The sequence below is a fragment of the Monodelphis domestica genome, chromosome 8 (assembly GCF_027887165.1).
Source record: "Monodelphis domestica isolate mMonDom1 chromosome 8, mMonDom1.pri, whole genome shotgun sequence".
NCBI classification, from domain to species: domain Eukaryota; kingdom Metazoa; phylum Chordata; class Mammalia; order Didelphimorphia; family Didelphidae; genus Monodelphis; species Monodelphis domestica.
In genome coordinates, this window is record NC_077234.1 from 179,928,301 (window position 1) to 180,000,389 (window position 72,089).

At 36.3% G+C, this 72,089-nt stretch overlaps 1 protein-coding gene across 1 annotated transcript; it reads right to left on the reverse strand.

Annotated features, from left to right (window-relative positions):
• Positions 1-4,327: 4,327 nt before the first annotated feature.
• On the reverse strand, positions 4,328-43,605 carry IRS2 (insulin receptor substrate 2). The gene is made up of 2 exons (XM_001375228.4): positions 38,843-43,605; positions 4,328-8,366 (listed from the first exon to the last, which is right to left on the reverse strand). The coding sequence occupies exons 1-2, from the start codon at positions 42,990-42,992 to the stop codon at positions 8,362-8,364; spliced, it is 4,155 nt and encodes a 1,384-aa protein (XP_001375265.3). The 5' UTR covers positions 42,993-43,605; the 3' UTR covers positions 4,328-8,361.
• Between the last annotated feature and the right edge of the window lie 28,484 nt (positions 43,606-72,089).

The following is a 72,089-nucleotide window of genomic DNA, read 5'->3' on the forward strand; positions in this document are numbered from 1 at the left end:
TAGACATAGTTTTTGGAATTATTCACAGAGGTGATACTTAAGTTATAGGAATGGATGAAATTGGAGAGAGAGAGAGAGAGAGAGAGAGAGAGAGAGAGAGAAAGAGAGAGAGAGAGAGAGAGAGAGAGAGAGAGAGAAGAGAGAGAGAGAGAGAGAGAGAGAGAGAGAGAGAGAGAGAGAGAGAGAGAAGAGAGAGAGAGAGAGAGAGAGAGAGAGAGAGAGAGAGAGAGAGAGAGAGAGAGAGAGAGAGAGAGAGAGAGAGAGAGAGAGAGAGAGAGAGAGTGTACTGGGAGGAGATTGAGAAAGGGTCCTAATATAAACCAAAACAACTCTGATATATCACTCACATTCAATAGACTGGCTAACATGACAAAAGGACAAAGTGACAAATGGAGGAGATGTGGGAAAACAGGGCCACTTAAGCACTACTGGTGGAGCTGTGAAATTATCCAAACATTTTGGTGAGCAATTTGGAATTATACCCAGAGTTATAAAACTACATATAACCTTTGGCACAGCAAAACTATTAATGGATCTATTTCCCAAGAAGATTAGGAAAAGAGGGGGGGAAACCCATATGTTTCAAAATATTTATAGCAGCTCTCTTTGTGGTAGCAAAGAATTGCAAGCTGAGGGGATGCCCATCAGTTGGGGAATGGTGGTATATGGTTGTGATGGAATACTAATGTGCCATAAAAATGATGAACAGACATTAGAAAAAAACTTGGAAAATATGTGAGATAATGAAAATTAAAATGAGTAGAACCAGGAGAATATTATAAATAGCCACAGAATTAATGCTGAAAGAATAACCTGAGAACATTACCTCCAAAAAGTGAACAAAAAGGTGAAATATGAAAGACTTAATTTACATGTACATGTTAGTGACCTCAGTGATGTACTTTGCGATTCAGGGAAAGTGGGGAGCTAGGATAGGATTTATTATATAAATATGAAGAAAGGTAAGGTAAACATAAGCGATTTGTAATTTCATTTGTATACTATCTTCTTTTTCTTTGTATATGGAAATGCTTATTTTGTTTGATTTGGAAAAGAGAGAAATGGGGAGGGGGGCTAATAACTCCTTCTGATTCACTGGTTCCTCCTGGAACCTTCAATTGAAAGGAAATAGTGCCCAATGCTAGTCACTCTTTCATTTATCTCCAGGCTTCTTTAATCCCAACTGTCCATTTTTTTTCTCTTGCCCCCAGTGAAACAATAACAAAACCAAAACTTCTCCTTCTTTCCTACCATTTGCTTAAGCTTCCTTTTGATACGCTGTCTTCATCCAGTAAAATATAAACTCTTTGAGAGCAGTGATTGTCTTTCTGCTAGTTTTTATTTTCCCAGTGATTAGCATAAAGCCTGGCACATAGTAAGGGCTTAATAAATGCTTGTTGATTTGTATTAATTTTTAGATGTGGAAAAGACTGTTAGTCATCCAGTTTTATCCTCTTATTTTGCAAACTCAGAAACTGAAGCCTAGAAAGATCTTTGCTCAAGGTCAAAGAGGCAGCAAGTAAGTGGCAGAACCAGGTTTTGGACCCAGATTATCCGACTTCAAATCCAATGTATCACACAGAGCCTCAATTTCACAATTGGGACAATTGGGACAAAACGTTTCCTTGGAGAGGTAGGGAAGGAAGCCAGAATACATAGGGTTTAGGAAAGAGGGAGACAATAACAGTCCTTCTTGAGCATATCTATATGCAACATGAAATGTCTTTACAAAGGGAGTCTGAATACGGTATATGTAGGGTGATTTATGGAGAACTCTCTGAGGGATAAAGGAAGGGGTGGGATCTTGGGCCTAGTTGAAAAGGTTAACTCCCCCCCCAACCTTTTATTTTTACAGACATGGAAAGTAATGTTTAAAGAAGCTTAGCAATAGTGATCAAGACAATCTCAGAGACTTATGATGAAAAATGGCACCCACTTTCAGCAAAAGAGCCGATGGAGTCTGAACAAACAACACACCATTTTTCTCTTCTTTTTCTTTTTCTTCCACAATATGACAAATATGGGGACATGTTTTACATGATTGCACAGGTAAAATTTCTATCAGATGACTTATCATCTCAGGAAGAAAAGTGGGAAGGAGACAATTTGGAACTCAAATATTTTTTTAAAAATGAGTCTTAAAAACTGTTTTCCATGTAATTGGGGACAAACAAAACATTATTAAAAAAAGAAGTGATTTGCCTTAGGTTACATAGGTGGGGTGGGAACCTTAGTGGTATAATGCTTAGGGTAGAATAGAAAGAGGACTTTTTATTGGACCAGTAGTAAGCAAACTTGCTCAACTCTGTGCTTTTCATAATATCAAAGATTATCATGTCTAACAGTACTCACATCAATGACAAAGATATTAAATAATAGACTATGGAATGAATTTGGAAGGACCCCTAGCTACATTTTTCAGGTTAGTTCCGAGTTATTGCATGTTCTTTGCTCTGATTATTCACTGAAAAGGAGAAAATGCTAGATTCTCAAATGTTGAAAAGGGAGATAAGAGAATTCAAACCAATTGGCTCTTTACAATATTCACAGTTAAGTGGGAGATGTCACCTGCTGAAAAAGAAAGTGGCCACATTTCCAGAACCCACGTTAAGAGGTCACTGATTGTGGCTAATTTCCACTCGATTATTTTACCTTTCCAAAGCACTTTGGAACCCAACCACCAAAAGGAATAATATCTGGGGAAATTCACTCAGAATTCCATTTGGGGGATGCTAGAAACAATACCCCTCTGATCTCAGCAGTGGCAGCAGACTCCCATGACCTAGGACGGGAACTAGTGAGCACTGAGCTGAGAGTGGAACTCTCAGGCGGAATTGGATGGGGGAGGTGGGGTTGCAATGGGGGCTCAAAGATAAGGAGATGTAGGGGCAGAGCTTTCTGTCAATAAAAACCCTCTAGACAATTCTAGGTCTTGGATCGACTCCTTTTTTTTCTTCCATAAGTCCCAGATATTGGCCTACCTTTTACAGAGAAAGTTTTATGCTATCCTCTATTCCTATCTACTTTTTATTCCAATTCTGTCTTAAAATCTGAAAAGGAAAGTTGTATGTAGGCGTTACTAGAACATTAGGATGGAAATAGGGTTCATATGGATCTCAGAGGAAAATCCGACTAAGCATTTCACCCATTTCATTGAAGGACCTAGATGGCAGTGTAAGAGTGACTGCTCTCATATCAAGATGATAGGACTTCTGGAGGTGGCATTGGGTATGAGGAGACAGATTTGTGGGTGAAAACACTACCAGGGAAAGAACAATTAGCACTGAACCTACGAAGGAAATGTTGGTGGCAATGATGGGGAGAGGGCAGGCTAGCAGCAGAGAGGTGCTAAAGCCTGCTAAACTCACTGTTAAATTTTCAGTGTGAGCATTTATACCTCAGAAATGCAAATGTTACAAATCAGTGCTTGATTTATTATTTTGTTGATTGTCTAGACTTATAAAAAATTTAATAATACATATTAGACTTAAAATTCTGTCTTTCTCACATTTTTACCCTAGGGAGAGTTGTTAAATATTTACCAGCACATCCCTGACTAGTGACCTTAGAATTCATCCACACATTCCTCCTTTTCTCACCACCCCTAGGTCTCTGCTATCTCAGTACTTGGCATGAGAGAGAGAGAGAGAGAGAGAGAGAGAGAGAGAGAGAGAGAGAGAGAGAGAGAGAGAGAGAGAGAGAGAGAGAGAGAGAGAGAGAAATAAGCTGTTCATATGTAATGTGGGGGTTAGCTGGCTATTTATAATATATACAATGGATTTATGCAAGTCTCAATGTCACCATGGTGTGCATATAGTGTTATCCTTTCTTGCACTTAACATCAGTGAATTCTATTATTTTATCTTTTCTCTGATTTGCAGAGGTCAATTTGAAATACTGACATTTGCGAAGGCTCATTCAGTTTTAGAGGGGTATTTTAGAGGTAGGTCAGGGGTATTACCTTACAGACCAATCTAATTTATCAGTAACAAGATTTACTTCTACAAGTACAATGGTAGGCTTTGCAAAAATGAATGAGACTTGGGCCCCTAACCTAGAAAGCTCACCAGTATGTACAGTAGGGGTTCTCCACCTAAGGTCCTATTAGCTTAGAAAAAAAACTGACAATTGTATTTTAATATAACTAATTTCTTTTGTAATCCTATATATTTTATTTTGTGCATTTAAAAATTATTCTGAGAAGTCCACAGGTTCCACTGGATTGTTAAAGGGATTCAACACACACACATACACACACACACACACACAATTGAGAAACTGAGAGTAACCTCTAATTTTCATGGATGAAGACACTGAGGCTCAGCAGTGAAGTGACATCAATTCAACAAACATTTATTTAGTGGCTACTAGGTACAAGACACTGTGCTAGGATTTGGGCATACAAAGACAAAAAACAAAACAGTCCTTGCCCTCAAAGAGCTTACATTCTAAAGGACTTAACTAAGACCACACAGCTAGGTATGTAGTTTGCTCACAGAACTGGCACCAGAACCAAGGTGTCAGCTCTGAACTAGAACTCCTAGTCCTAGCGTTTTTGATGTTGTTGTTTGTTTGTTTTTTGTTGTTGTTTATTTTTTTCTTTTTACTGTGATATTGTAAGCAAGCCTGTTCAACTCATGTTTTTTTCATGGAATCAATGAGTATCCTGCCTAGCCCATCACCCACATCAATGCTAAAGATATTAAATAATATTAGAACCAAGAATGACCCTTCTGGGGACCACTAGCTATGTTTCTCTCAAGTTGACTCTGAGTTATTATACTCTTTAGTGCAATCATTGCCTTCCTAAAAATAGTGGACCACCCTAGACTGGTCTCCTTAGTTGATTGATGAGCCCATCACCCGGGTCAGAATAAAAAATATATTAAAATTGATATAATAGATAACCTAACTGAATTGGTTCTTTCCTGATCCCTGTGAATTACAGTCCAGCATTCTGAGATTTCCTAAGGATTTTCAAATTGATTTTTAAATGAATAGTTCCAATATCTTAACGAGTATCTGGATTAACTCTTTCATTATTTATCTAGTCATTTTTTTTGTCCCTTCTTACAGGTTAATGCTACATGACCCTTTCCTGTCCTGCATGAGTTCTTAAAAATGACAAGTCAAGATTATCCTTCTGCATGGAATGATTTTAAGAACCATTTTGACTGTGACTTGAGGTCAAATCAATCGATGTAGATTTGACTAGTGATCAGTTTGACCAACAATTATCAATCACGGGGCAGTTAGTATAACCAATGAGCAGGTAAACAATGTCTAAGTGACCCAGAGAAGCTATTTGCCAATTTCCCAAATGCTTCAATATGACCAGTTCCAGGTAATCTTTTTTAAAAAATGTCTTTTGAAATTTTCAAGGATTTTTCATCCTCTCATTTTATTGTACCTTTTATAAACTAGTGGCAGCCACAATAGTTTCATGGTTTGCAGATGCTCTGGTCAAATGACTTTAATTAAAGTGAAAAGGGGACAAGAATAAAAATCTAAAGGCCTTTGTTTTTTATAAATCATTGCTAAATATTTCTATTTAACAAGGCAGCATGATTTTCATTAGTCTCCATCTGACTTTGACCAGTCAAAAAACATTATTTGATGTTTTCTCTGAAGTTGCATCTACTTTTTGGAATTAGTTTCCCTAATTTTTTAGGAAAAAATTTTAGGGGGCACTTCTGATTTTATACAAATTTAATTTTGTGGCAATTTTGGAGAAAATGTTTAAGAAAGACTATTTTTGAATCTCATTAGAATTAAAATAGGAAAAGCATGCAATATTTTCAGAATGTTAATATTTATTCATTTACCTAAAAAGAGCAAGAGTAAAGTGGTTTTATATCACAACTCAGAAACCCTATAGAAAGCAGGTCCTCAAGACTTCATTTCATAAATAATGCATTTTATTTTATTGCATATGGCTATTAAGGAGAGCATCCATGATCAATACAGACTAAATACAATGCACTATTCTAGTTCCATTAATTCTTGTCTCCAGCAGCATCACATTTATCCTTATATACAGCGTGTACATTGGAAGACAGAGCAAGATAAGTTAAGTCTCTTGTCATATCACAATAGCAAGAAATATATTTAACATCTTGATATCCAGAAACGATACGTACCCAAAAAGAAAACACTGTTTAATAACTGTTAAAGTTTATATAGCAAAAAATAGTTTAAATTTAAGGTAAGTCAGGCAAAATGTACAAAGACCCAATATACATTGTGAAGTTTTAGCAAACATAACATTTATACATTTTGGTTCCATTCTGTAAACTAAATTAAAATGTAAATATTGCATATGCCTTTTGTGAAATGTACAGGATAGAGGAATTTTTAGTACATTGTCAACTTTTTTTTTGTTTTTTTGTTTTTAAAGTTGCAGTGTGAATATGAACCATTTCCTATAGTGGCATGACTTTACTGTTAAGTACAGAGGACTACTTCAAAATATAAGTCAAGACACTATTGTGTTCAGCAGGTTCCACATTCAGTGCTATTTTAGTTGGGGAATTACATAGCAAATATCACCCATCATCTTATTTCCGAAACTAAATAAAAATTTTAGAACATTTTATACCCTTTTAATAAAGCATATTATACATTGAAATTGACCTTCAAACTAGTATTGTATGGCCTATGCAGTGCTGCATTGTGAAATCCCAGAAAATTAAAACGTTAAAAATGTTCGGGGGATTACTTTACATTCATCTTTGTCTTGTAATACAATCCTCTGTTCTAAAAGTTCAGCATGGAAGCAGGAAGACTTTTGCATTGCCGTTAACTGGATTTGTAAGACATTTAATTTTTTGGTCTTCCTCAAATAAACCTCATTGGATTAATGCATTTTTTCACAATGATGTAATCATATGTATTTATTTTTTTCCCATAGCATGAAACTTCTCAAAAGTTTCACATCTACACTGACTTTGTGTAATACATACGTGACCATCAGAAGGCAGACACTGGGGCTGTACCCATGGAGAAAAAGGTATGCCACCTCTCCAATCGAATTTCTCAAAGGAGCAGCAAGATGACATAAGATTCTGCTGGTCTGAGTCAGCAGTTCTACGTGACATCTGTGATATTTGCCACAATACTGTTATTTTCAGAACACTGAAAACATAAAACATGGGTAGCCTTGTCAAGACTTTGAGACAAGTGACAAGTACTGCAGTGTTTCCTTCTTTTTCCCTTAACGTCTGTGGCTGGAATGCCTCATTTTTCTTTTTGTACAAAGCAGCCATATTGGCCGCCATGATAGCGTTACATTAAAGATAATATTTTTATCTGCCAAACACCCATGACCACCCTTGCATTGCTAGCATGCCTATGTGGATTTTTGGTTATAAGAAATGCAAGCTCAATATTAGGGGTAGCAGAGAAATTTGAGCTTGTAAAGAAGATAAAAGGCTTTTGCAATTCGAAGTACCTACATAAACATCTACATAGAGAGGATTAAACAAGTCTGTCAAATAAAAAAGAGATACTCATTCCCTCCCCAAGCCCCTTCCCAGCCCCCCTTTCCCCACCCACCCCCACTTCAACCCCTATAGAGTTTTATGAATTTTAACTTAGGTTGCTTTAGTTACACATTAGAACTATTCTGCATCCATCTTCAAAGTCCAAACATAAAATGTTCATTTACTGAGACGGTTCAGTTCCATTGTGAGCTTTCTGTCTCTAAAGGAACCCTACAGCTAGTGAAACTGAGATCCAGCAAGCTGCTGTATGTATACACTTGAGTAAGTTCAATAAGGCTGATGACCATTCTTCAGAAACATTCAGCATAGAAATAGAAAGGAGGTCCTGCCATACCCCAACAATACAAATCCGGTTTTACTTTGAACTGAGGTAGGACTATGGTAGTTTTGAGAGTATACCAGTAAATACCAGATTTTACTGCTTCAGTGGGGGCTAACAGAATCTCCTAGCATGCTAAGGGATAAATACAGTTTGTCTTTATAAGGGTAGGGAGGGGCGAGAAAAGGGGGAAAAAAAGGAGGAAAGAAAGAAGGAAATGAAGGCATTGGCCAACCCTTAGGTGGCCAGCTAAAAAGGTCCAGATTTTTATAGAGTAGCTTCTTCAATTAACTTTCTCAAACAGCAGCATGATGATAGATGCCAAAAAACAGGAAACAAGTGAGGCAGGTCGTTTTCCTTTCTTTGATGACTCCTTGTCCAATGTAGTCCATTATCATCTCAAAAGTTAAGCACTGCCCAGATCAGAAAAGAAAAGTAAACCATAAGCAGCTTCAGATTAAGAAATAACAAATGCTGAGCAGCTTCTGTTGTTAACGTTATACTCCGGTGTATGAGGTCATGGTGATCTAGCCAGATTTTTCACTCTGAAAAGAAAAATAATAATAAAAGTGAGTAATGGCCACCCTCAGGAAAAAAAGAAGGCAGATTTTTAATGGCTCCAGGAAGAGTCGAGTCATGTCAAAAAGCATTTTATTAAGTGCCTGCTCTATTCCTGACATTATAATTATACTGAATGCTAGAGAATCAAAGGCAAAACTATCCCCCAAAAGTCCCTGCTCTCAAGGAGCTCACAATCTAATGGAGATGAGACAAAGGAGGGGTGAAAAAAAGAGATTAAAAGATGAAAAAAGGTACCCTTCCTCTATTGCCACTTAGGTTCTATGGAATTATCAACTATATGTATCACATGTTTACAGGGAATTGTTTTTTAAAGCGAATTAAATGAGGACTAAGTATTTTCCATGTGAGAACAATCAATGTGTCAGGTCTACAATGTGCTTCAGATATGTTGCCTCATTGGCTTCTTCCAACAACTCTGAGATGAGCAGGATAATTTATTATCACCATCATATTAGTAACGGAGACTGAAAATACATTAAGTGACTTGTAAATGGCCATACAATCGGGTAAATACTAAAGCCAGGATTTAAAGTTAATGCTTCTGACTGCTAAGCCCAACTCTTTGCCATAAGTACTACATAGCCTTCGTTCCAAAGGACCACCCAAAAAAACTTTGATTAGAAAAAACTCAGTTCTACACACCAATGTTAATAGCTGTCATTTTCATATGCTTATCTTTATCTCTCTCGAAATTCAACATATTCCATTTTACTTCTTATTTCTTTCCTAGGTGGAGATGTTGAATATCTACCCAGGTAATTAAGAGATCCAATTGCTTTCCACTAAGTTTCCTCCCATCCACACTTGCTTTCTTCTAGTTCTTTAATGGTTTTTCATGTCTTTTTTCCCCCCAGGCCCTAATAAAATTTTGGTTTTAGACAACTCCCACTTTTCCATATTGAATTATCCACGTAATTTAAGCTTTTTACTGTGCACATTGCTTTTTAAAACTCTTAGTCTTGGAATCAATACTGTGTATTGGTTCCAGGGCAGAAGAGTGGTAAGGGCTAGGCAATGGGGGTCAAGCGACTTGCCCAGGGTCACACAGCTGGGAAGTGTCTGAGGCTAGATTTGAACCTAGGACCTCCCATCTTTGGGACTGACTCTCAATCCACTGAGCTACCCAGCAGTCACCCAGCTGCACCGCCCCCATTGCTTTTTAATGCCATATTTCAATCACTTAAAGCTTCTCACAAAACTTCTCTGTATCACAAAAAGGATAACACAGGTCCTGTTAATTTAAAAATAAGACTTGAGAAGTTTCCTGGAACATACTCAGGCAATGCCATATTCCTGATGGACTTCATATAGCCCAAGAAGTATCTCCATTCTGGTAAGATAGACTAGTAAAGAAATCACTCCAAATTTCCATGTGGAAGAGCTTGGCAGAGTATGGAGCTCAGGGATGAGGTAAGGAATGCGGGCCCACATAGACTTTAATTTCACAGTTCTGTGCCTACAGACTCCTGTGTTAACTATAAGATGTCACATTATATTGGCCCATGTGCTCACACAACAATGTTCTCACTGACTTTTTCTACTAAAATAAAATGTAAAGTTTAATGTGCAAGGAAATAAAATAGAAATATGTGTAAGATAAGGGTCCTGACCTCGAGAAACTTATCATCTAATTTGAAAGTGTGAAATTTTGATTCTCTTCCATTCTCTTTGTTTAGGGAAAGAGGAAGGAATTGCCAATGATTGATCATTTAATGTTCAAAGCATTTTTTCTTACTATGAACCCTCATCTTAGAAAACTTATTCTTTCAGGAGATGAGGTGAGGGGAAGTCCAAGAAGGAGTCCTTAATTTGAAAACATTATAAAATTGGTAGAACTGGTCGATAGAGTTGGATTCATTCCCTGAATGAAGAACTAATCTACTACTTTAACTAAACCAATAAACCCAAATGGAAACCAGAATTTGGTGGGAGTTCAACTTGGGTTCATTAATCCCAAATAGGAAAAGAAGTTCAATCAGCAAGGGACACTTCCTGAAGGTGTCAGGAGGAAGGCAAGCTCTAACATAATAGAAATCATGACCACATTGATCTAAAAGGGAAGTGGACCCATGATATCAGCCAAGAGACTTAAGAAATGAAATGAATATCACCTAACAGACTAAACCAGTTGATTCAAGCAACTATTGAATTTCCTTCTGAAAAAGAAAACAGCAGGGATAAAGTATTTACACCTAGGTTCAGATGCTAAGTCTACTATTTACTACTTATGTGAACTAGGATAGGTGCCTCTACCTCTCTGGACCTCTGTTTTCTCATATGTAGGGTTTTGGACTAAATCTATGTTCTTTTAATCATCTTAGAATACTGTAGATCATCTTATCTCCAAGATCCCATCTAGGTCTAAATCTATAACATTATAATGAAATCTCCCAGGACAGAGCGCATGGGGCAGAAGAGAGACTTGGCTATAGATTCTAGGGTTTTTTGATTTAGGATGAGGAGATAGGAATTTTTTGAAACTAGATAAAAAAGGGTCTTTTTTTTTTTTAATGAGGTATCGAGGGATAAGATAAGATTTCCAAAGAATGAGAACCACAAATACCTTCAGGGTGGGTATAGGTGATAGCTATAATATTCTTTTTAGGCCAACCTAATGATCATGGAAGAAATCTTGGGGGACAGTATAGGGAAAGGTCTTTTGAGCCAAGGGTTCCATAAAGTGAAATAGGACTACCCAGTGTATTCTAAGAGATTATGAATCTTAGCAATCTGAAGCTCATGGGGGTAGGAAACCTACAGTTTGATTCAACAGTCATCCTTGACAGAGTTAGACTTTGATTCTAGGACAAAATCTAAAATATGAGTTTATAATAAATGGCTAAAAAGACCAGTGGTGTCAGACACAAATGGAAATGGCGCCAATGATCTATACATTAAAGGATCTCTGAGGGCCAGATTTTACTTAGTACTTTTATTTACTTTGAAATATAATGCTATCTATGTTTTACTATATTTTTATTTATTTGTTAAATATTTCCTAATTACATTTTAACCTGAACTGAACCGTGTTGGAAGTCACATAGTTGAAGTTGAAGACAAACTGAGGCCCACAGCTCTTCCCATAAGCCTAGAGAGCTAGGATTAGCTTTAAACACCCTAGTAATTTTGTAACCTTTGCTGTCTTTATGTTAAACTCTTATATTTCCTTTTACTAATCAGCAGATAAAAATTAATTTCTGAGTAGAGAAAACAATAAATAGATGTTAGGTATCCTCGGGGATGAGTGCTACAAAAAGAAGTAAGGCATTAAAGAGGGTTTCAGAGGGAAAGAGAAATGGGGCTCATGACTCAAGCAGAAGATCCTATAGAAATGCCTGAGCACTTCAGGCTGGGGATGGTCAGCAGAAGGTTTTACAGAGGGTATCTGGGACTTGAGAAGAGTCTTATAGAATGGGCAAGATTGGGATAAAGAAGATGAAGACAGCATTCCAAGTTGGGGAAGCATGAAGAAAGAAAACAATAAAGCAAGTGCTTTCTAGGGACAGTGAAAGGAATAAACAGTCTCAAACATAATTGGTGAATGAGAGTAACAGGAGATAGCTAGGAATGCCAAATGACTCGTATTTGAGCACAGTGGCAAGTTTTTTAACAAAGAAATTATCTCTTTTTGATATGTCCTATTTAAGTCTATAGACTTAAAAAAAATTTGCTCTTGGTCATCTCAGATTCAGAGCTCAGTGGCACCTTGGCATAGTAGACAAAGTCAGGCTCAAAGTAAGAAGACTAGGCTTTATCCACCACTGCAATAGAAGGCATGGTCCTTGATAAGTCACTTAACCTCGTAGTGCCCTAGCTAACTCCATTACTCTAAGCTACAGGGAGAAAGGGGTTCCTAACATTAATGACATAATGGGGGGGGAGAGAGAGAGAGAGAGAGAGAGAGAGAGAGAGAGAGAGAGAGAGAGAGAGAGAGAGAGAGAGAGAGAGAGAGAGAGAGAGAGAGAGAGAGAGAGAGAGAGAAAAGAACAAGATGCTTTCAGAATATGCAGGACATTTCCTGCTGAACTGAGGAGGCTGGAATTTATTCTGTTTTGCCAAATGGGAGCTGCTGAAGATTTGGGGGCAGGTGACTGGCACAGTAAAAGCAGAATTAAAGAAGACTAATTTGGCAATGTGTGTTGGACAGAGTAAAGTGTGGAGAAACTAGAGATAAGGAGGAAAGTTAGTAGATACTAGAGGAAGATAGCTAGGTGGTACAGTAGATAGAATGTTGGACCTGGAGTCAGAAAAACTCACCTTCCAGAGTTCAAATCTGGCCTGAGACACTAATTAGCTGCGTGACCCTGGGCAAGTCTTTTAAAACCCTGTTTGCCTTAGTTTCCTCATTTATAAAACAAGCTAGAGAAAGAAATTACAAACCACCCCAGTATTTCTGTCAAGGAAATCTCAAATGGGGTCATGAGGAGTTGGGCATGACTGAAAAAGGAAAACAAACAGTTGAAAATCTAGGTTTATTTAGTAAAGCAGACCCCAAAGTGGGAATGTGGTTTTGTTTCCTGATTAATAAAAAACACAGTGACAAAAAAATCCATCTGATTCTACTTTAGCTTCGGAGAAAGAGTTCAACTCTATTAGATCTCATGTTCTTTCAAAATTTATCTTTTTACCAGTCAGTTGGCCCTGTCCTTTTCAAACTCTACTGGCTTATAATTGGTTTGGAAAAAACAAACAAACAAAAAGACTTTAGCAACCCTCTTTATGATGGTACTGCTGATACAAGTAGACAGCTTGAGAATGCTTAGTGATACTCACAAAATATCAACAGCATTAGCCATCAGAAACAATAGCTGTTAACACAGAGAGATGAAGGGTAGAAATTGAAAGGCTGGAGATAGATTTCAGCTCTGATTAAGATGTTGCCTTATTTCCTGAGAAGCATGAGGATTTGGGAAAAATGGAGGCTTATTTATTAAACCCCAGAGAAACATCAATGTGCCCCACCTCCAAATCTTTATGATTTTGGTTATTCTGTTTTTTAGGCATGAAAAGCAACCCTTCCATCCTGGATCTTTGTCACTTGATTCAAATCCTTCCTTGATCAAGGCTGATGTCACTTCTTTCACAAGCACTGCCTCCACCTGGAAATAATCTCTTAATTCTTTATTCCATTCATAAATGATCTGTATGCCTCCTATGCATTAAAAACAAAGCAAAACAAAACAAAAAAACCTTACCTTCCATCTTGTAGTCAATACTGTGTATTGGCTCCAAGGCAGAAGAGTTGTGGTAAGGGCTAGGCAATGTCGGTCAAGTGACTTGCCCAGGGTCACACAGCTGGGAAGTGTCTGAGGCCATATTTGAACCTAGGACTTCCTGTCTCTAGGACTGACTCTCAATCCACTACCCAGCTGCCCCCTATCCTATGCATTTTCTATATTCTCATTTACTTTTTTAACTTGTCATATCTTAATTGGGATTGCAAGCACTTCAGATATCAGCGCTATCTTATTTATCTTTGTATTTTTTACCCCAAAGAGTATTGTCTATGGAGTAGACATTCTAGTAAATAATGTAGAACCAACTGAAATATCTGAGTTCACTTCAACAAATACTTTTTAAGCTCTAATTATTTCAAGAAATTATGCTAGGCACTAGGAAACAAAGAGAAACACTACAGTTCTTATTAATATACTTGCAATCTAAATAGAGAAATGGAGTATACACAAATAAATCTGGTAAGAGGTGTGTGAGAAAAGTAAAATAGAAAGATCTTGGTCAAGTGCTATAACAAATTTGCAGGAGAGATCATTTTTACTTTGGGGTAAGGAAAGAACAACACAATTTCTAAAGAAGAGGTGGAAACTATGTTGATTTTTGAAAAAAGAGGGGAACTTCAACAAATAGAAATGTGGGGAGGATGATAAGTTCATTCAAGACATGGAGGATCAATGATCAAAGGCTGATACAAGAGGGTACTGGACAAAAACTAGAATGGAGCTGCAAATCAACCTGGATGAACAGAGTCTATTATGGGGAGTAGCATGAGAGAATGTCATACATAGAGATTAGGGAGCAAGTCTTGGGAGAGCCTGTGATAATGTAGGTTTAAACGTTGAGCCAATTTTAGGAATATAATTTCAGCTATTTATTTTGTAAATGTATTTACAGAAGCTCATTTCTTTAATTCCACATTTTCCATCTGTGTGAGTCAGTTCAAGCAAGTCGCTTCACATTTGTGGCCTTGGCTTCATGATGTGTAATATAAAGTTGGATGAAAGGATTTCCAAAGTTTCTTCCAGCTCCATGCTGTGCTTCTAAGAGTCTACATGTTAGGGAGACCTTGAATTGAGATCAGCAATGATAAACAGCTAAGACTCAAAAATAAGTGAGAGGTGGAAACTTCACAGAAAACATGTCACTATTAACCCACAGAAGACAGGCAACTATCCTCTTTGCATTTCAGGAATATAATATTTAAACATCAGAAAGCAAAATGAAGAGGATGTGCTTCTGGTTGATGTTTTTGAGTTTTGCAACTGTCTATCACCACCGTAACTCTCAATCCAGAATGTCTCTTCCTTAATCTTATTATCCTTATTATTCAGAAAGATTGAAGAAGCAAAGCAAGACAAATGAGAAATATGGAATTGGGGATTATGAATATACTAATGTTTGGTTTAAAATGGTAAAATGGCTCCTGTGGTGGCTGACACCTGTAATCCTTGTTACTATGGATGCTGGGAATAAATAGTGAATTGCTTGAGTTTATATGTGTTAAAGCTTCAGTAGGCTAAACTGATTGGGGATCCCCACTAAGCCTAGCACCAATGTGATGAACAACTGGGAATGGTAATAACTAGAATGCCTCACAGATGGACAAACTCACCAATGATAAAAATGAAGTAGGGAAAAACTCTTGTTACTATTGTAGTGGTGATTGGATCTTGAGTGTCTACTGAATGTATAGCCTAAATGAAAGAATAAGCCCTTCTCTAATAAAACCCAAATCAAACAAATACAAAGGGATATAAACAACAACAATAATAATACTTTCACAAACAATGCTCATTTTCAAAACTAATTGCTAATTTTCAAGTTTTAAAAAATTACCTTGCTTTTAATAAGACTATTTACATTAGTTCCCTTGTTGCTTAAGAGTAATTTTATTTACTACTGAATAAAAATTAGAGTCAAGGAATTATTCTTTTTGAAGCACTAAGGTTATTAATTTTATGCTTGTTCAACTTTGAATATTTTCTAAGGTGGGTGACATTTGAATTCCACTAAGTATAGATCCAAAGGAAAACTAATTGTTAGGATGTATAAAATTTTGGGAAAATGGCTATGTTCCTTTGGAGGGTATATGTACAATACAAATGAGAAAAGTTACTTTTTTTCTGTATTTTCAAAATTCTACCAAACATTAAATGGTTCTTCTATATACTGCATCACCTAAGCAATATTATTTTCATGTTTACATTTTGAAAATGTAAAGATACATAATTTCTAGGACTCTAAGAATTGGTTAAAGAATTAACTCATGTGCCTGGGACTTTTAGAACAATCTAAGAGCTGAGTAAAGAAAATCTAACATCTGGGTAAAGTAAGAGGATTGAAATGAAAAGTGAGTAAGTTCTAAACTATGTCCTTTGGTTAAGTTTTCACGAACAGTTGTAATTGTGGGGCCGTTTGGCTTCAACACTAATCTTACTTTATTCTCTTGTCCTAATGTTAAAAGAAGTTACATCAACTGATTCCTCAAAAGTGTGATCTCTGGACCCAAGGGTCAAATATTGTTATTTCAATAGAAAACAATATGAAAGAAGATGGTAAAGTTGCTGTAGAAGCTAGCAAAGGTGCCAAAAACTACTGACAATTTATGGCATCAGGGGAAATGTTTTTTGATATTTTTCAACTTAGATTTAAAACTATATTAATATTGACTTGTACAAGCAAATAATATTTTAAAATAAAATCTTTGCTTTCATGTTTGGCATCATGGATTAATGAAATTATTTTCCAATAAATCCAAACAAATTACTAATTCAGGTCCAGACTAAAAGTGACTAGCTTGAAGTAATTACAGTTGACACAACTACAAAACTTCCGGGATGGAATTTATTCCTGAATTATTTATGGCATTGCAGAAGGAAAGTTTAGCATTTATAAACAAAAATTCCTAAGAAAAAACCTTTTAGGTATTCCTTTATTACACTCAAAGGAAGATCTTTCAGACTACATCAAGAATTCAACCTGAAGTTTCATACAGAGTTATTCAAAGGAATAAATGTTGGATGGTTTGAGAAGTAGGTTTTTGGCATTAAAAAAATAAATTTGTAGCAAACTGAAGCTTCCCAGGCTAAGGAGAACAATTCAGTATATCTTTAAATCTTTCATGAGATGAATTCATAACTTGTTTAATATTAGCTCATTACTCCCACTTCTAATTTAAATCATCATTCCTTTCTGAACCTTTGTTATTAAAGTATTCACCTCTAATCAAGTTGTAACTTGATGTTAATGACATTCCACAAGAAAGGATGAGACATTCTAGTTTTTATAGAGCCTTTATTACTAAAAACAAAACAAAACAAAACTGGCTATCTTCCCTTCTCCAACTCTTGTTTTTCTACTAACTAAAAACTATGTCAACCATTCAAAGCCCAGTCCCAATCCACTCATTCTACTTTTTCTTAGTAAAAGTACAGCTCAAAACATATCTTTATTTATGTTCATAATTTAGTCCAAGACAAACTATACCAAGTTCAACACTGAATTCAAGTATAAGTGCCAAGAATACTATATTTTCAAAAATTAAACATTTTTCTCTATCCTTGTGCTTTGGTCTTTTTCTTTTCTTTTGTTGTTTTCTTTTTGTTTTTGGTCACAAAACAAAAGACAAGCTTGATCTTGGCCTAGTGTGGAGCAGAATGGTCCCCAAATCTTTTTAGCTGCATTTGTACACAAAACAGGGCTCACTATAAGGATTCTAACATTAAAAATATGTATTATTGCAGCATATCTAGTATAAAAGGACAAGTGAACAATTATTTGACATAGAGATGCTGTCCCACCCATTCCCTGGATTTCACAGAAATCTACAAAAAGAGATCTTGTCTCCACAGACTCACAGAATGCAAGTGCTGGAAGTAGCCTAGGAAATAATTCAGCTGAACTCTCTAACTTTACAGATAGGGAAAACGAGGTCCAGAGAAATTGAAACATCTAATTAATAGTAGATCAAAGACTAGACGTTCTGTCTTCCTGACTGAATATGTTCATCTTCTTAATATGTCACAAAGTAATGACTATTTTAGGTATGTTTCTTTAACAAATGCAAAAGAGGGCAGAAAGTACCTCTTTCAAATTCCTGCTTAAATACTTAGAACTTAAATGTAAAGGATCATTTGACTTTGGTATAGACCAGTGAGTTTAATGAGTATGGGGGAATTCCCAAAGCAGAAACTCCTTCCACTGATACAATTTAGCAACCACCCAGTAATTTAAGGTCTTTTAAAATTGCCTGAAGCACTCACAAGAGAAGTGATTTGTCCATGCTTAAATAGAAACTATATGTCAAGTCAAAATTTGAATCCAGGGCTTTCTGATCCTAGGGCTGACCCTCTGTCTATTATATCTGGGTAGCCTCTCTGTAAATGATGTGATGTTGACATAATTATTGAATAATAAAACTATCTCTTCATCAAAAGGCTCTCACTGATGAAGATTTCCCACATTCCTTCCACATTTTCCTTTAAAAATACAATATTATCACTTACCTAAAGGTATTAAACATCAAAAATACACACAACACACACACATGCATGTGCACACACATATACATGCTCAAGAAAAATGGCCGATATGGCTATTCATCCTAGTTAGCTATAAACCGCAGGAAAAGATCCCTTTTTACAGTTTATCTATGATGGTTTGGCTCCAAGAAATATATGTAGCAACTTCTATTTTGTTACAGAAAAGAGAGGAAAAAAGGAGGGCAGTTTTGTCACAATAACACAATAAATTTCCATCTGTATGTTACACCTGGAGACTAACTGATACTCCCTTTGAAAATCACCAGCAAGCTTGCTTACTTTAGAAATGCAATACTATCCTCTAAAAACCATGCTATCCTATTACAGAGCCAACTGAAAATGAGGAAGAAGCTAGTCATAAAATCATTTATGAAGCCAAGAAGCTTTTGGACAAATTCACCTCTGTCTTATGGGCATTTTATTTTACTTCTCTCACACCAGTTGTGTTAAATAATTAGGTTATTATTAGGCAGTCTATGAACATCTAGCATCCTTTTATCTAAATGGCACACCAGTGTACTTGTATGCATTTAGACCTGCAGTACGAATGAGTGAACAAAGTTTTGCTTTCTCCAGGGGAGTGAAAGAATGTAAATATAAATTGCCAAGTTGCCCATTCAGAAAAGAAAAACGCATGTGTGTGTGTGTGTGTGTGTACGTACTAAATCTTTCTTAGGCAGAGGGAAGATAGATTCTACTTGGATTGGATATATTATCGTAGGAAAAGTGAAAAATTTGGAGTCACAGGACCTAGGTTTTGATTTTAGTTCTATCATTTCTCCTTGTGGGATATTGGGAAAATCCCTTTATTTCTCTGGACCTTAATGGCTTCATTTTAAAATGCAGGGAATTATTTTTAATGTTTTACTATTGTTTTTATATATTTTATTAATCAATTAATATAAATAAAATACTTTGGTTTTTAATTAATTCTAATTTTTCCTAATGACATCATCAAGTTTTAAAACAACATGAAAAAACTTTTTAAAAAAATGAAATAATATGATCCCTACAGTTAGTTACCCATTATCTGGTTATTCCTGCAAAATGACAAAGTCATGCTATCTCTTACTGCAATACAATTGCTTTTACTTGCTCTTCTTCACCAAAAATTATACTTATGATTAACATCACTACCAGTTGCTATGAAAATCACTATTTATCAGAGTATTTCACCCAGAAAATTACTGAGAATGCTTAATGTTATGTAAAATACTTAATACTTTAACACTTAAAACCAATGAAACAAATTACCTTTCAAGTAAGATAAATATCTTTGCCTAAATTGGGCAGGAACCAAATAGAAGTGGAATTGTTTTTCCACAAACTAGCCATAGGCCTTTGAAAATCTTAAAGTTCTTCAAAAATATTGCAAAGGGCTCAGGGTAAGACAGAGTAGCTTTCTTAATGCATTGTGAGCAGCAGAAAAACCCACTGAAAGGGGGTGCAGCCAATAGGATAGGCAGCTGCACAGCTAGAGAATGCCAAAATCCTTTTTAATTTCACATGTACTGAGCAAGGACAATACATCATAAACTAACTAGATATGAGTCTAGTTGAGGCCATACAGCAATAGTAATTTGGGTCTCTCTAGCTGATAAAAATGTTCACTGAATGGTAGGTAGATCTACATATAAGTCCTTCAGCCCAAGAAAAATAATTTACATTCAAATCATCCATTATTTAGATTTCACACCTGAAGAAAGGCCAGAGCCCAAGTGACAAACTATCATTATACAGTCCATTTATATAAGAGGCAGGAGAGGGGTAGACTCTTCATCTTGGGCATAAACACAGGACCCATAATTAGCGGGTGAGTCCAGGTCTTCACCAAGTCACTCTCTATGTGTTCTTCTTGTCCAACATTTGTGAAAATGGACCTCAAGAGAAGCCTTAAAAGGAAGAACCACTTAAGGAGGAAGCCTGAGATGTTCTAAGTGGAAAGGAAGAGTAATGGCCTCCACCATTTTAACTGAAGGATAGGATACATGAGTCACCCATATGCTTACAAACTTTAGAAATTCCTAATTATCTCCAGGAGTTACTAGGTCCTCAAAGCTCTCCACATAAGGTTTCCTCTCTGGGAACTGAATATATGCCCTCCTCCACATACGCTTATTTCCATACTTTTTTTAAAGGTGGGCTTGAGGACATAAGGATGTATGTAGTCCCATCTCAAGTACAGAGGGTCCCAGACTTGAAAGTTAGAATGTATTTCAGTTCTAGTCTAGCCCTCTTCATTTGGTAGAATTTACACTAGTCAATTAATAATTGCCTAATAGATAAGGTTAGACTAGATGATTTCTAAGGTCCTTTCTAGAGAATTCCTTTCTTTTCTACGATACTCTGATGCTTCTTGTAGTCTAACCACTCAAAGCCTGGAGATATTATGCAACAAAATAAATATAAATAGGTACAACTTGGTGGTTTTGGTGAACTTAATTTTGTGATATCCATTTTATATGGCTAATGTAAAATACTGACAAGCAGTACAACCCAGTGCATAGAGAATTATCCTCAGTCAGGGAAAAGTTCTGCTTCAAGGTCTCCCTCTAACATGGTATGTTTGCTAACCTCTCAATGCCCCCAGACAACTCTCTAAGATGTTAAGTTGCAGAATATTTGACACAATCTGCTTTTGTAAAAGGAATACTTTTATTAAGAGTTTACTACACCCCAAAGCTCTGAGTTTAGAAATTTTATTGTTGTTCGGTTGTTTTCAGTCATGTCCAACTCTTTGTGACCCCATTTGGGGTTTTCTTGACAAAGATATTGGAATGGTTTGCCAAACACACACACAGACTGTTTGTATGTACATAGATGTAACACACTATAGAATTACATATACATGCATGTATATGTGTGTATTTATACACATGGTAGATTACTGAAGAGTTTCTCACCCCTGACGATCATAAAACATTGGGAGAAGATCTTAGTGATCAATCACCTGTTCCAATCCCCCAATTTTAGGTGAGGAATCTGCAATTTGAGTTAGCCAAGAATACCCAGAAAGTAAGGGGCAGAACTGGGACTAGAACCCTGATCACTTAAAAAATACAACTGTATTTCATTCATGTTTCCTGAAGAAAATTTCCAATTTTTAATTCAACTAAACAGAAATAAATGAGGCCTACACCTATGATGAAAATGTAAGACATGACACAGAGGCAAAAAGTTAACTCAGAAATGGAATGTGTAGTAAAAACCCAAATGCTAAGTTTGCTAAAACACACAGCAGTTTCAACAAATTAAAGGCTGTAATACAATCAAATTATTTATAAATCCCTATTAATGGCTGTTTTCCCCTAAAAAAACCAGGCTTTATATATCATCTGCAGAGAGACTGAGCTGGAATCTCCTATGCTCTCTTCATAATTGCTGCAAAGGGCATCAGGGTTCACCACATGCACTTTGCTTGTCACAACCCTCCCTTTGTTTACATTCCCAACAATGCAAAAACAGCTGCTTCCTTTCATCTGCTGTTTCTAGTTTCATTACTGCCTTTAAAGAAATCTTCTAAGATTTACCTTATGAATACAAATGCTGTCAAAGGGATCTGGAAATAAAATGCTGCTTTCTAGAACCCATGTGACAGTAAAAATTTTAATTTGGTATTTCTGACTTGAAAGGAACATAATAATAATACCTAAGAAGGAATATTTAATGATGCAGACACAACAGAGAATTAAAGGAAAGGATTTTATCTGCCTCCCCCACCTCTGATTAGTGAAAGATATTATTTTATAGGTACAGCAACCACACACTGTAATAGCAAAGGAGAGCAAAAATTTCAAGGAGGAAATGTATTTTTATGTGGCTTTGCCATCAGAATATTATTTGACAGATGATGTGTTTTAATTTTCAGTTCGGAAAATATTATCATTTTTATAGAGAAAATATTATTATCATTTTATATCCTTGTATGTCAGTGATGACTAATAAAGTGAATGTGCATAGCGACACCTAGATCTAAAAGAAAAGTTGATAAAAGTTTATCAAGTTTTTGAAAATATGCTCGAATACAAGTAATTGTGAAAGTTTGTTTATCAAGATAATTTAACTATAGGAAAGGTCAAAGCATTCAGAGGAAGAACCCTAGGATCACCTAGTCCACTGCCCTTGTTTTATGAAAGCCAGAGAATTTAAGTGACTTGCTCAAGGTCACAGAGGTAGTCATAGAAGAGGAAGGATTTGAATTCAGATCCCCTTACTCCAAATTCAATTTCCCCCCCACTATACCACACTGCTTATATTTGATCCCCAATAAAAGGATCATATTTTATCATGACTTTTAAATGTTGCCACAATTTTTACATCACTAGTTCTAAACTTTCTTTCCATTAGTGCAAAATGTCTATGGGAGATCTGAGATAATGACAACTAACACTTAGTATTTTAAGATTTATAAGATGTGTTACTAATATTCCCTCATTTGAGGTGGATAGAGATATTATCCCCATTTTAAAGATGAGAAACTTGAGGCTTATCCATGTTCATGGAGTGAGAGGCAAGGTTTATACCCTAGGTCTGCCTGATTCCAACTGTAGTCTTCTATCCAGTATGCCACACTGAATCTCTACAAGATGATAGATTAACTCTTAATGTATTTAGTAGGCAGGGCTGTATAACTGTGAGGTAGTATGATAGACAACAGAAAGAGATCAAGATAGAAAACCTGGGTTAAAAACCTTTGATTGTTGTTCAGATATTTCTGACTCTCTGTGACCCCATTTTGGCAGATTTTCTTGGCAAAGATATTGGAGTGGTTTGTCATTTCCTCCTCCAGCTTATTTTATAAATGAAGAGTTGAGGCAAACGGGGTTACCTGACTTGTCCAGGGTCAACAGCTAGTAAGTGTCTGAGGCTAGTTTTGAACTCATGACGATGTCTTCCTGATTCTAAGCCCAGTGCTCTATCCAGTGGGCCACCTAGTTGCTCCATTAAAGACCTGAATGCTATTTATAGGTGTGTGACCCCTGGCAAGTCTACGGAACACTTCTGTTTATTAGATAAGTAGAGATAATACATGAATTACCGAGGACTTAGGACTCTGGGGAAGATCAAATGAGATAAAGAGTGTCAAAGCAGTTTGCAAATAATAAATTGCTTCACAAATACTGAAAGATAGGATGACAGTAGATAAAAAGTCAGCTTTGGAATCTAGAAAATCTGGATTCCAGTGCTGCCTACGATAGATACTGGTTACCCTGGGTAGATCATATCACCTACCAGTGTTCCACACAACTCTCTAGGATTTTAAGTTACAGAGAAATGCTGCCCTGCATTGTTGGAGGGGCTTTCTCATTCAAGGAGTTCCCTATACCAATGAAAGCAAAGGCCCATTCACTACCCTCTCTTCCTCCTTAGAGTTATTACTAAGACAAAAGGTAAGGATTTAAGAAAGAAAGAGGTATTATTATTATTATTATTATTTTGGTTCTTCATTTAATGAGGTGAGTGAGTCAATGCTCATGATTTCAAGTTAAAAAATGAGTAAGGTAGAGCAAACATTGTGGGAAAGGATAAAGTGATATAAGGCAGCATCTCAATGAATTCAGAAACTGAACCCAGAAGACAGTATTCTAGTGCAAATACAATGGAAAAGATACACAACGAAACAAACTCCATAATGTAATGACTAATAACCAAAGTGCTTTGGATGGAGCTGCTTTAAAGTGCCGACCATTTCCAACAGCCACTTTGCTCCCCTCTTCCTTCAAATGAAAGGCTAGGAAGAGTTTTCGAAGGACAGAGACTAGATCTGAGATTTCACTAGCAGACTCCCTCTACTAACCCAGGTATGCATTTTCTCCAAAATGTAGTTTTCAAGAGTTTCCAGGAGCATCAAGAAGTTTAGGGACTTGCCCAGGATTACCATACTTGCTTGCATGTTTTAGGGGGCAGAACCTGAACTCAGGTCTTCCTTATTCCTAGCTAAGTTCTCTATATAACTACTTCATACTGGCTCTCATGATTTAAAATTGCATATAAAATATTTTAGAAAGAAATGTAAGAGGTGACATTTGCCTCTCTGTGTGCTAAAATATCACACAGACACCCTATGAATAGAATGATGGGATCAAAAAAGCCAGGATCACCCATTATAAAAATCTCAAAGGATTTTACAAATTGCTCCAAAGCTACCCTACTTTCCTGCATAGTAAATTTAATAAAATTGAAATATAATCTCTCATTAAATGGAAGTTTTTGGAGTGGAAAACTTATAGCCAACTCAATGTCTCTTTCTCAAGTTAACAACTAAGCCTCCACCTGCTAAACTTTGAAAAATGTATCAACTATAAGTTTCCTTCAAATAGAGTATATTTATGTCTTTTTAAAAATATTTTTAAATGTCCAGAGAAAATTGATATCCAAATGAAGCCATTTTAAAATCAAACAAATCAAGTTACCGGTTTTGATTTTAATTTTAAAATAAAATTGGTGGATACATGGCTTTGATTAAGAGGTTTGGAGAAAATCTTACTTCAATTTAAAATTTAGGTTTCCGATAAGTAACCAGCTACAGAGAGAAGTTTAAAAATTAAGTTTTAACATCAACATTATGGTACTGTTTCTAAATTCCTCCTTGTTCTTCTCACTCTGAATCATTAATCTAACCATGACAGACTGACTTGCTTTACTTTTTTACCTGGAGGCATACTATATTAAAGGAATACAGGAACAGGTTTATAGAAGGTTGGGTTTTGTTTTTTTGTAAACTGTGCATGTACCCACACACCTCACTTAATTGTCCTCTTAGATCTTAACTGAAAAAATTAAAAATATGTGTTTAAAATAATATTTCCTTTAATTGGCATTCTCATAGAATAAAATATCCCATGTGTCTGAACTGCCCGGGCATCTAAGCTTTATTTAAAATGCCAACATTTATACTGCTTAACTTCTCAATAAGTACAGAAGAGGTAGAGTGAAATCAAGAAATTGGAATTCAAAAAAAGGAATGTTTTTAAAAGTGACAATATTTTTTAAAAGTTCTTTTTAAAGAGAATTTTTTAAAAACTGTGTTCCACGTTTCTCTATCTCATTAATGAGATAGGCTTAACATAATCTACCTACTTCAGGGGCAGCCATTACTGTAAAAATCAATTATTGCACTATGTTCTAATACAGCAGCGCTCTCAAGGGTTTCCGAGTTATGTGAAGCTCTTGGCTCCTATGCTAAGCATCCCCAGAATGCTGAGTTTTTATAGTTTTTTTCTGTGTTTCAAAACTGTATCTTTCTCAAGTTTTCATTGTTGCCAAATTGCTGACAGTGTTAAATCCTAGCAATTCCTGTCATTGTTTCAAATCTATAAATAACTAAGCTTGTTAAATGAGCAACCTAAAAATGCATGGGCTTTATGACCACTATTTCCCATCTTGATTTAGAGGTCTTTTTTACTTCTCTGTCGAATAGCTATGTTCTGAATAGCTGAACTTGGGAGGCAGTGGGCCTGAGTACTATTTGTATTCCCGACGCCCAAGTGTAGTAAAGAAGTGAAGAGTCTTTTCCTGACTCTCCCACAGACCAGGTATGTAATCTCAGCTAGAACCTATGATTAAGCTTCCTCAGCTGGCAAACGATCTTTAAGGTAATTTTCAACTCTAAAATTTGATACCGTTTGGAGGTTCTATATACTTTTCTGCCCTCCCACTTCCCCTCATTACCACCAAGGCTGCCTTTAAGTGAAGTTCCTCATTACTTTTATAAAGAACAGTAATAGATGGTTACAAGGGGGGGGGGGGGGGGAGAATGACAGGAAACTCACCTGTAGCTGGTTCCCCTATGGGTTCATAATTCAGGACTGCCCAGCCAAATGGGCTTTCCCTTCTCCAACTACTGTCATGGTAGTTGAAGAAACTGGGTTGTACACCAGTGCTTTTTCAATGAAGGAAGCACTATGAGCGGTAGGGGCTGATGGTGGGAACCAAGCCTCTTTTGCACATAAAGGGAAGGAGGCTTTCCTGGATATTTCACAGATGTCTGTAAAAAGGATGGGACAGATGCTTTAAAAAAGCCTCCATACCATCATTGATGTTTTTCAGGTGCCTACATAAAAGCCAACCCCATCACCTAACTAGAAGAATTGTTTTGGGACTGTTCTAAGCATTTTGAAGTACTGACTTTGAATATTTCTTGATACAGGTATAAGGAAAGGAGAAAGGAAAATCAAAACTTCTCATGACTGCTAAAAATAAAAAGAAATATGCATAAAAATTCCCAAGATTTGTTAAAAAATAAAAACTACCATTAGGATGTTAAAGAATGGGAAAGGATAAGGGACAAGAATGAGAATAAAAGAGGAACTCACAGTGCTAAAATTAAAAAAAAAAACAACAACACATAATATCTCCTCTCAAGAAAACAAAGAGCAAGAAAATTCTGGCAGTAGAATGAAGAGGAGTCACTGACTGTCTATGTGACCTTGGAAAAATCATGTATCTTCTTTTGACCTCAGTTTCTCCATATGTAAAAAGAAGATATTAAACTTTGATTGCTGTGATTCCTTCTTGCTTTATTTGTCTAGGAAAATATGTGACTACATAGAAACACTGACATATGGAACCCAGAATGAGAAGAGGAATTTTATCTATCTATGTTTGTGTGTATACACAGAAGAGATATGCAGATATGCATCTAGAAGGTGGCTAAAAGAATAGAACACATTTTTACCTGAGCATCATCACATAATAGGAAAATCAATATCTTTGATATATCACAATAGAGTGATTACCAATTAGAATGGGTATTAATTCAGGGTTGTGATTTTGCAATTAATTGTTTTCCACAATAGGCTAATGAATTCTGAAAAAGAGATGACGAGGGGAAAAGCAAGCTTTCTCTGTCCTATGGGCATCTCTTATAGTTGGTTTTACAGTGCTATTATAAGGTAAAAGGTTGTCATTCCCCATCTCTACTTAGGCATGATAATTATCACTGAGGGACCAGAATCCTCCATGCAGGTACATTCACATTGCTTTATAGAATTTCCTTATCTTCATCACAAAATAAATGGGTGTGTGAAATAACAGAGTAAACAATATTTGTTAACTAAGTGGCAAATTAATATGAACTCGATCCCACTCTTACTGAAGGACTGAATGTTTTCAGTCTCTGCAAATATAAAAGTCCTCAAATTAAATGAGTGGAATCATGAGGATGAGACGTCACTATCTGGGGTCTCAAATATTTACAATTATTTCACCAGTCAGATAAAAAGAGGAATATGACTAGAATGAGCACATTCCTGGTCTAGTGAAATTATATATTTGATTGGGTTTTCTACTACCACTGATAATGGCATTGTTAATAACAACTCACATATAGCATTTTAAGGATTACAAAGTACTGTCTCCATAACAATTCTGTGAGGTGGGTGATGAAAAATTCTGATCTCTGTTTTGCAGATTAAGAAACTAAGGCTCAGAGAAACTAAATGGTGTCCTACAGCTATAATGTTGGATGAACTTTAACGAGCCCGAACTCACGTCCAGGTTTGAACTTTTTCTCTGGGTTCCTTCCCACTGTACTATGCTATTTTAAAGAAATACTATTCTATACAGAGTGGTAACATAAGTCAATTAAGGAAGCATGGGGAAAATGTACTTGTCAGATCTCTGGATAAAGGAAGAGCTTATGACCAAACAAGGGGCAGAGACAACCACAAGAAACAAAATGGATAATTTTGATAACATAAAATTAAAAGGCTTTTGAACAAACAGAATCAATGTAGCTGTAACTAGAAAGGAAGCGGAAACTGGTAGGGGGAGGGATTAGAGGAAATTTCTCTGATAAAAGCATCTTTTTTCAAATATATAGGGAACAGTAAAATTTATCCTAAAAAAAAGCCCTTTCCAGTTGATAAATGGTCAAAAGGATGTGAACAAGTAGTTTTTAGAAGAAGAAATCAAAGATAACAACAGACACAGAAAAAATAAATACAAATGAAAAATGCAAATATAAACAACTGTGAAGGGCCAACTCACACCTATCAGATTGGCTAACATGATTTAAAAAAAGATAAAAGTCAGAGTGGATATGAAAAAATAGGTACACTAATTCACTGCTGGTAGAGTTGTGAACTGGTCCAAACATTCTGAAGAACAATTTGGAACTGTGTTCAAAGGGCTATAAAACTGTGTACAACCTTTGACTATGTAATTTGACTATTAAGTCTTTATTCCAAAGAGATCAAAGAAAAGTAGAAAGGATCTATATGTACAAAAAATATTTATAGTAGCTCTTTCCCTGGTGGCAAAGAATTGCAAATTGAATGGATGCCTTTTAATTGGGGAATGGCTCAACAAGTTGTATATTATGATGGAATACTGTGGTGCTATAAGAAATGGCAAGCAGGATATTCCAGAAAAACCTGGAAGTGTATACACACTGATTCAAAATAAAGTGCTCAGAATGAAAACACTGTACACAGTAACAGCAATATTGTAATGATGATCAACTGTAAAAAATTTTAGCTCCTTTCAGCAAGATAATGATGGAAGATAATTCCCAAGTATCCAAGATGAAAAATGCTATCTGCTTCAAGAGAGAATTGATGAAGTTTGAGTATAATTGAAGCATACCTTTTTTCACTTTAACATTTTGTTTTTTCTTGTGTGTTTGCAATATAGCTAATACGGAAATGTTTTACGTGACTTTATATGTACGATCTATATCATTCTCCTTGTCTTGACAATAAATGGGAATAGGAGGCAGGGAAAGAAGTAGGAATTCAGAAGTTTTAAAAATAATGTCAAAAATAAATGAAAAAATCATGGAATATGATGAGTTGTACAAGTGAGCCTTTTAACCCTAATCCTACCCCACCCCCAACTCCCACCATCCAGAATAAAAGGAAAAAAATAAACTGTTTTCCATTTTAGCAAAACGCCATCTCTACTGAATACTTAAATAAGCTTTATGTGAAATCATGTATTTATTAGAAATCTCTCTAGAAGGTCAACACAAGAACAGAGTTTTTGACTGACCCAATATGTATGATTACCAGTGGAATAGCTTCCTGATGTGTTTGAAGTGCTCATCTACATCCTTTTTCACTGACCTTGTGTCACATCTAGATGAATTTAAAACAAAGGATAAAAACAACATACAAGTACCACACTAAACATTTACCAAGATACTTTTTTAGTAATACTGATACTACTACCAAAAAAGCCCATGAGTCTGTGGTATGGGAAACTGACTCTTACGTTCCGCTTTTCTAGGAAATTTCTGTTAAATCTGGTAACAGTGACTTTGTGATTGAGGCAATAGACTAGAACCCTAGTGCCCCCACTTTTAACTCCTTTAAACAAAAACAAGCTGCTCATTACAACATTTAATCCATACGTCACCTAATCCTGCTTAAGACTCCAAAAAACTCTGGGTAATAGTTGGGTAGTTTTTAAATTTAGCAAGAACATCCTGGCCTATTTCAGAGTTCTTCTCCTACCACTTTTCATCCCCCTACCTCCCAATATAATCTATCAGAGCCTTTAGAAAACTTGAAAGAAATAAAAGACAGTGAGTCCCACATTAATATAAGCTGGTCCCTTGGCATGGCAGTAACAGATGGTAGTGCAACTCTGAACTAGGTTTACTGAAGGATTCTTCAACAACAGAGCAGGGAATTTGTGATGATAAAATAGATAAGAGATTGACTTCAGTCCCTTTTCTAAAAGGACCCTATATCACAATGCTGAGCAGTGTATATATAACTCCACAAACCCTATCCCTCACTGGGGAGATAGCAAGACTGCGCATCAATAAACTAAGCGCCATGTGGTAACAGACCCAGGGAGCATATGTATTTACAGTACATCTTTATTTCTTTTTATTTGTCTTTATTCAACTTCAAAAGTGAGTAATGAATCTATTACTAGTACACATTTTCTTTTATTTCCAGGAAAGGAAAAGTTTTAGCACTATCTTAATCACTTTTACTGAAGGAAAAAAAAAATTCCCCCTATTTTGTTTACCCTGTGAGGCAGACAGTCTCCAATCATTAGCCTGTTGTCAACAGCGATGCTGGGGTAGATTACTAGTGTGTATTGCTTGTAATGGCAGGTGCATGGCCCTGGGGCTGCCATCTGCTAGGAAGGAAGTATTCTCTTCTAAGATGCTGAAGAGACTGACAGCTAATGTAAACAAAACACTGAATCATCTATAATAACCACAGTCCATATATGAGACTTCTAGGTACTTTTCTCTATAGATATGGTATGAAGTTTTGTTCATTCACTAGGGTATTTCTTTAAGCTTTGGCAAAAGCATGTAATCCTAAAAGGTTGATTATTATCATTATGATTATTATTATTAGAGATTAGGTTTCATGTTGAATTATATTCAACATGGACAACAATTTCTTTTTTTCTCCTTAATAATGAAAGTCCTGGTGGAATCATCAAATGAAAATAGATAAAGTAATATTTAAAAAACTGATAGGTTATCCATCCTCAGGCAAATTCTAAACTAGTTAGTTTTCAAATAACCAATCACTGAATGAGTTAATGACTCATGTCTTGGGAATCTCTTAGAGGAGTTAGACATAATGAGGGGTAAAAAATATTTCATTTTTATTAATAAGTTAGCCTTGAAGAATATGAAAAACTCCAACACAGAACTTTTAGATATTGCATTTACAACCTAAGCTATGTCTACCTAGTTCTGTTCTGGGTAGGTCCTTAGAATTGAATTATCCCTAATAATTAGCTGTCTACAATGAGGAAATTACTTAGATGCTTGAGAAATTTCCACTTCATTTTTGTCATGTGAGCACTACCAAAATTAGCCAGGTACTCTGTACCAAAATGATCCTTTTATTTTATCTCCTCTGGGTTAATTAAATTATTCTGGCCTCATAAGAAGGTACCTTCTATCCCATCCCGCCCAAGAAGCAATTGATCATAGTAGATTGAGGGGTCTGAATTTCTACACAAGCCTTATTTGCTCCAAGGTCTACTCTGAAAAAAAAATCCCCCCAAACTATTAGTAATTATAAGAGAATGCATTCTTAAATGATACAAATACTTCTGCTACTAACTTGGGCAAATCACATAACTTCTGGAACTAAGTTTTACTCAGTAAAATGGCACTGCCTATATAAGGTCTTTCCAAGTCTAAAATTCCATGCCTTGATGAAACCTTAGAAATCTCACAGCAAGTTCTTCAAGCTGAATAATCTATGTAGTGTCCAAAGGTTTTTAGAAGCTTTCATACCTTTCTCCTGAGTCTTTATGTCTTCATACACATGCTTCATGAAATGGCTAGTGTTAAACAAGCACACACACACACACACACACACACACACACTCAGTAACCTCAGGAAGACTGTGATGTGGATATTACAAAACAGTATGATCCTTCTAAGATGACCACAATGGATATAATTTATGAGGGAGCATGATACTTGGGAAAGAGAAGTGAACGAAAACCTTGGAGTCCAAGACTCCAGCACTGTCTTCATTTTGAGTCTGTCAATCTCCCTGAACCTCAGTCTGCCCATCTAAAAATGGTTAGAATAATATCTGCCATGTTTCCTATTCAGGTTTGTTATGTGCTCTACTGTAAGATAATATGGAAGGCTTTGAAAAGTGAAAAGTACTTGAATAGTACTGTCTGATATTAATGTAAAAATCCAGAAACTTCATTAATAGCTCTTTTGCCAAAAAAAGAGAGAAAAAACTGGTTTGTGAGTAAAAATCTGTGTACATTACAACTAAACTCAGTAGCATTCCTTCAGAAACAAAAGACTTATTCTTTATCAGGCTGTAGGATTGTTTTTTAAACCTCAGTCATTTGGGGGACATATTTGTTGAGGATCTGAATAGTTGATTTGATATAGGAGAATAGGAGAAAACATCTTTTCCCATATAGAAATTTTAGGATTATATGGTAAAACTCTGGAATAAATTGATTCTTAGCACCAGATCTGGGATAATTTAATATGATAATGAAATAGATTATCATGACAAGTACATTTACCATAAAGTAAAATTAAAAGTTTGGAAAATAATCTATGCAAATATGTTACAGTGTTTTTATTTGTCATCAAGTTATACTTTGAATTTTAGTTTAGAACAGTTTAAAACTACTTTGCTCTTTCTGTGGTATAGTTTAAAATATAAGCCAAGTGTTTTTAAATAAGGATAGGTATATATAATTATCAAGCTCAAAAAAATCCAGTTTCCAAAAAATTTATGATGAATTTGGTTAATTTAAAATCCTTAAATGAATTGATGCTGCAGTGGTGGCAAATACAATGAACAGAACTGGCCTTAAAGCTAGGCAGACCTGTGTTCAAGTCCTATCTCTGATTCATATCTGCTATGTGACCCTGGACAAGTTCTTTAACTTCTTATTATTGTAGGTAATTCTCTAGGGCTAAAAAGTGCCGACAAGGTGTCAACCTACAGTACAGATGAGACTTTGCCTATCTGGATGCTTTCCATACCAGTGAAAGCACAGGTCAAGTCCTTTCTAAATGATTTCATATTGATATAGGCCATTTTGGAAGATGCTATATTTCCAAATGTCAATAACAGTAATTATCTAGAGAAATGAATTATGAGGAATTCTATCTTCTCCAACTTACCTAAAATTGACAGAAATGCATAAGATAGTTCATTTTGAAAATGTATAATTATCTCTAAGTATACACAAAAACATCCATGTGTCATAGATCACAGCATTCTAAAACTTAATAAATCAAAATTCAAGATTTGTTTGCCTGTCAAAAATTATCACTCATTCTAGTTCCCATAGGAAATATCTAAGTTATACAAAATAATACTTCCCCAAGTTAATGCAAAGGAAATGAAAATGAAATGACCAAACTGAACATGAGGTGGGTAAGCACATATGTAGTAGTTTCAGTCTTTTTCTCCCAGCAGCATTCCCTAACTTAATAAGAATGGGAAGCTCCAATTATCTATGGAGTGGTGGGGATGGTAGAAGGGAAAAACTAACACAGAAGATATGTTCCAAAGCTCTTCTCTGTTTAAACACACATTCCTGTATATATTTTACTTAAATCCAAGTCAATGTTACTCTCTATAACTATCTGGAAAGAAATCGAGCAATCAGAAGCAACCATCAACCTAACCATTTCCTCTGCCTTGAGCAATGACGCTGCTGGTTCACTTTTGAACAAACCTACCCTTCAACTTTGTCTACAATAATTTATCTTAAGTGGTTCAGTTACCATGACAATCTTCCAATGAACATTCAAACTAAATATAATTTAAAATACAAAGGAAGAAAAGGAACATTGATGTCCAGCACCCGCTATTTTGCATTTTAGGTGGTATGAGTTTTATTTTTTAATGACATGTAAATTAAAGTTTAAAATGGAAAATACTTGAGGTATTTTTCCTTTTACCAAATGCAACATATCCTTTATATTTTGAGAAAAATGTTGCTTTTCAAGACGTTAGTTTGCAAAATTCATGGCACTTTTAACCTCAAATACTTTATGTTAATTTCAATGAGAAGCACACATTATTTTTAGTCTTGTCTATACTATAGAAATTTTGCAGAGAGAACTCAGGTTGTGACTGACGAGGATCTAACTGGAGAATTTGCCTAGGAGGGTGGGTCCACAAAAGCTTATTTTACCCTGAATGATTTTTTTTCTCTACACTCTATTTGGTAATGTAGATAAAAGACTAAAGTTACATTTTCCCTTAAGTTTAAGGTGAAACTGAAACACTCGATTCTGTGTCACAAAAAAAGGCAAAAACTCCTTTTACTTGCCAAATCTGATACCAAAAGTTAACTAATTCTTGGAACTATGTTTCTGTGGAAAATGCATTAGTGGGTATTTTAACAGAAAAACCATTATGCTTTGGTATGGCCAGAAAACTGTGACCTTGTTTTAGGTTTTTCTTAAAAACAACAACAAAGGCTTAGATTAAAGTTAAAATATTTTTAAAGAATCCATTTTCAATTAAAACAGAATTTAAAAGGAAGGTGATGCTAAAATGCAGATATATTCCTACATTGTTGCAAAACCAAAGAGCACAGCATTACAAGTCAAAACACGGTGCATAGAGGGACCAGCCTCATTTAATCAGCCCAAAAGAATGAAATACCCATGTGAACAAAGAATGATGGAGGCAATGGAAAGTCTGAGGAATTGGTTATTGTTGTTTTAATGCATCTCATAATAACAGCTTGGACTGCCACTAGTAAAACAAATGTATATTTTTCCTAAACACAAACTGTCACGTACTAAAACAATGAAGGATTTAACATACATGTTCATCTGGAAAGCCTTTCTTTAAATATGAAGTAATTATAAAGGGTAATTGAAATAAAAATTGTCTTTAGGTAGCTCCAAGTGTAGGAAAATAGTTTTCTTAATGAACAATTCTGAAGTGTAATTTAGAACACTAATGCATTAACATTAATAGTAGCCTTAAATAAATGTTTGAGTTAAATAAAAACAATGAAAAAACTCCACTAATGTCAAGAGGTTTGGTGCTTTAAAAAAAATAGAGTACCTCTTTAAGGAATAGCTTTCTCACATGCATGTATTATCTCCTCCATTTGAAAAACTGAACTCAAAACTCAAAAGGTTAGCAATATATATCTACATAGATAGATCACATAAATACATATTATGCATTTGTATAGATATACTTATACAGAGAACTGGTGCATTAGTTAAAAAAAGGGTAAAAAAAGAGGGTACGTAATTTCATAGATTTAAGAATATTTTTAGAGTTGTGAAACTGTGCTAAGTTCTTGTTTATTTGTAATTCTTGAGAGGGAGAGGGTGTGTGTGTGTGTGTGTGTGTGTGTGTGTGTGTGTGTGTGTGTGTAAATAAGCAGAAGTAGCAACAGAATTCTTGGATTGATGTCCCACCTTTCTTCCAAAGAACCCTAGAGTGCCCTGATACCTTTTATCTGTCTTCTTTACCCCTCACAACTGTGCCTGTGAGATAGTTAAGAGGAGGAAAGTTATCACCCCTATTTTGCAGATGGAGAAACTGAGAAATAGAAGGATTAAGCACCTTCCCTAAAGTCACACAGTGATTCAGTAACAGAGCAGGAACTAGAAACCTGGCTTCCTGATACCTAATTCAGTGTTCTATGGAACAGATTATGTGCCTACTATGAAGTACTATTTTTGTAAAGGCTTCCCTTTCAATAAAGGAAACAGAACCAGTCATGTGACTTTCATTCAAGAAAGGGTGCATGTGTTTTCATTAGCACCTTACTTGTCTACTCCTGGGAATGGGATAGGAACTCTATACCAGTATTATCTTGTTATGACAAGAGCTAGCCAACTAAACCAAGGGGGAAAAAATGAAAGGTTATTTGGTTTGTCAACTAAGCTCATTATACTTCTGAAAGTGTCCAAGTGCTTTGATATTTCAGTAAGTACAACTTCCTCTTAAATGTAAATAAAGTAGTGCCTTTATTGTTCCCTTGCAAGCATTTCTTTCATACCAAAGTTACTCAACCATTGGTTTTAAAATTATCATATGATATTCTCTTTATCAAATACATTTTAGACAAATCCATCTGACAGAGGGACATTGAATATTATTTTGAGGAGTAGTTCTGATCAAATAGAACATCCAAATAAATCTTAAAATGAGAATCCCCTTAAGGATAGAAAAAAAAGCCAATATACTAATTTTTCTTAGTATAAGCTAGTATAAGCCACTATACACATTTTTGCTATGCTTGGTTGTCAAGCTTATACAAATCAGCAGTTATTTTAAAAGCAGTAACAAGTTTTTGATTTAATAAAAATCCAGACTGAAGATAAAAAAACAAACAAACAAGTTTTCCTGCACACTCAAAAAAAAGTCGTGTGACCTTTATATCGTTTCTTGTTTAAAAAATAACATTATGTTCATGGTTATTTTATTTTTATTTATGCCATTTATAAAAGTAAAACTGCCTACCTACAGCATGTTCTAATGAACTTTGGTAATCCAGCAAAACTCCCCTGCAAACACAAGTAAACAATGATGCACACACACACCCTTTTTGTAACCATTTATGCAAACAGTAAGCAGGATACATCTAAGCATGAAGTTGGGTTTTTAACAATTTGATACATTTTTTCCCATACCCTGCAGTTTGTATGCACAAAAATATTAAACACTTCGATGAATTAGGGCTAAAATCAGATATGATCAAGGACATTCCTTTTATTTCACTGTAAAAAGAATCACTCTTTTTCCCCTAAGCCTACAACTGCATTTCTATAAACCACTCCTAGAAGGCATTTTTGCTGTTATGACCTTTTTTATGTAAAAGCACCAAAAATACATTTCAGCATGGATATGTATCTCTAATCAACCCAGAGCATTATTCTGTGAATTTGTAAATGCTAATGGTCTGGCTCCATAGAGTACTACTTATGGATTACATTAATAACGAAAGATGATACATTCACACTTTCCTAATCTATTCCCTGTTACAAGTTAGTTCACCATTGATTCATTTAATATAAAGCCTCTTTTTTTATCTACCTTGAAATCAGCTAACCTACTTCTAAACAGAATATATGTAAAATACTCATATACACATACAGAAAACTGGCAGCCAAAATAACGATCCACTTCTGTTGTTACCAAGAAGAATACAAAATACACAGCATTTTGACTTCAAAATAATAAATCTAGAGGGAGAGCGAGACAGAGATATTCTGGTAGGAAAACTTTATCCCAAATAGGCTAAGCCTGGTCCCCAAACACATAGTATCTGACTGTTTACCATTTTTATTAACCCTAAGTGGGCACTGTATCATACGTGAATCATGTTGCAGAATTAAATTTGTTTCGCCAGACAGCTCTGAAGCCCCATACCTCTTGTGAGTTCATTCAATGAAGAAACTCGGAGCTTAATTCCTCCTGTAAATAGGAGGCAGAAAGCAATAGCCTGGGCCTCACCTGAATCCAGTCCAGGTTTTTACTATCCTGCTCCTCCCCTTCAGGGACAGGCCGGAAACAGTAAAAGCTATCATGTCCTCAGAGAGAGAGGGAGTCTGTTTTGTTTTTGTTTATTAGAATCAGGTCTGGGCATAAGTAGATACTTTTAGGGTTTACTGTATCAAATATGCCTCCTAAGAAATACAGAGACTTTACTTTGGTTGGTCTATTGATATAATCTATGCAAATGTTCAACTAACCCTTTCACTCCCTATGGAAAGTTTGCAGAACAACCAAGAATATTTGCTACAAAGTATAACAAAATGACCTTCACTGGATGGCTGATATTTATAGGATAAATTCTAACACGTCAACTTTATTTTAGTTTTATTGGTCTCCAAAAAGGCATTATTCTTTTTCAATTATTTTGTCACTCACCGTTTGGCTTTACTGCCAAAGGTGGAAATAGCTTTTGCTTTTGAAAACATGGGGGAAGGGGGTTATTTTATGATTATAGCTAAATCTCCTAAAATGCTGCTACTGTAAAATGCCTAGTATATTTAGACTTTTAGATGTGTACTCTGGGAAAAAGAAAGAAATGGAACATACCCCATGCCAGCCTAATCAGCCATTTGTAATATGTTTACTCAAATGAAAAATAAAAGAATTTCACCAATTATAATATTCAGCTGGGCCTGTTCAAGCTTCTCAGTAGGCCTAACTAATCCTAAAAGAAGCCTCTACAACACTAGCACCTCAGCGAAGAACCAGCTATGGAATTAAGGGAGGAAAAAAACCCTCAAATCTCCAACATTTGACTATTTCCTTTTGTTTTCAAGCTTTGTGTATTACATCTCTACTCCAATATACAAGCCAATTACCATGCCTTCATATTTAGAATGAACTGCCAGCTGCAGAGTTACACATCGCCATTCACAGGCCTTTGAAGAAAATTCCCAGAACAATGAAGAACACTCATACAACTATTCTCAACAAAACCCATGCTTTTTTGTTTCATGTTCTGTGCTTCTTGCACCCACTAGTTTCCTCCACAACAGATAAAAATAATTTGATTAGCAGAAAGTATCAGTTTCTATATGAAAGTTTAATTAAATTAATAATTATTTGATAGGCTAATTAATTTATTCTCCCTGTCACCCAGGGGAATGGTTGGTAACTTTCTAAAGGACTTTCATCTGCATTTGATTTTCAAACAAAACAAAACTAAACTAAAAAGAAAAACTTTTAAGTAACATTTAGAAACATTAACTTGTATGCAGTCCAAAGTAGTGCAATCCAGGGGGAAGGTGAGAACAGGAGGAAGTCCAAGAAATACTTCTGAAGACTCTCCCCCCAATGTTCTAATAACAACCCCCCCAAAAAAGATAAACAGTGTTGTTTATAGCTGCCTTTCTTTGAATTTATTGAAAGACAGATTCAGAGTATTCACAGATTGGGTCTACCAATCTGTGGGGAGGAGTTGAGGGTGGTGGGGGAAGAAATGACCTGGATGGAAAAATGAAAGTATGCCTGTTTTTAAGCCTCCTTAACTGTTTTACTGGCTATTGGGAGGACCTTTCTTCCATTGAAAGGCCCATATAGAAGACCAGAGTAAAAACAAACCAAGAAGCTTAATTCAGAGCTTTTGCCATTTAGGTCAAGTTGTCAAAGATGAGAAAGAGTGAAGTTCAGAAAACACAGGTTCCTCATGCCTGCCTTATGGTACTTCTCCCACTTTTTACCCAATTACAAAGCAAAGATAGCCTCACCTTTCACAGCTGTAGCCTCCTTCAGGTGATGGGTCATGAAGTCAATGCTAGCATAGGTGTTGGTTGTGGGCAAGGGTCCAGAGCCTGGCCCCACACAACCACCTGTGCTGCTGCCACTTCCACCATTGATGAGGCCACTGAGGCCACGGGTCAGGGCCCAGGAATTCTTGTCTCCAGACTGCTGCTGCTGCTGTAACAATAGGCCAGCTTCATCTCTAACATCAATGGCGATGTAGTTGAGACCATTCTGGAAGCCTGCTGATGTCTCCCGACACATAGGAGAGCCACTGCTCCCAGGGCAACCAACTAATGCTCCATGTTGGTTTTGTGTCCACCTCAGCTGCTGAGACTGAGGTGGCAGAGGGAGTGATGGTTGCCGAGGGTGAGGAGATGTAGATGGCTCTTCCTCACCTCCTCCAAGACTCTCACCACCATTGCCACTGGGCCCTTCGCCACTTTTCCTGAGAGAGACATTTTCCACAGAGGCCGAATTGTGGCGCTTAGGATTGTGTGCGAAGGATGGGGACACAGGGGTCACAGTAGTGGTCGAGGAGAAGGTTTCCGAGCTGTGGCGTCTGCGGCCCCCCTGTGGGTCAGCACGGATGACCTTGGCACCCCGGTGTGGATCTGGGGGTGGGCTGGCCAGGAGAAAGGCCTCTACACCAGACACCTGCTCCATCAAACTCAGTCGTTTCACACCAGATGTAGGGCTGGTCACTCGGGCACTTTCTGGCTTCGGAGGTGCTGCAATGGGCTGTGGTGGAGTGGCGGCTATGCCGAAGGCCATCTCGGTGTAGTCACCACTATCCTCTGTCTCAGGGGGAGAAGAAGGGGAGGAGGCAGAGACAGGGGTTGGGTGGCAGGTAGAAGAAGCTGGAGGCAGGCGGTATAGCTCTCCTGGTGGTGGAGGTGGTAGTTGCTGCTGCTGTGAGGAGGAAGTAGAGGAGGCAGGTGGTGTTGGCAGTGGTGGGCAGGGTGAGGAAGCCTCAGGGGACATCAAGGCATCCAAAGAGCCCACAGAGCCACCACCCTCAGTGCCAGATTTGGGTGACTTGGGTGAGCCAAAGCCAAGGTTCATATAGTCAGAGAGGGGAGAGCGCCTCCGGCTGTCACCACTGGTGCCAGGGGTACCTGAACCCATTGAAGAGGCTGGACTGCTAGCTGAGAGTAGTGATGATGATGAGGCTGCTGAAGTTAGCAGGGGAGGTGGAGGTGGTGAAAGGTGGGCTCCAGATTCACTAAAGTCAATGTTGATGTATTCACCTGGGCTTTTGGGCTCAGGTGGCAGTGGATACTCATGCATGCTAGGAAGGGTTCTAAGCCCCTCTAGGGACAGACGAGTGGGCCGGACTGCTCTGCAACGCTGGATGAGGAAACTCTCTGGACGGTTGCTGTTGCCACTGCTACTGCCACTCTGCCTAACTGCTGAAGGCACTAGGTGGTGAGGTTGGGAGTGGCTGCCCCCATTAGATACAAAGGGCCTGGTAGGCTGGGTGCAGGGGGTAGTTGTGTTGGGCAGTGGCTGCAGACTTGGCTGCTCTTGCTCCTCTTCCACAATCCTCCTCCCCACTGGAGAATTCATGAATACATACTGGTCACTATCCCCATTTCTAGGACAGGGAGTTTTATAAGAACGGGGTAGTGAGCTGTAACAGCAGCCTGGGACCCCCTTAGGTGGTTCTCCACCACCAGGCAATGGGACTGAGTCATAGAAGAAGTCAGGTGGGGTGAGAGAAGCTCCTGCATCACTAGGAGACATGTTAAGGTAATCTCCATTGGGAAGTAGCTTGCCTTCAGAGCTCTCCACTGAGAGCTTGGAACCACACCACATCCTCATGTACCCACTGTCCTCAGGAGAGCTTTCAGCTGGAGAACTGGTCTTGTAGCTGCTACCATTCATCGGGGAGCCTCTTCCACTTGTTGCTGATGAGGCTGCTTGGGATGCTGCACCTGTAGCCAAAGAGGCTGCTGCCATCCGTGGCTGCAATATTTGCTTGGGAGCAGAGACACTGGTGGGACTCATGGGCATGTAGTCATCACTTTTGCAGCTTCCAATGCTGCCCCCTGCCAGTGGGGCCACTCCAGGAGTCATGGGCATGTAGCCATCATCTGCTCCAAGGTTACTGCTGGAGCTCCGATGGGAGCCAATCTCAATGTCCCCGTAATCCTCCGGGTATGGGTTGTAGGTCACTTTGGGAGAAGAGGCTGGGTAAAGGCGGCTTGAGCTGCCGGCAAAACTGGCCCTCATCAGAGTATATTCATCAAGGGAGGCAGAGGAGACTTGGGGCACTGCACGTTGTCGTGCAGGTGTGGTCAGGGAGTAAGTCCTCTTTCTATGACCTTTGTCCAAGTCTAGGGCCCCTTCCCCGGACACTCTTCGGTATGTTCGGCCACATAGGCTTAGGGGTCTTTCCATGGTCATGTATCCATATAGTTCAGTCCCACTGCCATCTCTCGCTGGTGGGGTCTCGGCAATGGACTCAGGAGTGTTGCTTCGGTTGCTGCAAAAGGTCCGCAGGTCCCCAGGGCTAGAGCCGTACTCATCCAAGGACATGAAGCCTGGGTCACTGGGGGAGCCAGAAGCAGAAGCACTGCCACTAGAGGGCCGCTGGCCCTGGTGGTGGTGAAGGTGGTGTGGATGTGGATGTTGTCCTTGAGGCAGGGAGTAAGAAGCTGAGCCATGCCCGCTGCTAGAGGAGAGGCTGCCAGGGCTGGTGGCAGACGGAGGTGAATGGGATACCGGCATAGACATGGATCGACTGTGTTGAAGGGGGCCCCCAGCCGGAGCTAACATCATCTTATTAGGTCGCATGGAGGCGCTGCAGCTGCTGCTCAGAGTATGGGACCTGCTTAGGGGAGTCCTCACCGGGCCGGGACTCATGGGGCTGCCAGCCACTGAAACTGGCCTGCAGCCCACCCCTCCCGCACCCCCGCTGCTGCTGCCATCGCCCTCACTGGCCGTGCGTACCCGACAGGAGTTGCACTTCCCAGCTCCAGAGGCCTGGGTCGAAATGGGGGTACCGGTGGTGGGAGGCGTGGCGGCCAGGCTGTCGGTTCGGGAGCGACGCAGGAGCCCAGTCTGGCTGGGAGGCAGGTTGACCAGATGATGGTGGTGGTGACGCCGGGTGCCCGGGACGCTGATGGGGTGGGTGGATGAGGAGCCTGAGGACTGGCTTTTGCTTCGGGGACGGAATTCGAACAGCTCCTTCAGGGCTTTCATGGCCTCCAGGATGGTTTCATGGATGTTCTGGGCCACCACAGAGTCATCCGCCTGCATCCAGAGCTCACCAGGACCAGTGGACGCAGAGCGTCCCACTTCGATGAAGAAAAAGCTGTCGGAGTGGCCACAGCGCCGGATGTTCATCAGCTGTAGGGTGACCGACGGCACCTCACAGTTGAGCTTTACAAAACCGATAGTGCGCGCGGAGAGGCAAAGCCGATACACCCCAGTCAGATTCTTGCTCTGACCCAGTCCTTTGGGTTTCAGGTTCACCTGCCAGACCTCCCGGTACGCAGCGCTCGCTGGGGTGATCAGTCCATAGTGGAGATCCTCAGCCGCTGCCCCGAAGGAACCACTGCCGCCCGAACCAGGCAGGGAGGCGCTGCAGGACGAGGCGCTGGCCGATGAGGTGCCGGACAGGCAGTGTGGGTAGAGAGAGCTCGAGTCGTAGGCGGCTTTGCCCTCGTTGAGCAGGTCGGTGAGCGCTCGGTACCAGCCCTCCTGCTCCTGCTCATTTTCGGCTGCCACGGCGAAGTACTCGTCCTTGGTGTAGAGGGCGATCAGATACTTGTGCTTGGCGTCCGCCCGCTTGTTGATGTTGAGGCAAGAGTCTAAGGCGATCACCCTTTTCGGGGCCCCCGACTTGTTCTTCCACTTTTTCTCATTCTCGTAGTACTCCAGCCTCGCGGGCAGGGGTGGCTGGCCCCCGGCTCCCCCACCGCCCTGCTCTTCGCCACCGCTCCCCGGGCCCCGAAGCACGAAAAAGCGTTTGTGCCCATGTTTTTGCTTCCTCAGGTAGCCGCACTTCCGCACGCTGTGGTTGTTGTTGTTGTTGTTGTTGTTGAGGTTGGTGCCGCCACCGCCGCCACCTCCTCCTCCGTTGGAGGAATTCGCCGGGGTCAGGAGCCCGTTCAGTGGCGGGCTGGCCATCCTCCCGGGAGGGTGCAGTCCTTACCACCTCAATCCAGTCGCGAAGGCAACAGGGATAGGGGGAAGGGAGGGCAGAGGGAGGGGTGATTTGGGGAGGGGGAGTGATTTAGGGATGGGAGGTTAGGGATGGCTTCCCTTCACTCTCGCAAGTGAAAGCGTCTCTTTCCCCAAAGGTTTAAAAAAAAAAAAGCAAGGATCGGAAGATGAGCCGAGCGGGTTTCCCTCTGATGATCGGTTATCTTCGGTGGTCGGCTAGAAGATGCACAGATCACAGTCCACTCCCTCCCCCACCTTTGCCAACTTCCCGCGGCTCCTCTCTCTCCAGTGTATCTGGCTGCCCTAAAACGCACAAACGATAGCCCCGGTCTCTGGGCTGCAGCCGCCTTTACTGCTTCGGCTGTCCTCCAGGTTAAGCGACTGCACTTGTCCTGCTGCAGGGGTTGCAGTCACTGCCGCCGCTGCCTCTCCGCGTTCAGGTCTGTTTCGGTGAGCTGCGAATCCCTCGGCGTGGCTCGGGGTTGCTGCCTCTGCTACTGCTACTGGTGCTACTGCCGCCGCCAACGGCGACTCCTGCCTGTCTCGGTCCCAGTTGAACAGTGAGTAACACATCGCGCACTGAGTGACTGAACTAAAGAGCAAAACAACATGTGACTCTGCGTTACGCAGGCACACACACGAGCGAAGGGCGAGGGGGGAAAGAGGGGGCGAGAGAGCCGCACTCCTCCCCCACAAGCACCCCGCATTGGGTGCAGCGCCGGGGGACTGACGGCCCAGAGCACCAATTGAGCACCACGCAGAGGAAGTTGGGGGGGGGGGAAGGAGCGGGTAATGGGGGAGCCGGAGGATGGCGGGAGGAGGGAGAAGGGAGGAGAGAGGAGGCGGGCACTGAAGCACCCCTCCTTCTCCCTCCCTTCCCTTCCTCCTCCTGCTCTCTCTCTCTCTCCTCCTTTCTCCTTCTGTTTTTTTTTTCCCGCCTATCCCCTCCCCCGCTCTGAGCTTCCCTCCTCTCCCCACACACACGGTAAAGAGATGGAGGGATTGGGAAGGGGGGCGTAGGGTATGGGGGAAATGCCAGCTCTAGTGCCTCATTAATCAGAGGCTTGTTGTTGATGCACGCGAAGGAAATGCCACCCAGGGCGTGAAAAAGGAGAGAGGAGAAGGGGCGGGGAAAGAGGAGCTGGGGGAGGAAGTGGAGGGGGGGAACAGACCTTTCACTCCTGCTATTGAATATATTAAATTATCCCCACGCTTCCGCTGTAAAGGAAATACTGTAAAGCACGTATGGGGAGGAGGTGGGGGGACTCTTTGGAGATCAAAGCTCAGACACAGCTAGCTAATAGGTTGGGAAGGGGGGGGGCGGGAAGCATCCCCCAGAATAAACCCCAATGCATCTCACACCCTACCCCCGCCCCCACGGCAAATCTGCAGCGGCTCCAGCTTCATGGAATCTTTTCCTTTGGGAAGAAAGGAGGTGTGGACGAATCCGGACTTCTTTATCGGCAGTCTCCCCCAGCCCCGTGCCCAAATCCGGAAAAGCAAGCTGTTCTTTAATATTTCTGAGAAGTTTATTCTGCCGGTTAGCCGTTTGGTGGAAAGGCAAATCTGTGGCGCAGCTCATGTTTGTTTACGGGTCTGGGGTGGAAGGTCTCTGGGGTCGGGGTGCCCTCACTCTTGTTGGGCTCTCGGTATTTTCCCCCCTCCCTCCCGCGCTCTCTCTTCCCCTTGTCTGTGGAGGGTGGCCCAGGAAAGAGCCTGACTGGCGCTTGTTTACGAACATCAAAATTAGTCACACGGTGAGATGAAGTTCAATAGCAGCTTCATTCCCTTTACGGGAAAGAAGTGGGGCGGAGGGTGTAGGTTGGGGGGGGGGCTAGGATGAGAATAATTCTCATTGTTAAGAGGAGGGCAGCCCCTGAGATACAAGCAGGGGAGGGAGGGGTGTTGAAAATCATTCCTTAGGGTGAGGTATGCCGCGTAGAAACTATGGGGGGAAAGCCGAATGCGGAGAGGAAAGAGTAATGAGTCTAGGGATGAAAGCAAAGCTCAATGGACACCCCCCCCCCCCCCCCAGCTTAGGCTGGTTTTAATCAGCCACAAATCTCTCTCCCAGGCCAGGCTTCAGACCTTTCTTTTTTACATATGCTTGGGGGGTGGCGGAGGTAGGGGTGAGGGGTAGGGAAGGCGGATGTGTGTGGCAGGGGGTAAGGGGGGGGGGTAAGACGAGAGAAGAGAGAAATTGGTCTCACAAACATCCCTGTTTTCCCATTTTCTTTTCGGGATGTCATCAGGACCTATTAACTTGTCAGATTGTCATGAAGTTGAACCCATCTGTTTTGGATGTAACAGGAGAAAAAGAATGAGAAGGAGCAGCAGCCAGAGAGAAATTACAGTTTCCATAGTGCAGGGATAGGGCGGGCACCAGCAAGAAAACAACATTAGCGAAACTCTGTGTCAGCAGCCGTTTGTTCCTTGCGTGCTCTTAGCCCCCATCCCACACGTACACACACTTACCAGAGGGTAGGAGAATATATACCCACCTTGTAGATCTCTCTCCTAGTCCCCCAGGTTGAACTTACTTTTGCATCCCGGTTTCTTATTTTGAGGCAGTTGGATGAATTTTAATGATTTCCCCCATCTTTGGTTCAGACCTGAAATTCATCTTTGTAGAGAACTCCTAGTGAGGAAAGCCCTTTCTACCCATACAGATCAGTAACTGTACTTTTATTTGTTGTCTTAGAGAGTTGCCTGAGAGTACTGAGAGTTTAGATGACTTGGTCTGGTTATTCAGCCAATATATATATCACCAGAGGTATTTGAACCCATCTCTCCCTGTCCCCAGCTTGGCTCTTTATTTCACTGTGCTAGGCCACCTCTCTTACTCAGACAAAATAGGTCTGTAAAATCCTATTATTCATGTTAAAATATTAGAAACAAAGTAAAAACTGATTTGACAGTATATTTCAAGTAAGCTTAGTTTGGTTATAGGATCACTGAGAAGGGTGGAAAATGAATGGAATTGCCCTTAAAAAAACAACAACTTGTTTTTGCTTAAATATGTGTATGAAACCAAATGAGAGAATTTTTAAAGTAATAAATTGTTATTAAATTATTTAAATATAAATTATATGTAAGAATTTGAAAAAAATTTTAAACTTTCAAAATCTATCACTCTCTTGTCTCAAGTAAATAAATTTGGCATTTATTTTTATCAAATAGAACATTTGCAGTTTCATTTATCTGAAACTAAGTAACATTTTATATCTTTATAATTTACATGGAGTTGTGATTAAAGATCAATGTTGCAAGGAAAATTCTATTTGAAATTGCCTAAAAAGGAACTTCATTTAAATCCCATTCCTTAATCCTTAACCCCTTTTAAAAGCCACGATAATATGTAGTTAGGCATGTCATCTTTAAATGCTGTTTTCTTGTGTTGTTTTTTGGTTGGGGTTATTGGGCTGGAGGGAAAGATGACAGAAACAATGTCTGTGGCAGTTTGTTTTCTGTTTGTTTCTTTTCTTTTTTTTTCTTTCTGTTGCCTTTTTTAAAATCAACAAATGTTGCCTAGCAATTCAGTATATCTCTATGTGGAAAGCATAGAGGGCGTCTTACCTGGAGATTTGAAGAAAATGCATACTGCTTCATTGGGCTTGTTGCAATACACATCCCTTAAGGAAAAACATGTATATATGACTCCTTTCCCTTCATCATTTCACTTAGGTTATAGCAGATGTCATTGGGGGTTAAGGAGGTGACAATTTACCATCATTCTGTAACTTCCTGTGAGGTGTTTCATCCAAGTGTTCCTCCCCACCTACTCCCACCCCCACCTTCAATTCTGACTGAACACCAGGATGAATTAAAATGTTTCTATGCATTTTCAGCTGTTGGACACATATGAAGTTAACAAGTGTCATCTAGAAGTTTCTTGAGTTCCTGTTTTAGGGCCAGTCTAGTTTAAATGCCAGCATTTTTTTTTTTTTGGTTAAGGATCAGTAGCTTTTATGGACAGTCATGAAGTTTAGCTTGGCTTTTGCCTTCCATCTGTTGCCAGGGTCACCAAGCTAAGGGTAGGCAAACTTAGAAAAAGGGTGGAGAATTATCATATAGGTCATTAGCACTGTCCTATACCATCACGATTACAAATCTCTTGCTGTAAAACAACAACAACAAAACCAACTGGTTTTAATCCTGATGCCCTTGTACCTCAAAATGTGGTAATTCAACTCATAATTAGTAGTTTTTTTTTCAGAATGCTGAAGCCCCAAGAAATTTTGTATTCAGAATTATTCCAGTCTTCTTCATATGCTGAAGTCTTTTTCTTTCCCACTTTTATGATCAGTACATTCTCTTTTCTTTCTGTGAAAATTCCTGATTCCCTCTCCCTCACCCCTCTCTGGCTCTCCTTCCCTCTCACTTTTCACTCACTCCCCCTTCCCTTCCTTTCTCTCTCTGTGCCTCTCTCTCTCAGTATATTATATACTTATTTACCAACTTAAGATCTGTTCTACACCTCAATCTTTTCTAACTGTTCTCCCATATTTTTTTCAGCAAAAGTCAGCTAATAACTCTGCCCAATATGCTTTAAACTGAAGGACTTGAGAACTGCTTGAATGGCCTGCTGCCAGCATACAGTCTGGTTGAAAATTTTTCTCATGCCCCTAGATCTTAAGTTGGCAATTTTTTCTCTTTCTGTAAGATAATAGAGTGCTTATGTCTTTTGAGGAAAATGGACACTTCATACAATCTTGGAAGTATTTTTCTATTTTAAATAAATCTGTGTTCCTTTTAGAATAATGACTTTTCCTATAGTAATTATATGAGTGTGCATTTAAAGGCAAGTAAAATGCATCATAATCCCATATCAAAAGAAATCCATATTGAAAAATTAAAAATGGCAGTAAATAGTGGACATATTGTTTTTCACCTTTGAGTCATTTTAGTTACTCTTTTATGAATGAAAAGGAAGTAGAAAGAGTATTTTTAGTAATAAGAAAGTAAATGAGAGGATTCATATATCCATTGTATTTTCATCTTAAATGAGGGTAGGTTGATCATGTTCTATCTGTCTAGGATTTTAAAATACATAAATACTAAGATAACTATTTAAAATTTTTCAGAGAAAACAATTTAGGGCAAATTTGGTTGAGAAAGATTTTTATCTTGAACATTCTTTTTGAAACTAAAGATTATATTATACTTCTATAACAGTAACAGGTTGGCAGATAGTTTGTTTTTAAATATCCATTAGTCTGTTGAATGAACTTTGTGCAAGAAAAAAAAAAGCCTATTCCTCTTATTCATGAAGTGGCTACAGCAAGTTTTTCTTCACAAATTCCATTTGCTAATATTTTTCAACTGAAGTTTCACAAGAATTTTGTAACATGCTGACTGTGCATAAGTGCAACAGTCCAATTTAAATGATAAAATGTAACTGTTCTTTTGAATCATTTACAACTTGAGGCATTTGAATATAATGCTTTAGAATTTAGAATTTAAGACTGGAACAAAAAAGCAAAGGTTTTTAAAACTTCATTTTCCCAGAATTTATATAAAATTTCTGTTTAATGTGTGTACATGCTTATCCAAGCTAAAATGACTTATTTGGATAATTGTTCTGAAAATGGATGGAATTACATAAAAAAGCAATCTCCAAAAATATTTATATAGGTATACATTTAGTTTACAGTTAAGGATGTGTTAATATTACAAGGTGTTTTGGCTATTCTAAAATGTACATTGAATGCAATTGATATTAACTAAGTATTAAGACATAACTGATTTAAAGAAGAAATGCAGTTTGGAATTAAAAAGGCCACCTTAATTCTGAAATGGTGAATTTGTTGTTTTTTGATTTGTTAACCTGTGAGGAAAACAATCTTATATCAAAGAAGAATTCTTTAAAAATTGCTAGTAGCCAGTTCTAGGGCTTCAATGATTGATGTGAAAATTAAACATTTGAGGCTGAATAACATTATTGAATAATCATAACACAGGAGTTTTCTCCTTGGAACATCTCTTTCTCTTTGAATACATGCCCTCTGTAATATAATAGGCTCATGTCTTGCGTGACCGAATTGATGCCCTGTGTACTGCTTGCTGTTTGTAGCTCCTGCTGCTGGGTATAAACTGGCTCTTTTTCTAGTCAGAGCGGAACAGAATTGTCTGCCTCTCAATCTTCAGATCATCAGTAGCAGATAAAATGAAATATGTCTCCAAAGTGACACAGCTATATTTTCTAGATGGGGGGGAGGGGAAGGTAAGCAATGATGATGAACTAGGATTTAAGGTTTACTGGTGTACATTTCAGACATTACTGAAGGGGAAAGATCAGCATGTAGGTCTTTGATTGAACAATTTATTTTTGTGTGTGGCGGAATTATCTCTGATTTCACATTCGAAGAACTGCCTATAAGATAAAGAATAGGAGATGAGCAACCCTGCTTCTTGACTGATGTATCAGTGTGTTTTTGAACTATATTATAACTGCTAACCTTTTACTTTTCCATAGTGGTTCATGTACTGTTCTAAGCTTGCCTTATGAGACTGTTTTCAAGAGTTGTTTTGAAATTCAACCTAAAGATAACAGAGGAAATGTGATCCACTCTTGTGAATGCTGCCACCAACTGGTAAAATTTCTTCCAAAGCCAGATTCAGCACTAGCATTTTTGTTAGAGCAGCATCTACTATAGAAAGTTGAATAAATGAATGTTTACACACTTTTCTCAATCAAATGGAATAAAAAGAAGTTTGTTTTTTCTGACTATAGTTAGGAAAAAATTAAATATTAGGAAATCTGCAAATAAAAATTATATTCATTAATTAAAATGCATACTTTTCGATCATGTGTACCCCAAAAAAGTAAGATAAAAAGATTTATAATTCTGAAAAACTGGAATTCTTTGGAAATATTTAATTGAACACTATAGGTATTCTTCACAATAAATTTTTATTTTGAAAAATGTGATGAAATGTAAGGATTCAGCATTAATAGAAATTCATATATATTTATCTTATATTCATGATTAAGGTTTCTGCTTTCATTAAGAAAATACTGCTCTATGTTTCCTGACATATTTTGACATCAAATCTTTTAAAATATTCCAAAGTTATTTAAGTTAATTAAAAGATACATTTTGAGTCAATTGGGAAAATATTTCAGAAGAACTTAAGAAAAAAGTAAAACACAAGTATCCTATAGTTCTTGGTTTTTGTCTTATCATCTTTTCGAGTAAATAATACAGTCAAAACCCAGGGAATGCATAACCAATTTGAAATGAAAACTTGGACTTTTTCTCTTGCCTAATTGGATCTGTCTCAATTATTAACCAATACATAGAAGGAAGGGCTTCCATTTAATCACTTCTATTACAACTAAGTGTGCATGAAGGATGCTGGACCAAGAGAAGAACATGGTTTACTTTGTTACCAAGTGATGACTGGAATAGGGGAGAGAGAAGAAAATACATCATCTAGCCTGAGGGTGGGTGGGTGAAACCCTAATGATATTACAAACAGGACTAAAAATATTTTTTTGTATTATTGCTTTGTAGCTTCTTTTTAAAAATGCCTATTTTTTAAAATTAAAATTGGACTTTTGTAGGACATGCAGAATCATGATATTCACAGAAATTTGTGAACATTGAGTTGGTATAATTTGCTGCCAGACACTCAGAGCTGAAGTTAGAAAAATTAAATTCAAATAAGCCCCCCCAAAAGACAAGTATAATGGGATTTAAAATTTTATATTGATAATCATTCTTTAGTGCTATTGACATTAAACTGGTTTAGTTTTTTATTTTTGAGATATATCTGTATTGATGAAATGTGATCCAACCAATTTTTAAAAATAAATTGAAGACATTGATGAGTTAAATTTTATACTAAATGAGAATCTTTTGAATGCTCATAAAATCATTAATATGTAGTATTTCCCTATCTCTTTTCAAATACATATTAGAATGAATCACACTAATTCTTAAGAACCTTCTGAAAATTTTCTGCTTTCACATTAGTTCTGAACACATTTAAAATTCACATCACATTTTAAAAAGATATATACCATTTCAAATCTGATACATAAATTCTCACAGTAAAAATTACTATGCAGGTGGTTGGCATTTAGAGTCACTGGATGGTTGCATTATTTATTGGTGTATGTGCCTTGTAAGAAAAGGTGAGATGATAATTTACAGCAAAATGGAATCTGTATCTTTTTTGGTTTCCACATTTCTTGCCAATAAGACTTCAGTAAAGAAGAGTAAAGAGTGTCTAAAAGATGTCTCTTAAAGAAATTATGGGGTTTTGTGATGATTAAATATTTAAACACTAAATGCTTGTTCAGTACTTGTTGAGCATCAAATACATACTGAGTATAATAAAGAAAACATAAGCAACCTGCTGTGAAAATCCAAATACGCTTCCAAACTAAACTTTCACTTAATTTCTTTCTCAAACTAATAGTCCTTGAGAAATAGCTTTTCTCCTGTGTTGCCCTGTAACAGTACATCCAGACAGTATTATTTTTATAAGGAATTCCAAATGCTAAATTTAAAAAGAATTTTTGCAAGTATTTTCCTTAAATTAAGAGATTATTGTCAATTTTGAATGTGTGTGTATGTGTGTGTGTGTGTGTGTGTGTGTGTGTGTGTGTGTAAGGAGAATGTTCTCCCTCTTTGAGCCCAGGTACTTTCTGCAAGGAACAAATATTTAGATCAGATTACATATTCAGGAAAATTCCAGGTAATGGTTTGATTAAAGGTGTAAGAGGGAAAAAAAAAAGAGATGAGTCCAGTCTCAGGTATGAATTTCTGCTGAACAAAATTGTTCTTTCTGAAGAAAAGAAAAGAAATTAGAAACCCCTGAGAACAAAACAATTACTGATTTTCAAAGGCAGATTAGAACACTACCCTGTTTTCTCCTTTCAATTATAGGATATTTATTTATTGATGAATATGAACAGAAATATAGTGAAAATATATTCTCTGATGACAGATTCTACTTGGGTTTTAAAATAACTCTTAATATACCTTCTTAGCATTATTGTGCATTTAATAAATGCTAAATAAAATAGTGATAACTAGAATCTTTAAACATTTCATTTATTTGATATCATTCCCTTTTATCCTGTTTCTTTAAAAAATAACTAAAGTGTTTTCCATATGGTTTTTGTTGTTACTTTTCATTAGATGTCTTTTGTCCAACATTTTCAAAGTAAGAACTTAATTCTCTCACTTAGAAAGGATGTTTACAATCTTCAGTTAATTCCATAGGGGGAAAATAGTTCTATATCTTCCCTCATTTGCTTGCTAAAATAATGTCCCTTATGAATAGATTGCTATTTTCAAACTTAATAATATATAATGAGATTATTTTAGTAATAATAAGGTATATGTATACATATATACTACAAGTACATATTGTACAAATAAGGGACATCAATTTTGTAAAGATCAAGTGCACTTAAAAGTCAGTTCATATTTTTCAGGTTATTAATTGCTTAAAGGGAAATGGTGATGGTAAATAAACTCTCTGTATTTTCTTTCATGATAATGAGCTTTAACCAAGATACCCCTAGTAATCACAATTGATTTATTTCCAGGTTGAATTTTAAACTGAAGGAAAAAAAGTAATTGCCTAGATTACATGAGAACTTTAAAAAAATTAACCCAGATAACCTATAACTACAATGCAATTGAATAATACCTTTGAACTGAAATAAAAGTGTGTGAATTTTTTTCAGGTGTGTATCCTAGTGACGGATTCCTATCCATGCAACAAAATGTTTGATTTCACCCAGGTTGTAGAATCTGAAGGGATGTTTGTGATTTGTTAATTGAATAATCACTGATTAGGTACAACAAAGAAAGTGACTTATTGTTTCATATTCAACTGTTATATCTGATAAGCAAATATAATTTAATCAAAAGAGTACTGAAATAAGATTTGGGAAACCTTTTATCAGTTTAATTTATTTTTTAATATGGCATAAAATATACCTGAGCCTTAGTTGCTTAAATTTGCAAAATGAGTTGATTAGACTGGACATTTTCTAAATTGTCTCAAGATCTCTAAATTCTAGAATTAGTTTATCACTTTTTATGAACAAGGGTTGAGAGAGAAACCCTATTTTAAATGTTCCTAAAGATATAGGGTAAGGAGAAATCATAGAGTATGGATCCACAATGAATCTTAGAGAACATTTTTTTTTATCCCCTTTCTCTCATTTCTTATTTTATTTTGTTTGCTTTATTGGTACCTTTTATTTTTTAAATCAGGTATTTTGGGATATATTTCTACAATACCCTTTATAACAAAGAAAAAAATAGTACAATAGTACTTCTGACAGTGATCTCAAATTTATGCTTCCAAAATCACTTACCATTTACACTCTGCTAAAAGTTGAGACTTGCTTCATTTTACCTTCTCTGGGACCAATATTGGTTATTTCAGTTTCTCAGAATTCAGCTGCTATTTTGTATTCTTTTTATTTATGTTATTGTTGACATTATGTGTATTGGTCTCTGGTGCTCTTTATTTCATTCATTATCAATTGAATTTTTTTCATATTCTGCTGAATTTTTCATATTTGTAATTTCTTACCATGCTATCTATCTTGAATTCATAGAGCACAATTTGTTCAACTATTTTCCTATCAATGGCCATCTGCTCTTTCAACTTTTGTCACTAAAAATTTTCCTTTATGAATAAACTGGTCCATTTAGGATATTTTTTCCTCTTTTAGTCCCCATTTGAATATATACCCAACAACAGAATCACTGGGTCAAGGAATATTGTCAATTTTGTCATTTTTGTTACTTTTCCAACATCACTCTAAGTAGATTTATGGGATAATTGAATTAATTTTCTGTTATCCAAGTAGTGTATTGGGGTGCCCACCTAATCTCAGATCTACCAATTTGGACTATTTTCTGGTAATATGTACCAATTGGCTATCAGCCCTCTCATTTTATAGATGAAGAAACTAAGGACTATAGAGGTTAAATTTCCCAAGATTCACAGAGAGAATAAGCAGCACATCCTCTGATTCCAAATTCGCTGCTTTTTCCATATTGCCTCCCTTGAACATTTTTTGAAAAGCAACACCACCTTGTTATATTCTCACTGAACAATTGTCTAGCTATGATTTGTAAATATCTAGTAAGTTAGGGGGAAATAGGTAAACTTTAAGAATAAAAGTGGAATAGCTTAATAAATCATCAACTACAGGTATATTGTGCTGTGATAATTCCATTAAAGCCAAAGACAATGCTGAAGATTCAAGATGATAAAGATGGCAAGATAGTAAGCACCAAGCTATATTGAAGGAATAAAGTGATCCCACACTCAACTGTTCAGAGCTAGAACTGACATTGTTAGACTGTAATTAGAGGATCTAGGAATATAGCCACTACAAGAATGTAAGTAAGGTGACATCAGAGCAATCCCTGATCAAAATCAAAATTAAAAAAAAAAAATCCCTGATCAAAATCAACCTAATGAAATTGCAAGTTGTTAACTATTTAGTACCTGATCAAATTAATCCACCTGAGGTCTGACCATGCCTCCCTCCTCCCACACTATACAATATATCCCAGTGGCTCCTAACACCTACAGGAGCTCATTATCTTTCTCCCCAATCCTTCCACATTAGGAACTTCTACAAGGGTACCACCATACTTCCAGTTAGGCAGGCTTAAAAACTTGTTATTCTCAACTCACTCTCACATACCAGACACAACCTGTTATTGCCATGTTGTTTTTACCTTCAAATGTTTCTTCAATTTTACCTGCCTCAAGCCTTTCCCCACTTCAATTAACCATCCACTCAGCTCTCAAATTAATTTTCTGAACACTAATCCGGCCATGTCACTCCTCTATTCAATAGACTCTAGTGGCTCCTTATTGCCACTAGGATCATATATAAAACCTTCTGTCTGGCATGCAATGTCTTTCAAAACCTAGCTACCTACTACCTTTCCAGTCTTCTTATACTTCTCATTTATTCTGAGATCCAGTGACATTGTCCTCTTTGCTGTCCCTTGCAGAAGACATTCCATCTCTCCACTACAGGCATTTTATCTGGCTGTCTTCCATGCCTGGAACTTTCTCCATTAATATTTTTATGTCCTGACTTCCTGGCTTCCTTCAATTACCATCTAAAACTCTACCTTCTCCAAGAAACTTTTCCTGATTCATCCTTAATTGCAGTACATATACTTTGTTGAATATTTCTGATTTATCTTGCATAAATCTGATTTGCAAATACCTCATGACTTCCCTTGTAGTTTTGATATATTGCAGGTCAGCATAAGAAATTAAGTGAGAATTTTGGGGAGTTTTGTGGAAGCCAGCAGATGACACAGGAAAAGTATAGAATCTCTGAAATGCATCAAATATATGCACAGTATTATACAATATCAACATATTTTATTTTTTAATGCCATAAATGTACACACTTTTTTTCCAAGTTAAAATACATGAATAAAGTTTGCAAAAAGAACACAAAAATCAGCAGACACAAAGCCTAGAAAAGAGATCTTTAAAAGTTTAGTTAACTCATAAATGCATATAAGGTCCTATAAACACCCCATAAAGAAAAAGAAAAAAATCAGGTTTCTTTTTTGTTAAGAAGGGAGGGCCAAAAAATTTTACATGAATTTTCCAGATCACTGGGGTGTCCCACCCCTAGCCCCTGTGATATGGAAGGGATACCTGGGTTTATTTTCAATTTGTTTTCCCCATTAGACTGTGAGCTCCCTAAGAGGAAGTTGTTTTGTTTGTTGGTTATATTTTCCTGTTTTGTATCCCTAACATTTATCATAGGGCTTAGTATTTAGTAGGCATTTAATATATATTTATTAACTAACAATCAAATTGAAGGAACATAAAGAATTCCTAAGGATTGACTTATAGAAGAATCAGTCCCTCTTCCTCAAAGCCTTTAAAAGAAACTAGTCTTATTCTTTGCAATGCCCAGCTCTTCAGAATTTGCTTACCGCCTCTTTCCTTGCTCCTCCTTTGAAGGTGAACCAAAATCTAGGAAGAGAAGGGATTTCTCTTCCTGATACCATCCACCATGATCAACAATTACTTGTGACTTGTTATTTCATCATGTTGATTTAGTCACTCAATAACATCAGAGACACCCTTAAAATCTCCCCCTTACCTAAAACTATGGAATGGGTTAACAGAAGGAAAGAGAATGGATAGTTGCGGGGATAGGACAGGATCACTTGCTGGAAGGTAGTGTTATATTCTCATACCTGCTCCAATAAGTCTTAGAGAAAGTATTTAATATTTATATTTATTAGTAAGGGAGAAACTACTTTCCCCTAGCCTTTTATTTCAGTCTTTCTCATCTAAGAAAGTAGCCGCTAATTCCCTGGCTTTTCCTACTCTATAGTTAACTGCTTCCTCTTTAGGAAATTCACTTCACTTTTTCCAATGAATAAAATTTAGCTTAATTTTGCCTTAAAAATATCAGACTGAATTAGTAAAGTACCCTTCAAAAGAAAAGAGGAGTTAATAAAGCATGGGGAAAGGATAGTATGCAAAAGTGGATCAAAGAGCAATTAGGGAAAAGAGGCAGAAAGGAAAAATAAAATTTAAGAGAAGCAGCATGAGACAAGACTGTGGGGTGGAAAAAATAATGGACTACTAGTTGGGAGATAGGAGTACTAGGTCCTGGGTTCTGCTAGTAACTTGGGCAAGTCATTTGATCTTCTTGACCTTAGTTTCTTAGTTTCTTCATCTATAAAATTAATGGGGGTGGGGGGAAGCTTTCTATACTTTCTTCCAGTTCTAAAATGCTATGTATGTGTGGAACAATTTCTTTTAGTAAAATATATCATGAATGCCTAGAGGCAATAAATAAGAATAAAACGTAATACTACATCTGTGAAGTGGCTAGCTGTTCAGCAAATATTAAGCACTCAATAAATCTTTTGAACTTCTAAGTTAATTTCAATCACAGTGATTCCAATAGCATATCTCCCATCACCAGGGATTGACAATTTTAATTTAGGTACTACTAAAGAACAGACAAATCTTATCTGGGAGTCAGCTACTGTATCTTGATTTCCTTGCTGTAAGGATCACGGGTCCAGGGAATCTTAGTCTGATTGCTGCCCTTTGCTTCTTTTTTTAAGAAATTGTGCTCAGCTTGAACCTTGAATGTTGTTTCATGCCCCTACATTCTGACTTTGCTTCCAGTTCTGTTTCCCTACAAGCTTGTATTTCTGGATTCTGATCGCCATCTTACATATCTTAATGACACATCTGGTCCGTGTCCTCTGCTTAGGTTGGAATGGGGATTGCTAAGTCCAACTGGTTTGTTGAGACTCTGATTCTGCCCTCATTTTTTTATAACAGTTTGGCTGTACAATGGGAATGCTGACTTTGGTATTTCATTCAAGGCTCACTGTGACTATGTACCCCTTTCTATACAAGGTGCTTCTTTACCATAATATGTGAAATTTTCCAGTCATTTTGTCTGAGAGTATAATTTGTTTCCTTTTCCTGGCCACCACTATCTAATCCTTTACTCAGCTACCTGATATTCATCATTTTTGAGGTTTCTGTTATATCTGTTGAGACAGGTGTTAAGGTACCCAATATTGCTGTTTGGAGAGTATGATGATACTAAGTTGACATACATAGGTGTCAAGAAACCTGAGGTGGGCTGTTCATTAGGGCAGTTCTGGCTTCTTCATTCTCCTAAGAAATAGCCCAAATACTTATATAATGCTTGCCATTACTTTATTCTTATGAGGCTCTTATTTTTCGACTAAATATCATAAGTGCAATTTGGATATGCTCTCAACAACTGGACAGTGATATTTAGTCTATAGCCTTAGGGTGGCTAAACAATGAGATTCTGACTTTAGTATTTCATTCAAGGCCCTAAAACTCTGTATTAATATGTATGTGTGAATGTAATTTGTAGAACTTTTCAGAATATCATAGAAAAAACCTGTAACATTCTAATATAATATTTCATTCATTTTAAGGACAAACAGAAATCAGATGGCCCTTAAGCATATACTTAGTTCCTCCACCTTGGCTTTCTGAAGTTTTATTTTATATAAAAAAATTGGAGTTCAGCCACAGTTGTTCAGAGCTTTCAGTTCGGAGAAGTCCTAAACATGAGATCAGAAGTTGAATTCTTTGTCTAGCTTTACATTAATATATATCTTTAGTTAACACCTCACTTATTTGTGTTTGTGATCAAATTCAGTTCACTGAAATCATTTAGGTAACAAAACAGTCAATTATGTTATTTTGTTAGTGAAAAGACAGGTTTATGTTGGGAAGTTCAGGAAAGAAATAGCCTTTTCTGGGAAACTTTTTTAGCCTAAGCTGTCTGCTCCAACATATCTATAGAGTCAGTAATTTTATTCTTGCCATCTCTCATCTCTGCCACAGTTATCTTCCTTTTCCTCAAAGTTTTCCTGAACTGCTTGAATTCAAGCAAAGTATTCCTTCCCTCTTCCACTCCTCTCAATTTTTTTAAACCTTCTGTTCTCATTTTATGAAAATTGTGCAGGCCAGTGGTGGCAAACCTTTTAGAGACCAAGTGCCTAAACTGCAAACTTTATGCCACATTTCAGCCAAAGTGCTCCCATTGAGCTGCTGGGCAGAGCGGTGGGTCATATGAGAAATGTCCTCAGGCATGAATGGAGAAGGGGAAGGGAACAGCCCTGTCCAGCACACTCTGGCACATATGCTATAGCTTTGCCAACACAGGTATAAAGTATGCTTCATTCTCACACAATAGATTTTATTGATTCAAGGACATGTATAGGACTTGTTTCTACTCAGTTCTGATTTTATTTTAGTTAATCAAAAATATTTCAGTTTAGTTTTGTTGCACAGAGCAAAATGGGAATGGTTTCAAATTCAAACACACAACAAAAACATAAAATCTAAGTCTTGATGACAAATTTTTCAATAATGTATGATACTAGCAGATTCTATTGTATGGAAAATTTAGGTTTCTCTTTAGAACAGATAATTGTACATTTTTAGTTGACAGTCTTTGATATTTGTTCTCTTTCTTGGAAGAATTTGCTTCTAGAAGTGTTTGTGTCTACATAATCTTGTCCATATAGCCCTTTCCCCAATAGATCAGAATACATAAAATAATTAAATAGCAAGGCTTTTATTTTAACCCTTATCTTTGTCTTAGAATCAATGCTATTTGTTCTTGCTAAAACAGAAGAACAATAAGGGCTAGGCAATGGGGGTTAAATAACTTGGCCAAAGTCACACAGCTAAATCTGGTCTGAAACCAGATTTGAACCCAGGACCTCCTGTTTCTAAGCCTGTCTCTAAATCCACTGAGCCACCCAGCTGCCCCCAATAGTGAAGCTTTTAAGCTGGTAAATATAATTTTGTTAATACTAAATCAATATTCTTTAAAAAAAGAATGGTTCATAGAATCAAGAGATGCTGTGATTTTCATGTGAATAAAACACATGGATCTTTGCAATAATTTACCTCCTCAGTCAGAGGCCATTTTTCCTTACTTCTAGTTTTGTATCTGCCTCTTAACCATTTGGAGTTATTAAGCATTCATGTTCAAGTAAGTAGATTAACGTTGAGGTATATGTCATGCATAAATTTGGTTGCCTATTCTATAACTATCTACTTCTGTCTCTTTTTATACATATATGTATGTGTATCTGAATGTGTGTATGACCACAGGCAAATTACTTATCTCTTAAAACTGCAATTTCCTCATAAGTAAAATAAGGATAATATCAAATATATATATATATATATACCCCATAAGATTGCTTTGAGGTTTAAATAAAGTTTTATATATCCACAGGATTATAGATATACATGTTATGTGTATATATGTATACCCAAATATATATCTATATGTATATTTATGTGTGCGTGTGTATATGTATATGTAAAAACACACATATATGTATATATACATATAAACATTGAGGTGCTAAATACAGTGTGATGATGATGTTGCTTATGATTACATAAAGTCTCAGAAATAGATTCTTTTTTGCTTTCTATATATTACCAGAATACAGCACATAGTGTTTAATAAATTAAATACTTCCTGTTGGTGAGGATAATGATGATGATGATAATGATGTGTCCCCACCAAAAAGAATAATTCAGTTATCAAACATAACCGTTTAAGAATTCTTTTGGTTTAAAGAATTTTTGTTTCTGATTGTCTATGCAAAAATAAGTAATTTAAAATAAAAATATGCTAATTAGAAAAAGAACAGTTGGGTATCATAGAATTATTTTTCTGAATTTTGTAAATTTTAATACTATTTGTTATCACAAAACTATAAGAAGATTAGATGATCTAAAAATCTATATGATTTATTTTCTTCAAAAATACCATTAAGATGATTTTCAACAATCTTTTTTTCTTTAATATAATTTTATTTTAATAAGATTTTTCCATGGTTACATGATTCATGTTCTCTCCCTCTTCTGCTCCCTCCCTGTTCCCAGAGCTGGCAAGCAATTCCACTGGGTTATACATTCAACAATTTTTTAAAACAAAAAATCCAATTATAAGTGCACATTCCTTCATTTTGCAATGGTTTAAATTGCACTTCACAATACTACCTCACTTTTATTGTGTGCCATATTTTCCAATCCAGACAAAGCTACACATGTTTCATGCTGAGTAACTGCTCCTTGATGTGGTTTCCAGAATTTATGATTAACTCTTTTAACATTCATTTAATAAATTGTTACATAGTGCCTACTAGATTCCAGGTGCTGTGCTACACTAGAATGTATTGCATACAAAGTTCTTGAACACAAGTAGTTTGTAATCCTGTAGAGGACAGAAAATCAAATAGAATACTTTAATTGATTTTTATACTTTTTCTGAGAAAAATATTTTTGACAAAAGGGGAAAGAAAAAGCTAGCTTTTCATCTAAAAGTGTGTACTCCATGAGTCCTTTTTGCTTTTCACTAGTTTGAGTAAAGTTTTTGTAGTTCTTTTGGAGAGTAAACAAAACATGGGGTCAGAAAACTTGGAATTGCTCATGAATTTATCTCTAAGCTCTAATTTCCCCGTCAATAAAACGAAGCTAATACTGCATACCTATTTCATTGCATTGTTATGGGGAAAACACTTTAAATGAATGTGAGACCTTCAATCCTTTTATCCTGGGATCTTTGAACTTGTTTTGGAAGATATTTTAGTGACTGTATTTCAAGATAATTTGTTTCCATCAAAATTTTATGTATTTTATGCATCTTAAAGCATTATTTTGAGAATACATCTGTAGATTTACCAGATTGCAAAAAGAATCTGTCATAGAAAAGGTTAACCACTTCTGCCTTCAAGTGCTATAAAAATATGTGGATTGTTAATATTGTCTTGAAATTTTAGCTAGAAAAACTCATCATGGTATGGAAGTAAGTTTGTGTTCTTTGAAAGCTCTACCAGGAGGACACCAGCCGTGGTAGCTGCTACAGTTCCATAAGGTACTCAAGTGTGATCCTGACAATAGATCACATCCACTTCAGGAAGAAATCATCTTTAGTTTAGTATAAAGAAGCTCATCTCTAGGAAGCTGGTCATAGGATGATGAATTTCTTTGTATTGGCAATTTATGAAACATGACAAATACAAATTTAAAATTTCCTTTGTCTCCTATAGTGACACTGATAGAGTTGTAGAAAGGGATAAAAGAATAATAAGAATCAGAGACTTTTTAGACCATCTATCTACATTAACTTAGTTGATGGTGTGGTCCATGTCTAGTAATCAACATCTGGGCATAATATTGAAGTCACTAAATTGTTTTGAACCTAGACATTCTCATGAAAAATATAACTTAGAAGTTCTCTTTCAGGAGGCAACTAAAGAAGGTGTCAGGATTTGTTTTATGTGTCCATGAGTATAATTGATATCTATACACAAACATCTATCATAGCCAAGGAAGTAGAGTTCTAGAAAGAACTTGATACAGTGTTATAAATTAAATCAATGTATACTTTAATATGATTTCAATGTTAAGATGGGCATAGAAGGAGGGCAGTAAAAGATATACTGAAAAACACTATTCAGCAGGAAGATAAAATTATTTGTTTCCATTTATTTTCTTTTAATATCCAGGGTTCTCTGAATAGGCTATCATATCTTTTGAGTGTGAGAGAAAGAGAGAGAGAGAGAGAGAGAGAGAGAGAAGAGAGAGAGAGAGAGAGAGAGAGAGAGAGAGAGAGAGAGAGAGAGAGAGAGAGAGAGAGAGAGAGAGAGAGAGGGAGAGAAAGAGAGGGAGAGAGAGAGAATCTTCTTTGCTTATGTATATTACTTCAATTTCTTTTTCTTGCTAGTAGGTAGCATTTCTAGAACTATATCAGGTAAAAGTAGGAATGACTGGCATCCTTTCATTACCCCTGTTCTCAGTGAAATGGGGTCTCATTTAATCTCCATTTTATATATAAAGATAATTTTAATTTTTGGATAATTATCATTTACCACATAAAAGATACAATTATTCTTGTGCTAATTTTTTTGTATTTTTAAAATGAAAAATAGTTATATTTTGTTAAAAGCCCGTTTCTGTATCTATTGATAAATTTATTCAATTTCTAATTTTTATTAATATGATATATTATTGTTTTTGTTAATTTCCTAATAGTGAACTCCACTTAGCATTCCTTATATAAATTCTATCTTGTCATAGTATGTAATTTTTATATGACATTATAAGTTCCTTATTAATATTTTCTGTTGTTTGTATAAATATGCACCAATGGTATTGGTCTACAGATTTTTCTTCACTTTTTCTGTATGTTTTAGTTATCAAGATCATATTTCTGTTGTAGAAAAAATGTGATAGGATCATTTACCTCTATGATTTCTAACAACTTATATAGTATTGGAATTTCTATTCGAATGTTTGATAGAATTCCTGCCTTTTTCTTCCATTTGGGAGTTCATTCATAACTGGATCAATGTATTCTGGTAGAGTTATTTAATATCTCAATTTCTTATTCTCTTAATCTATAATGTTTTGCACTTTTGAATATCTCTTTTATGTTGTCAGTTATATTGGCATGCAATGGAGTGAATATTTTCTAATAATTTCTTTATTCCTTCATTTTTTTTACTAATTATTTTTAATATTTGATAGTGGAAATTTAGTTTTTCTATCTACCTTTAAAATAGATAATTTAATGATTTATCTGTCCTTTTGCTTTATTACCTATTTGATTTTCAAAAATTCCATTTTGATGCTTGGCTGAAACATTTTAATTTCTTTTTCTAGATTTTATTTTTAGTTAAATATCCAGTGTATTGATCTTTTCTTCCCTCTCTTTAATAAATTACAGATAAGCATTTTCCATTAGCATCTATTTTATTTCCAGGTCCAAAGTTATGGTATGCTCATTGTCATTTTTTATGATTAAATTATCTATTGATAATTATCTAATTATCATCTTTGAACCACTGATTCCTTAGGATTATTATTTACTCTCCAAATCATTTAAATTATTTCCTTTAAAGTCACTTAATGTAATTTTATTGCACCATGGCCAATGAAAAATTCCTTTAATATTGTTTTTTTCTGTATTTGTGAGTTTTATTACTATAAATACTCAGTTTTTGTAAAAAGTGCCATGCATAGCTAAAACATGAATTCTCTTTTTTATACCTATTCTATAATCAACAGAAATCAATCATATCTAACTTTTAAAGAGTGCTATTCAGGTCATTATCTTCTTTGATGTTTATTTTTTAAAGTTGTCTAGATCTAAAAGTTATATATTGAGGTCTCCCATTTTAGATTTACTCTAAAAATTTCATTACAAATTGATTGACTTTCCCTTTAATTACATACTATGCCATTTGGTGTACATTTATATGAATTATTTGTCTGTCATGACTTCAAATATAATGTAATTTCCTTAACTGTCTCTTTTAATTAAATCCATTTTAGTGTTGTTTGTCTGGGAGCATTATTTTTCTCTGAATTTTTTAGTCCAATTAATGCATTGAAGGTTTTGCTCCAGTCCCCTATTTTAATGTTGTATGAATTTTAAACTATTATAAGTATAGTTCTTATTTTTTAAAATACTAAGAAAACAAACAAAACTCCATATTATAGAATTTTACTTTCCAGTCCTTTCTGATACCACCTTTTGTTCCATGAATTGCTCATTATATCCCCTGGATGACTTGTTGCACACCATTCCTTTGTACTACTCTCTACTATCTATGAGCCTTTAAAAAAGTTTTATTTGTATTTATATATTTCAATATAATTCAATTTTATTTTATTTTAATTTCTAAATTATGATCCTCTTTCCTTCCCCCATTCATCAACTGAGAATGCAAGAAAAACAATTTCATTACAACTATGTTTTTATTGTTCATTCGTTTTTTAGTCATGTCCAATTCTTCATGACCCCATTTAGAGTTTTTTTGGAAAAGATACTGGAGTAGTTAGCTATTTCATTCTCCAGCTTATTTTACATATCAGGAACTGAGAAAAACAGGGCTCTGTGTATGTGTGTGTATATGTATTCATGCAAAACAAATTCCCACATTAGCCTTTTCTAGGAAGGAAGGAAGGAGAGAATGAAGAGTGGGAGTGGGGGGGGGAGTAAAAATCAATTTATGTTTTGAGTGTCAATTCAATTTCGAGGTAAATGGCAGGTTTCATCCTTAATTCTTTGCAGTTAGTTGTTCATTGTGTTGATCAGAGTTATTAAGTTTTTCAAAGTTTAGAATTGTTACAATATTATTTCTATTGTGTCAGTTTTCTCCTTACTCAATTTATTTTGTAGTACTTCATATATGTCTTCCTAGGTTTTTCTGAAATTAACTCCATCATCATTTCTTATAGCACTTCTTACAATGCATCACATTTATATACCATAGTAAATTCAGTCATTCCTCAATTGATGAATATACCCCTCAGTTTCCAATTCTTTGCCACCCCACAAAGAGCTGGTATAAATATTTATATATAGAGATCATTTTCTTTTAAAAATTTTTTCTTTAGGGTATAAATCAAATTGATGTATTATTGGGTTAAAGAGTATGTGCACAGTTTAGGGGCATAGTTTCAAATTGCTTTCCAGAATGTTTGAATGAAATCACAGCTCTACCAATAGTGCATTAGTGTACTTTTACTTTTCCTACAGCCCTTCCAGAATTATCCATTTTCATTTTTTGCTATCTTAATCAATATGATGTATTCAGAATTGTTCTTCAGAATTATTTTAATTTGCATTTCTCTAATTAATGAATTAGAGCATAATGATAGCATTGATTTAATTCCCTGAAAATTATTTCTGCACCATGACCATTTATCATTTAGGAAATGGCTCTTATTCTTACTCAATTCTCTATATATCTTAGAAATGAGGTCTTTATCAGAGAAATGTGCTGCAAAAATTCCTCCCCACCCCCATGTTCTTACCTTTCTTCTAATTTTAGTTGCAATGGTTTTGTTTTGGGAAAACCCTTTTAAATTTTATATTATCAAAATCATCCACTTTATCTCTTATGAAACTCTTTATCTCTTGTTATATCACACAATCTTCCTTTATCCATAGATCTAACAATTAACTTCTACCATGTTCCATTAATAGGCTTATGATATTATCCTTTATGTCTAAATCATGTACTTAAATTTTGTTATTTTTGTTTTCCCAACAGTATGTTAAATAGTTTGTTCTTGTTGCAATTGTTGGAATCAAACACTAGGTTATTATGCAGCTATATGGGATGGGGCAGCTATGTAGCACAGTGCATGTGCCAGGGCTTGGAGTCAGAAAGACTCATCTCCCTGAGTTCAAATCTGGCTTCAAACACTAAACTAGCTGTGTGACCTGTACAAGCCACTTAATCCTATTTGCCTCAGTATCTCATCTGCAAAATGAGCTGGAGAAGGAAATGGCAAACTACTCCACCAAACCACTTTTTTGCCAAGAAAAACCAAATGGAAATCATTAGTATTTCTTTATATTACCAACAAAGCCCAGCAATCACAGATAGAAAAAGAAATTCCATTTACATTAACTGTAGATAATATATAATATTTAAGTGTCTACGTGCCAAGATAAACCCAATAATTATGAATACAATTATAAAATACTTTTCACAAAATAAAGTCAGATCTAAACAAATGGAAAATATTAATTGCTCATGGGTTGGTCAAGCCAATATAATAAAAATGACAGCTCTGCCTAAATTATTCTATTTATGCCGTGTCATACTAATCAAAGTGCCAAAAATTTCTTTTATATAACTAGAAACAATAATAACAGAATTCATTCAAAAGAACAAAAGAACAAGTATATTAAGGGAATCAATGAAAAAAAATGAAACAAAGTGGCCTAGGAGTACGAGATCTCAAAGCTGTAGTCATCAAAACTATCAGGTACAGGCTAAGAAGGAGAGCAGTAAATCAGTGGAATAGTTTAGCTACACAATACATAGTAGAAAATGACCACAACTTTTTAGTGTCAGATAAACACAAAGATCCAAGCTTTTGGGATAAGAAATCACTATTTGACAAAAACTTCTGGGAAAAAATGGAAGAAGATATGGCAGAGAATGGGTATAGACCAACATCTCATACTCTATATCATGATAATATCAAAATAAATACAGGATTTAGACATAAAGAGTGATACCATTAGCAATTAGAGGAGCATAGAATAGTGTACCTGTCAAATCTATCGATAAGGGAAGAATGTATGACCAAAGAAGAGATAGAAAATATTATAGTATACAGAATGAATAACTTTGATTACATTAAACCAATTTTCCCCTCACAAGTAAAATCAATGCATCCAAGATGAGAAGAAAAGGAGAAATTTGGGAAAGAATTTTACATCAAATATTTCTGATGAAGGCCTTATTTCTCTAATATGTAGAGAACTGAGTCAAATTTATAAGAATACAAACCATTCCCAAATTCATAAATGGTCAAAAGACATGAACAGGTAGTTTTCAGATGAAGAAATCAAAGCTATCACATTAAAAAAATGCTCCAAGTCACTTGATCAGAGAAATGCAAATTAAAACAATTCTGAAGTACTATATAACATCTATCAGACTGTTTACTCTGACAGAAAAGAAAAATGATAAATGCCAGAGTGGATGTGGGAAAATTGGGACACTAATGCACTGGTGCAGTTATGAACTAATCCATTCTGGAGATTTGGAACTATGCCTAAAGCACTTTAAAAGTGTGTATACCCTTTGATTCAGCAATATCATTTTCAGGTCTGTGTTATCCCAAAGAAATTTTTTAAAAAGTAAAAGGATCTATTTGTACAAAAATATTTATGGCAGCTCTTTTTTGGTGGCAAAGAATTGAAAAATGAGAGAATTTTCATCAATTGAGTACTAGCTGGACAAGTTGTAGTATATGATTATAACAGAACACTACTATGCTATAAGAAATAATGAGAATGATTTAAGAAAAACCCAGGAAGACCTACATGAACTGATGCAAAGTTGAGTGAGCAGAACCAGGAAAAAATTGTACATAATCACAGGAATATTACCTGATGAATATTTATGAAAGACTTGGGTTTTCTTAGCAATATAGTGATCCCAAACAATTCTCAAGTACTCAAGATGAAAAAAGCCATATATCTCCAGAGAAAGAACTGGTGGAATCTCAATGCAGACCAAGATGTACTATATTTTAACTTTATTTCTTCATTTCTGTTTTCTTCAATTTCTTCAATTCTGTTTGTTTGAATTCTCTTTCACAAAATGACTAATATGGAAAGAGGTTTTACACTATTATACATGTAAAATATATATATATATATATGTATATATATATATATTTAATAATGCTTTCTGTCTGGGGAATGAGGGAGCAGATGAAGGGAAGGTGAGAATTTGGATCAAACTTTAAAGAACAAAAGTTCTTTAAAGTAGCTTTTTTCATGTTATATAGGAAAAAATAAAATAGTTTAAAAAAGGAAACTCTACATGGGGTCATGAAGAGGCTGACAAACTGAATAATTATATTCTCAACCATTTATTTCTCTAGATGAATTTTGCTATTTTTTCTAGTTCTATAAAGTAAACTATTTGTTAATTGTATTTTTATGGCACTTATAATTAAAATAATTTAAGCAATATTATCATCATATATATTATATTGGTTTGGCCTACAATTAATATTTCTCCAAATTATTCACATGTTTTTATATATGTGAATATTCTTATGTAATTGATTTAACATAATTCCTGTGTTTTGGCAGGTAACTCCCCAAGTATGTTACACTACTGTTCATGGTTATTTTTAATGAAATTTTTCCAAGTCTCCCTGCTGGTTTTTCTTGGTAATATGTAGAAATACTGATAATTGGTATGAGTTAATATGAAAATACTGATAATTTGTGTGGTTTTATTATATATCCTGCATCTTTGCTGAAATTATTAATATTTTGATAAGTTTTTTGATTGATTCTCTATAGTTCTCTAAGTGAATGATCATATCATTTGGAAAAAAAGGATAGCTTTGTTTCTTTGCTTATACTATTCCCTTTGATTTCTTTTTCCTGTTGTGTTTCTAGTTATGATTTCTAGTACAATATTAAATAGGAATAGTAATAAAGGACATCCTACTTCATCTGTTATCTTATTAGGAAAGCTTCTAGCTTATCCTTATTTCAGATAACGTTTGCTTTTGATTTTAGGTAGATACTGCTTATCATTTTAAGAAATACTGCATTTCTTCCTATGTGCTCCCTAGTGGTTTTTGCTGGGATAAATGTTGGATTGTATCAAAATATTTTTTTGAATCTATTAAGCTAATCATATTTTGGGGGGTTGTTATTATGCTTATAGATTTCTTTTTTAGAGATACTTTCCTTTATTTTTTCCCATTTGAATTAGTTTATTTAGTCAATTTAGAACATTATTCCTTGGTTACAATAATCACATTATTTCCCTTCCTGCTCTCCACCCTCTCTTCCCGCAGCACACGTGCAATTTCATTGGGTATTACTTGTGTCCTTGATCAGAACCTATTTCTGTGTTGTTGATATTTGCACTAGGATGTTCATTTAGTCTACATCCCCAACCATAATCCTTCAATCCATGTATTCAAGCAGTTGTTTTCCTCTGGTGTTTTTACTCGCACAGTGTTTCCTCTGAATGTGGATAGTGGTTTTTTTCATAGATTCCTCCTAATTGTTCAGGATCACTGCATTGTCACTAATGGAGAAGTCCATTACATTCTATTGTACCACAGTGTATTAGTCTCTGTGTACAATGTTCTCCTGGTTCTGCTCCTCTCACTCTGTATCACTTCCTGGAGGGTTGTTCCAGTCCCCATGGAATTCCTCCTCTTTATTATTCCTTTGAGCACAATAGTATTCCATCACCAACATATACTACAATTTGTTCAGCCATTTCCCAATTGAAGGGCAGGCCTCACTTTCCAATGTTTTGCCACCACAAAGAGCACAGCTATGAATATTTTTGTACATGTATTGTACATGTATTTGTACATGTATCTCTTTGGGGTACAAAACCAGCAGTGCTTATGGCTGGATCAAAGGGCAGTCTTTTAGCGCTCTTTGGGCATAGTTCCAAATTGCCCTCCACAATGGTTGGATCAATTCACAACTCCACCAGCAATGCATTAATGTCCCAACTTTGCCATATCTCCTCCAGCATTCATTACTTTCCTTTGCTGCCATGTTAGCCAATCTGCTAGGTATGAGGTGATACCTCAGAGGTGTTTTGATTTGCATTTCTCTGATTATAAGAGATTTAGAACACTTTTTCATGTGCTTATTAATAGTTTTGATTTCTTTAAATGAAAATTGCCTATTCATGTCCCTTGCCCATTTATCAATTGGAGAATGGCTTGATTTTTTGTACAAGTGGTTTAGCTCTTTATAAATTTGAGTAATTAGACCTTTGTCAGAGTTTTTTTTGTAATGAAGATTGTTTCCCAATTTGTTGCTTCCCTTCTAATTTTGGATGCATTAGTTTTGTTTGTATAAAAACTTTTTAATTTGATGGAATCAAAATTATTGATTTTACATTTTGTGATTTTTTTCTAGCTCTTGCTTGGTTTTAAAGTCTTTCCTTTCCCATAGATCTGCCAAGTATACTATTCTGTGTTCGCCTAATTTGCTTATAGTTTCCTTCTTTATATTCAGCTCATTCACCCATTCTAAGTTTATCTTGGTGTAGGGTGTGAGATGTTGACCCAAACTTAATCCCTCCCATACTGTCTTCCAATTTTCCCAGCAGTTTTTTTTATCAAATAGTGGGTTTTGGTCCCCCAACCTGGGACCTTTGGGCTTATCATAGACTGTCTTGCTGAGGTCATTTACCCCAAGTCTATTCCACTGATCCTCCTTTCTGTCTCTTAGCCAGTCCCAAATTGTTTTGATGAACACTGCTTTATAGTATACTTTGAGATCTGACTGCAAGTCTTCCTTCCTTTGCATTTTTTTTTTCATGATTTACCTGGATATTCTTGATCTTTTGTTCTTCCAAATGAACTTTGTTATGTTTTTTTTCTAATTCAGTAAAAAAGTTTTTTGGAAGTTCAATGGATATGGCTCTAAATAAGTAAATTAATTTGGGTAGGATTGTCATTTTTATTATGTTAGCTCATTCCACGCAGGAGCAATCAATGTTTTTCCAATTGTTTAGATCTAGTTTTAATTGTGTCGAGAGTGTTTTGTAGTTGTCTTCATATAATATCCTGTTTGTCTTGGCAGATATATTCCTAAGTATTTTATATTGTCTAGGGTGATTTTAAATGGAATTTCTCTTTCTAATTCTTGCTGCTGAAATGGGTTGGAGATATATAGAAATGCTGATGACTTATGTGGGTTTATTTTGTATCCTGCAACTTTGCTAATGTTGTTGATTATTTCGAGTAGCTTTTTGGTTGATTCTCTAGGATTCTTTAAATAGACCATCATATTATCTGCAAAGAGTGATAGCTTGGTCTCCTCATTGCCAATTTTAATACCTTCAATTTCTTTTTCTTCTCTAATTGCTACTTCTAGTGTTTCTAGTACAATGTTGAATAATAGAGGTGGTAATGGGCATCCTTGTTTAACTCCTGATATTATTGGGCATGCATCTAGTTTATATCCATTGTAGATGATGTTTGCTGATGGTTTTAGATATATACTGTTTATTATTTTTAGGAAAGACCCTTCTATTCCTATACTTCTAGTGTTTTCAATAGGAATGGGTGTTGTATTTTATTAAAGGCTTTTTCTGCATCTATTGAGATAATCATGTGATTCTTGATGGTTTGCTTGTTGATATGGTCAATTATGTGTATGGTTTTCCTAAGATTGAACCATCCTTGCATTCTTGGTATGAATCCTACCTGGTCATAGTGAATAACCCTTGTGATGACTTGCTGGAGTCTTTTTGCTAGTATCCTATTTAAGATTTTTGCATCTATATTCATTAAGGAGATTAGTCTATAGTTTTCTTTCTCTGTTTTTGACCTGCCTGGCTTTGGGATCAATATCATATTTGTGTCATAAAATGAATTTGGTAGAACTTTTTCTTGGCTTATTCTGTCAAATAGTTTGTATAATATTGAGATCATTTGTTCTTTTAATGTTTGATAGAATTCATTTGTGAATCCATCAGGACCTGGGGATTTTTTTCTTAGGGAATTCTTTGATGGTTTGTTCAATTTCTTTTTCTGACATGTAGTTGTTTAGGTAATCTGTTTCTTCCTCTGTTATTCTAGGCAATTTATATTTTGTAAGTATTCATCCATATCACCTAGATTGCTATAATTGTTGCCATATAATTTGGCATATTATTTTTTAATGATTGCATTAATTTCCTTTTCATTAGAGGTGAGGTCTTCCTTTTCATTTTGGATACTGCCAATATGGTTTTCTTCTTTCCTTTTTTAAATTAGATTGGTCAGTACTTTGTCTATTTTATTTGTTTTTTCAAAGTACCAGCTTCTAGTCTTATTTATTAAATCAATAGTTCTTTGACTTTCAATTTTATTAATTTCTCCTTTGATTTTTTAGGATCTCTAATTTAGTCTTAATCTGAGGATTTTTAATTTGTTCGCTTTATAGTTTTTTTAATTTGCATG

Bases quoted from the DNA above. Each gene is read 5' to 3' on its own strand.
- IRS2 (XM_001375228.4), bottom strand. From the start codon at position 42,992: ATGGCCAGCCCGCCACTGAACGGGCTCCTGACCCCGGCGAATTCCTCC.